The sequence below is a fragment of the Mytilus trossulus genome, chromosome 8, assembly GCF_036588685.1.
Source record: "Mytilus trossulus isolate FHL-02 chromosome 8, PNRI_Mtr1.1.1.hap1, whole genome shotgun sequence".
Classification (NCBI taxonomy): Eukaryota; Metazoa; Mollusca; class Bivalvia; order Mytilida; family Mytilidae; genus Mytilus; species Mytilus trossulus.
The window spans coordinates 12,201,174-12,273,262 of record NC_086380.1 but is presented as its reverse complement, the minus strand read 5'-3'; the positions used below and the strand labels follow the sequence as shown (position 1 = coordinate 12,273,262).

The 72,089-nt window shown below is 31.7% G+C and overlaps 1 protein-coding gene across 1 annotated transcript; it reads left to right on the top strand.

Annotated features, from left to right (window-relative positions):
• Nucleotides 1-25,595: 25,595 nt before the first annotated feature.
• Nucleotides 25,596-37,105, top strand: LOC134728300 (uncharacterized). The gene is made up of 3 exons (XM_063592866.1): nucleotides 25,596-25,695; nucleotides 34,347-34,422; nucleotides 36,584-37,105. The coding sequence occupies exons 1-3, from the start codon at nucleotides 25,675-25,677 to the stop codon at nucleotides 36,955-36,957; spliced, it is 471 nt and encodes a 156-aa protein (XP_063448936.1). The 5' UTR covers nucleotides 25,596-25,674; the 3' UTR covers nucleotides 36,958-37,105.
• The last annotated feature ends 34,984 nt before the right edge of the window (nucleotides 37,106-72,089 follow it).

The following is a 72,089-nucleotide window of genomic DNA, read 5'->3' as shown; positions in this document are numbered from 1 at the left end:
TCACTTAGTTCAGTCGATTGTTTACAATTTGCAGTCTGTTACGTGTACACCTGGTACACGAGACTGTGTAAACACATAACTATTAAATCAGAATAGGTATTTTGACCAGATCTGATTATTTTCCTGTGGATAACGTCCGTATGGGAGCGTATACCACTATTGTGACTAGAACCTCAATTGGTTCAATAAATTTCAATCAGAAAAGGGAATCTGCCCATTTCTGATTGTTTTGTTTGGAAAACGTTCCATACAGGGAGCGTAGACCAACAGTGATACTGTTTTTAACAGTTGATAAATACATCACAATCAGAATAGGGATTTTGACCACAACTGATGATGTTCATTTGGTTAACCTTCCATTCAGGGAACATAAACCATATTTATTGAAAATAAAACGTGCTCAATGGATCACTATAGAATTAAAATAGAATAGGGATTTTGCCCAAGTCTATTTGAATAATGTTGACATGTTTCATACAGGAAACATAGGAACTAGAACAACATGCATGATTTAGAATCTGTAAGTTGCATTCATTCTAATAAAATACAGATTTGATATCTTACATAAAATTAAATCATAACTATTTATTGATTGCACATTGATATTTATGGAGCATAGACTTGCACATGGATGATTGTTGCAAATAAAATAAATTAGAATCAGACTAGTGAATTTAAGTCCAGGTCTATCTGACTTTTCTAGACATCCTTCCACCCAGGGAACATTATGTCTACTTTTATTATATTTTAAAACAACACAAGCATAGCTAATATTGGGTTTCACCTTGTTTTTTTGTGATGAACCAACAGTTTAGTCAATTAACATATTTGCTCATATTGATAATATATTGAACATGTGTCTGGAAATAGTCAAGACAGATATTAAAGACACTAAAATCTTCTATACTACTAAATGAATGTCGTTGAAATTGAGTGTCTTTCACATAAAATCCACGAATAATGTTTTATACCTCATATGGGTGATGTATTGCTTAGTTTGTTATAAGTACTTTTCAAGATCTTTTTGAGGTATTTGGGGGTTGCAATTGGGGAAAAAAGAGTCAGAATCGATCGTCCATTACGACGTTCGGCTCTGAAATTTACATGTCATTGCACGTCTGCCCGGCAATAAAAAAAATTATTTCGTAGTACAATGTAGATACGGTGAATATTGACCTTACATTAAAACACTTTGTGATTTGTTTTTTGTCCATGGATTTATGAGTTTTGAACAGCGGTATACTACTGTTGCCTTTATTTGTGATACAAATTCCCTTGACGTTTTCACTAATGTAACAACAGATTGGTACAGTCGAGAGTTTTCCTTCCAATAAAAAGCATCAATTCAACATTAAAAGGGTAGGGAATGACTTTAGTTTTAGTTTAAAAATTGGCTAACAAAAAGCGGCTAGAATGTGACCCAACCCAATTTCATCCCACTCATATATGGGGAAGTTTCTGGGCACAGAAACACCAAAAATCAAATGCAGGTCCGGGATTTTTTGTAAGTTTGTGTGTGTTGGGCGGGGGGGGGGGGGTGCAAAACAAATTGATCCACCGACTTGAGCGTGGTGCGAAATCTTTTTATGTAAAATTCCCAAAATTAAACCAGGGTTTTAATAGTGTAATCAAGATCGTTCATCATACAAATATTATGAAATCAAAATTGGTAAGTTAGCAACAACTGATTTCAGATTTCAGTTAAAAAGGTGAAAACGAGATAATGTGACGATCGGAGGGAGGTTGAGAAAAAATGTACTTTTCTTTCTATTCCTTAGAACATTATAGGTTTGACAGCAATTAACAAAATACCGAATAATTTTGTAATTTGTTAGAACAGTATATATATACCTATATCTAAATAAAGGGCTAGTTTTATAGCAATCAAAGTTGACTTGACAGTTTTTGTAAAATATCCCAGTCAGTTTTCACTTTTATATGTCTACAATTAAACAAATTATTTCATTTCAATTCGTGCCATGCATCTAGGATATATCAGGACATATCCCATGATTAGATCTCAAACGCAAATAGTTCATGTCGGGAAGACTATTCACATTACATTATACCAAAACTATATATCTTCAAATTAGGAACCAAGGCATATTTCGCGCGTATTTTCTAAGAGAATTAGACATGAATCGATACATAGTGATACTTTATCCCTTCATTTATCAATCTATGAAATAAAGAGGACAAAAAGTGAAATAACAAAAATACCGAACTTTGAGGAAAATTCAGAAAGGAAAATATAATCAAAGGATCAAATGGCAAAATCAAAAGCTCTTACGCATCAAAAGAATGGATAACAAATATCATATTCCTGACTTGGAACAGGCATTTGCTTTTGTAGAAAATGGTAGCATGCATGTGGTTGGTTAATTATGTTTTTCTGTTGTTTATTTTGTACTTCTTTGTTATAATTGTTTGTTTTATGTTCTATTGAGATTGTAAGTAACACGGTGAGATGGCTGTGTCCCTTTTTGACAATTTTCCCTATTAATTCTGTTTTGTTCACACATTTTCATACACATAAAGGAAATTGATGCAACTGTCATACATGTGACAGGTTTAACGCTATTAAACCAGTTTAAATCAACTTTTTTCTACATAAGAACATGCCTGTATCAAGTCAGAAATATGACATTTGTTATCGATTCGTTTGATGTGTTTGAGCTTTTGATTTTGTCATTTGATTAAGACTTGTATCTAGAAGTTGACTATGAGATTCGGTTGTAAACAAAACTTTCCGACAAAAGAGATGTTTTTAGTTTCCTCATTATGACCGTTTCATTTTAAAACCAAGCGATACAAATGGTGAAGTTGTAAACATCACTATCCAAATAATACGCACGCCATCACGAGTTGGGTTAACTACAATCCCCTTCCCTCTTAATGAATTTTACCAACCTAAATTAGATTATTTACTGGCCTTGTGACAACATGAGCAACACGACGTGTGCCACATGTGGAACAGGATATGCTTCTTTTTCTGGAGCACCTTAAATAACCCCTGGTTTTGGTGGGGTCTGTGTTGTTTTTGTACCTCTATTCGTTCACGCATCATTGTCAATATAATGAATAGTGATGCGACTGTCAAACAAGTGAGAGGTTAAGCGCTGTAAAACCAGGTTTAATCAATCATTTCCTATATTTAAGAATGCCTAACAAAGTCAGGAATATGACAGTTGTTTTCAAATCGTTTGATGTGTTTTTTCGTTTGATTATGCAATTTTATTAGACATTGTCTGTTTTGAATTTTCCTCGAAGTTCATTATTTTTGTTATTTTACTTTTTTTGGACCTGTTTGTATAGCTAGCTAACCTCTCACTTGATAGTTGCATCAAATTTCATTAAATTGACGGCGATGTGTGAACAAGACAAATACATTTAGATACAAAATGTCAAAAATATGGGTACATATGTCAACATTATCTTTATTACTATAAAAACAAACAAATATAACAAGGAAGCACAGAGAGATATAAATCAAATTTAACAACCTCACTTTGCTTTTATTATACTATTTTATTTGTCTATGTGAAATCAATCCGTAAAGAATTGAACACTTTTAAGTATTGACACGGAATCCTTACCCTGACTGGCACATGGTTATATTAATATTAACTCTTACGTAGAATTTAAATGTAAATTAATTCTGTCGTTCAAAGTATGACGGGTTTCATAAGTATACAGTAATGTCAAATGGGTATCACAAAAACAGGCTTAACATTAACAGTTATATTAATAAAGACAAAGAAAATAATACTATGTTATGTTATCAAGATGATAAACAACGTCAGTACGCATAATCTATTTTTTTCTAAATATTGTGTTTTATTTGTGAAGTAAATATATGGACTATTTATAAACAAGGTTTTGGTACCTTTCGAAGAACTTTTATTGAAAAAGGACGATATGTTCTTTGACATACCCCTAGATCATCACTTCAAAAATGGGGTAAATTCATAATTTTAGAAATTTCAATCGTCTCGTTTGTCTTAGATTACTGATATGACTGCGTATGTCAAATTCGAGGTATAAGGCTAAAAATGAGACTGCTGTTTCTTTAGATTCTATTTCTGAGGGATATACCATTGGAACCCAATCAGAAAAGTTCGGGTGTTAATGGAAAGAGCATCATCATGACATTTAAATTTGTTAAGGAAATGAAATAACCTGGCTTTTTTATTTTCTTGTTTTTTACAAGTGTCTGAAGGAACTCGGATTCATATGTAAATAAAAAGAGTTCAGCAAGGAAAAGCGCACAGTTTTTTTCCATATAGGTTCCGACAATTTGTTGGTGAATTCAACCTAAAAATTCAACAAATATGTTGTCAATGAGAAACTTCATCATACTCTTCACTTGATCATCGGTGTATCATATTTTATAGTTTTACGAATTTTAAGCGTATAAAAAAACCTTTTACGAATATACGAATTCAAATAAAACGTGTACGTAACGTAGTTATATTAAATAAATGAAACATTGTTTTTGTTACAGCTATTGGATAATTGCTTTCGTCTATTTTGAACAATCTAATAGCTGTGGACGTAAACAGGAGGAATTGCTTCGGTAAGAAGCTTGTCTACAATACTTGTCTGGAAACTGCCGGAATAAATTTGGTCACTAAATAGTTTATGAAAATGAAAAATAAATCTATATTGTATTTTCTAGCATATTCAATATTATTCCTTTGAGAAAACATTCGCAGTTGATAATTCTTCAAATGAATAGATTTAACACATATCTGCAGTCACGTTGTGGTCAATCTTTACATTGTACACTTTTGTAGTTATGCAGGATACGGTTTCCAATTTGGAACACAAAACCTTGCTTGTGTTGGCAGAGACAAGAGGTCGCCGGGCAGAGCAACTACTAGATTAGCCAATCGATACTTAAAATATCGAGGCATTCACTATGAATTTATGCCATGGGTACAGAATACGGTTCCTCACCATAACGATCTAATTGTAAAGCTGGCACTGAATCCTACGCAGCAGAGAATGGAGTACTCAGTACAGAATGTGTCAAAGGATGCGCAATATATTTAAAAAAAAACAAAGCGCTATAATTTTGCAGGACGGAACTGCCACCATTTTGCCCATGCTACTGTTCGAAATACATGTTTAAAGACAAATGTAATACACAATCGATGTATCGTATGGCTCAAGAAATGACCGGTTATAATGCATAGAGAAAATGTACAATGAATAACCTATTTCCTACATTTAATGTCTATAACTTTGAACTATTCTCACAGTTGTATTTCATGTTTTTAGACGAGGACACTTAGAAATATTTAAACACAGCTATGTATGTTTTCTGTAGTTAGTTAATACTTCAGTTTTATCATGTATATCTTTTATATTCATTTGATAAAATTTACTGTTTGCAATAGCATTAAATTGTTCTAAATCATAAGGGTGTTTTTATCCCGAGTAGAATACCTAAGCTGTATTTGCCACAACGTTTTTGAACTTTTGATCCTCAGTGCTGTACAACTTTGTACTTGTTTTGCCTTTCGAACGTTTATATCTGGGCTTCGCTGGTGTGTGTACTGCGCGTTTCTGTTGTATTCAATCTTAAACATGATGCCTTTTGTTAGCTATTATTCATGTGTTGTTTTGTCAGATATGTTCTCCAATTTATTTGTATTGTAACCGTATGGCAAACCAAAGTGGACAACAAGAGCTATTTTTTAATATAAAATTTAAAAAATCCTTCCTTTTCTTATATTAGAAAATAACTTTGTAATATTAAAAAGGATAAACACAATTTCTTTAAAGATTAGAAAAAATAATGATTTTCTTAAATAGAAAATGATTTTTTTAAATATTAGAAAATGATTCTTTAATATTATAAAATAGCTCTTTTGTCCACTTTTGCTTGCCACATAACCCTCTCACTTTAATGACAGTCTGAGACTCATCAAATTCCGTTATTTTTACAATGATGCGTTAACTAAACAGACACAATAAATAAAATAGTCAAAATATGGGTACAGCAGTCATCACCGTGTAACAACTTTAAAAGGAACATTTTACAGAACACCAAAAAACATCCATCTACAAACAGATTCATTGATTCCCGTGTCTGACCTCAGAATAAAATTGTATTCGTCACATATATTTGTCGTTCAATGTACATACAAACAATTTTAAAATATCAAATACAATGTTAGCATACAGGGTTACAAAATCAAAAGTATGTAAGAATACATTTCAGAAATAGACCGAGATTTAAAAGTTATATTGAATTTATAAGAATCCACAAATAGTTAATTCCATTACGCGATTGAATGATTTTGACGTGTGTGGTTCAACGTATTTTGTAATTCATGATAGAAATATATCATAATGACATAAAATATAACAATATCGTACTGACGGGCTCTTTTAAAATACAGAGTAACGTTATAAGAACCAAAGAAATACAAAAAGTCGAATATACAAAACACGCCACAAAAAAAATGAAAGACAATACAAACACTTGACGGCATGTATAAGTACCGAGCCACGTGAAACGTGTATAAGTAACGAGTCACGTTAAATGGATATCATCTACAAAAATCAAACAGTAAAAGTAATATTAGTACTTAAACAAAGACAAATGAAAAAACAATAAAACACGTTGTTAAGATGATAAACAACAGCAATACGCAACATCTATACATTAAGACCATCGTGTATTATTTGTGAAATTGATACGGAATACTTATCAACAAAGTCTTGGTACCTTCCGATAAACTTTTCTAGAAAAAGAACTATACTTTCTTTGACATATTCCTGGTTCATCAACTACGGTAGCACTCTGAGCAAGTATTACCATCGACCAGGTGAAATAAAACTGAGAATAGAATATGGGAATATATCACAAAGACAACAACTTGACCAATGAACGAAGGCCACCATTGGGTCTTCAACACAGCAAGGAAATCCCGCACCTGGAGTGATGGCCCTTTAAGATAATTATGAATTAGTTCAGAAAAATGGACGTAATACTAAACTTCAAAACATATAATACTGAACTCCGAGGAAAATTCGAAAAAGAAAACTAGTCCCTAATCAAACGGCGAAATCAAACTCCCAAACACTTGCAATGAAGGAATAACAAATGTCATATTCCTGACTTAGTACAGGCAATAAAATAGAGAATTGAATCTGGTTTTATAGATATACTGAAACCTCTCAATTGTATTGCTAGCGCATTAAATTCAATCATGTTGACAACGATGCGTGAACAAAACAAACGGACACAACAGGAGAAAATGTTAAAAATAAGGGTACATCAGTCAACATGTTTTTTTCCATCTAAATCACTGTCAAACAAACAAATGCAATGAAGAAGCACAATAAGGCATACATCAAATTTAACAAGCTCATGGTTGTTGTTTTTATTATAAGATTTTTTATTCAAAATCCACCCATCAATTATTGAAAGATTTAAGGAACTGGGACCAAATCTATACCCTGACAGACACATGGTTAGATTAACATTAACTCTGACAAAGAATTTTTAAGTCACACATGTAGATGTAGAATAATTTTGTAGTTTAAAGTATGACAAGATGCATAAATACATAGTAACGTCAAAACTTTATCACAGTGACATAATCCAGACTAAACAGTAAAAGATATATTTATAAAGACAAATAAAAGAACACTGTTACACGTTATTAAGATCTAAAATTAATAAATAAACATGCAAGACAGAAAAAGACTAGAGTCTCCTAAATTGGGACAGGGGGCGAATATACGGCGGGGATGAATATGTTTTGTGAGAAAACATATTTATAATTCAAAGTCATGTCCAAAACTACTGTAAATCATTTTCAAACAAAAATATTATTATTATCCACATCTGGGGGTTCGTGTTGTTTATTCTTTAGTTTTCTATGTTGTGTCATGTGTACTATAGTTTTTCTGTTTTTCTTTTTCTTTTTAGCCATGGCGTTGTCAGTTTGTTTTAGATTTATGAGTTTGACTGTCCCTTTGGTATCTTTTGTCCCTCTTTTATATAGTATATGACATTCCAGATCAACCTTTGATCACTTCTTTTTATATTAAAAACGCCATATGATTCATAAATCAGCTAGTATAGATAGTAAGGTGGTTTCTACGACAGAAATAGTGTAAACAAGTATTCAAAATTCTCTTTTTTCTAAAATCTGAAATGACAATTAACACTAAGTTACTTTGATATATCCGTATATGACGTATACTAAACTTGTTTGTCCCTATAAATCAAAATCGGAAATAATTGAACTCTATAATAAAAAATATATGCATGTCTCACTTTATCAGTTAATTTGATGAAATTGTAAAATATAAATGACAGTCACATACAAAATGTTTAAGTATAGTGTTAAAACTTCCTCTTCGTATTCAAGTTACTGAACATGTATTTAAAATCCATTATTATTTTCGGATGGTTTTCTAAATAATAGGGATTTTCTGGTAATTAACAGAAAACTCTTGCCGTTTTTGGCACAACTTTTTTGATCTTTTGGTCCTCGATGCTGTTCAACTTTGTATGTGTTTCGGCTTTCAATTTTTTTTTCTTTTCTGGGCGTCACTAGCAGGGCTTGTATAGACAAAATGCACTTCTGACGTATTAAAATGTTGAACTTGTTGCCTTTTGTTGGCTGTTGTTCGTGTGATTTTTGGTCAATTGTGTTCTCCCATTTATTTATATTGAAGTCCTGTGGTGTTGTGTTGTCATTTTGATGTTATATTTTACATGGCCATACAAGTGCGAGGTTTGGCATGCCAGAAAACCAGGTTCAACCACCCATTTTTTCCTTTAAAAATGTCCTGTACCAAGTCAGGAATATGGCCATATTGTTATATTATGGTTCGTTTTTGTGTGTGTTACATTTTAACGTTGCGTCGTTTGTTTTCTCTTTTTTTAGTGTAAATTCACATTGCGATAAGACGTGTCACGGTACTTGTCTATCCCAAATTCATGTATTTGGTTTTGATGTTATATTTGTTGTTCTCGTGGGATTTTGTCTGATGCTCGGTCCGTTTCTGTGTGTGTTACATTTAAGTGTTATGTCGTTGTTCTCCTCTTATATTTATTGCGTTTCCCTCGGTTTTAGTTTGTTACCCCGATTTAGTTTTTGTCCATGAATTTATGAGTTTTGAACAGCGGTATACTACTGTTGCCTTTATTTGTATAACCTATTTTATATTGACAGGATCTCTAAGAAACCGCCTTTAACAGTCTGTAGTGCGATTCCGCAAAATCTTTCTGTATACGACATACCATATTGATGACCATCAAGATGTTTTGGTACGTCGTCATTTATTGTAATAACGGAACGTACTAAAATAACCAGATGTGTTCTCTTTGTTTTAAAATATAGTAATGTACAGTGAATAGGGAAACAAGTTTTTACAACTTATATAAATATATTTCCATTTTGCGTTCTTACTTGGCATTGTAAAATGATATGCAACGACTATGTAATTAAAGGGAAAATATGTTAGTTTAAACGAGTGCTCCTGCTTCAAAACTATTAAAAAAAGAGAAAAGAAAAATCTGTGACTATTTTTACTAAAGCCTAAAGACTACAAGTATTTAACGCCAGTCATGAAATGTCGGTTATCGTATCAATCCGTTCGTAAAGTGAGAGCTGTGTTCCAAAGAGGGCCTCTGGCTAAAACATTATAATATACAAACTTTATATTTGAAATACATCCAAACATTTGTATGGTTTGTACAACCAAAATGTTTCCCGCATTCAGTAAATTTAAGAGAAAATTACTGTACCAAGTCAGTAATATCACAGTTGTTATCTATTCGTTTGATTAATTGAGCTTTTAATTTTGCCATTTGTTAGGGCCTTTACTTTTTGAATATTCATCGGAGTACAGCAATTTTGTGATTTAATTGACCAACTCCGGTATTACATTTTCACTTTATAAGATAACATTTTGGTGGGCATTCGCCAAAGTAAAATATTGCGGTATTACACAACGTTACTGCTACTACTAAACTCTGATTGACATAAACGCAGGAAAATAATGAAAAAGAAGCACGTGCGTCCTGGTAAGTTTATGAAATAGTTAAAAATATTAATGGCTAACACAGTGATACGTCAGAGTTCTCATAAGCAACACGACGGATGCCACATGTGGAGCAGAATATGCTTACCCTTCCGGAGCACCTGATATCACCCATAGTTTTTTTGTGGGATTCGTGTTGTTTATTCTTTAGTTTTCTATGTTGTGTCATGTGTACTATTGTTTGTCTGTTCGTCCTTTCCATTTTTATAAATGGCGTTTATCAGTTTATTTTCGATTTATGAGTTTGACTGTTCCTCTTGCATGTCTGGATTCTTTCGTCCCTCTTTCAATAAACTCGTGTAATATAGTAATCTTATTGTCTCTATAAAATTTAGACTAATCATTTGCCGAGAACAGCCAAGTCAATAGTGAAGAGAATTATTTTCTCACACCGCTCAAGAAATCTGCGAAAAGCAAAAATTTAGAGAAAGGATTTACATCAACAGTCAATAGTTATGATATAACAACATAAAACAATTCAACAGTCAATAGTTATGATATAACAACATAAAACAATTCATAAAAAAAACCAATCATTGCTATATACAGAAAGTAACAAATATTACACGTCATTACTCAAATTGGTGTTAAGATTTTATAATGAAATCAGAATAACAGTTATTCATGTTATTTGTATAATTATGTTCACATCTAAGAAATAATTTAGGAAATTGAAAACTTTAATAGGCACATTAAACGTCATTGACATGCATTTAATCCAAACAAAAAACTGTTCTCTTCCATTTTCAGATTTGCCTATTTCACTTGACAGTATTAATCAAAGCATCAACAAATAAAGTTACATATAATATTATACTAAACGATCCAATGATGCTATCGATAATAGCCAAACATTTGTATTTGACTATAAAGAAAACAAAATGACCCATGTCTTAGAACATAGCTACACAGCACTGTTCCTTTTCAGTTTGTTGTATCAGTTCATAAATTCCAGATATCAGAAATAAAACTTTCTGCAACATGGTTGACATTGAAATGTCTACATGAAATTGAAGTAAGATAGCATATTATTTGATTGCAAGTATGGAACGGTAAGGATAATGATAGATTTAAGCCACGGACACAAATAAATAAATTTTTGATATTATTTTCAAATTTAATAGAATAAATTTAACAGCATTTAAAGAAGTTATACAGTCAGCAATTTTGTCACTTTCACACTGCTGCAAATATCTCTGTTTCTACAACGTATTTCGTACTGTGCACGCGTAAGACATTACTTTAAATTAGAATATGACTTTTCCTTGAAGTTGTTTTTCTCTAGCCTACGTTATTTAAGACTGGTAACTGGCCGTCATGTACCAGTTTGGCAAGGGTGTACATTCAAAACTTTTTGCGAAATTCTTCTTTATGCGAATTATGCGACTGGATACGCATTCTGATATTGAAAACATAGAACTGTATCCATATTTTCATAAAACGGCGGCAAATAATCTCATTTTGTCTTTCTTGCCTCAATTTAAAATATAAAAAAAGCAATAATATCTGAAGTATATCGCATATTTTACGGAAGGAACCCAATCTAGCGAGTTGTTAATGTCGCAAATGCAAGATATATCGATTCTTAAAGGGTGATGTAATCTGAACATTTCATCGCAGAAAACATTTAACAAAACAATAGATATTTAGGGCACGACATCCGTGAAAGATTTATTTTACTAATTTTGTATTTTTGTAAAACTCATCTTGTAGGATCATTTCCTTTGTAGAAGAGCCCTGGTTATTATTTCTGGACAATGTGGTTTTGCTATGACACAAATACTACATGGACGTATTTAAGAGTTAACTGCAGTCGTCTACATTCAGGTCCGTGTGCCCTACATAGAACCAAAAAGTTAACAATCATATGAACAGCACATCTCGGTTAAACACCTCTTCTGAACATTTGATGTTGTCTCACTTCTTACCATGTTCTGAAATTCCGCAACTACATAAAGACTTCGTAAAATACCGTTTGATCTCTAACATCTTGAAAGTGTTCTACAATTAATCTTTCGGTACTTAATTTGAACTGGATACTAGTTAACTACCAAGTAAATTATCATAAGTTTTCGTAATACAGTATATGAATATAACATAATTATATAGACATTTAGACAAATGAAGTTGAGGTCCTTTTAATTCGGTATAATGTCCTTTTTACTACACTTCAACACAATCTTATCAAACAATCACTTTCCTATTGTAAGGTGTTAGATACGTTTATTCGAAGTGTGATGATATGATTTAGTGTTTGGCACAATAAATTTAATGTACAGTTCAACAATACACTTTATTTGCAGGTTACAGAGATGCAGGAATTTTGGCACTAATTGTGTCCCTTCAATTGCACCTGTCATGTTATAAAACACAGTGATTGACCCGTTAAAGAGTGTCTCATACATTTTATTTAATTCATCAATTCCATCAATAATAAAAGTCGATGATTTATTTTACTGAATAATTATGAATTTGCAAAGGATGTGGTTATAAGTTAGCAAAAATAACTAACTTTAAACAAGTCACAGAAGATAAGCAATATCTGACCTAGAGTTGTTTCTTAGTACTTCAGTTTTAAATGGGAAACATTTACTACAAAAATGAATGTTTGTCGTTCCTTAATGTTTGTTTCCCGCATTAATATTCATAGTGGGTACGAATAGAATGATAACAAATGGAAAAATGTTCAGATAAACCGTAAAGAAAAGTATCGAAAAGTATGTCTGTTGATTCAGTTGTTTCTCAAAAAATCGTTCAAAATTGCAGTGTTCTGTTTTATCTATGAGTGAAAAATGTCTTAAGATTAGTAACAATATTGTAGAAAAAGTCACTAAAGATTATTGTTGTTTATATTAATTATACATAATTAATTTCAACTTAACATAAAATTGAGAATGGAAATGGGGAATGTGTCAAAGAGACAACAACCCGACCAAAATAAAAAACAACAGCAGAAGGTCACCAACAGGTCTTCAATGTAGCGAAAAATTCCCGCACCCGGAGGCGTCCTTCAGCTGGCCCCTAAACAAATATATTTATACATTTATATTTGGTAAAGGGTAATACCATTATGATGTACTGTTTAATGTTTAATTGAAGCCCAGTGACAAATGCTTCATGTATGTTCAAGAATATATTAAACAACAAATACATTAGGTACATATGATCTTATTGTGTGAAAATTTAAACTGACACTGGGACATGAGGGTATATTGGTTAGGGACATACTTGATCCTTGCAACAGACCACCTATGGATTCCTTTAGCTGCGGAATAATAGCCCTTATGTCGTTTTGTCATTTCTTTACTATTTGCGGACGATAGAGCTACGGATTTTTCCTATTTCAACACATTCGGTATTGCGACCCAAACAAATGTTGTTTATAATCTAAGCAAAGCTGGTTGATTTAATTTTGGTTGAATATTGATTTCCCTTATACTATTATCTAATAATTTGTATTTGTATACATTCTCCGCCTATTTTGTTCACTCATGTTCAATCTCGTCTTGACGTCACGAAAACAAGAAAAGATAATTATAATATCTTCGATCTCCTATGTTGGAAGAGAGGGATGCCTACAGCAAACAAGAAAAGATAACTCTTATAGGAAAACATGTGCTGGTTTGTTTACTTATTTCTAAGCGATAATCGAATGTTATTAAGGTTTTTAAATATTATTTCATACGAAATGTATAAATTGATGGGGATAATCATTATTTCCGTTAGTATTTAACTTGAATTATACGTTATTACATTCAAAAAGTCTTAAAAATCAAATAAAAGACAACAAAAAAGAAACACGTGTTTTTCTATAAGCGTTATCTTTTCTTGTTTTTCGTGACGTCACGATGAGATTCAATTTGACCGAAATAAATATTTGAAATAGGCGGCGAAGGATTACAAATGTAAATAATTAGATAAAAGTGTTAAGGAAATGAATATTTAAACATAGATAAGTATGTCATATCCTAGAAAAATATCTAACGAAACGAACTAAATATATTGACAAGCATGTATTAATAATAACAAAACATTGGACCTGAACCATGGTCGCAATTCCGAGCGTTTTTTAATAGGAAAACTCCGTAGCTCTATAGCTCCTTATACCTTTGCTGACATGATTAATATGTATAGAGTGTGGCAATCTATACAAATTACCAGATTAAACGTCATCATTATGATCGGACAAGACTGTATCTTCATACAAAACCAAACACATAGCATATAGAGAGGTATTTACTGTAAATCAGGAAAAGACATACAGAGACTACATCCTTTTCACCAGACACCCTTTGGGTTTAAAAAACTATGGAAAGACTCAATGTATCACTTTACAGGAAATACAAAAAATACAACTATATTGACCAACATTCGAAATAATTTTGTAGTAGGCCACTCATTATCTAGTTAATTTAAAGTTAAGTTAGATTAATATCAAGTTCTTACAGTAATTTAGTTTAGAATTAAATAAACACATAAATCATCTAATAATTTATCTTTTTGAAATGAAGAAGTATGTTTGGACTTGACATAGGTGTATCTGACACCTAGATATCTAGTTGCTACTTACAATTAACATAACTGCTTGGTTACTTCGACTTTTTTAATTTTTTATCTTCCTGTTTAAAATTTTTAAATGAACATGTTCTTCCTTGATATATCTCTTTACCTAGTGTAATGGTATCTGAAAGTTTATTGTTTTAAATTTTGTAGGGTGCGTAACTTGCTCAACACTTATGTTTGATCATATAACTATTCATCATGTTCATATAGTGTGTAATAAATAAGTGATTTATGTTCACACATATCTATTAATTAGACCTTTTATAGATCATGCACATTTTAAGGTTTCTTGTGGCAGCACACCTCGAGGGATGTCAGAATTGATGAAATCTTTGAGCAGTTTTGACGCCCCCAAGGTGTGTTCTGCGACAAGAAAAAATGTAAAATATGCATTATCTGACCTACTTCAACATTTTTTTTATAAAGATTTGCAAAATTTAGCATCCTATTTTACCGACCACTCTAAAGTGGGATATTCCTTTATAATGCGTTTAGGTTTAAATACCCCCTTCGGCTCATTTAGAACGTGAAATAAAACTCAATAATCTATCTAAATATAAACCTATTAAATATTATTATCCATACACAAAAAAAAAGAAGAAAAGAACACATGAATTGTTACCATCCGATAGAGTACATGGTATACATAAATTTTCATGGTCACCGATTTGACTCAAATTCTCATATTTGATTTCTAATAAATTAATGTAAAACGTGTATCCAAACTGGAACGGGGACCCAATTAATTGCCCCATTGGAACGCATTGAAAATCATTGTAAATACAAAGGGTCCTGTTCAATAAATAATTTTGATAGCCACCTTGGGACTTCTGGTTCATGTTAGGCATTCATTTAGAAGTGTCTTAGTGCAATCTCAGTGCCTCATGACCGGCATTCCGTTGCAAAATTTTGTTTTTATTGACAACAGGGTCAGTCTGTCTACTTCCGGGAAAGAATAAAGGCTAGAATTTAGGCAATTTACTCTATGTACTGACGCCAGATTACATTTAAATCAATCAAAATTTTTACAGAAATTCAAACTAGAAAGCCTACCTTTTCAAATAAATCTACATTCAGTTACAGAACTAGTGAAATAATAACACTACACAATTTATAACAAAAGTTATATATTTTTTTTAAGAACTACATTCGTGGGTACCGGACTGGTTGCCCTAACTGGGATCCTATTCCTGTCAGACTTTATTTTTTTCCCCAGACTTCAAACTGCACTTTTAAAATAAAGATATACATCTCAGCAGTTATTGTGCAAAGTTTCAAAAAAATTGATCAAACAGTTACAGAATTATAGATCCTTATCTATAACATCTCAAATACCAGAAAATTGATCGGAGAAAATCTTAAATTCATGAAGAAAATATGCTAAAAATCAGCAAAACTTTTTTATTTCAAGAGATATTTACATTCTGTAAATTGCATAAGGTAGATAAATTCATTCTTTGTATGGAAATCTAGTTGAAACCAAAATTTGTTTAAAAATAAATTAAAAATATTATTTTTTTCAATTAAAATTAAAAAATCTTCTGTCTTAAAGAATTACATATGCAAAACAAGCATACCCCATAACAATGGTATTAAAAATGAGACAAAGTCTTCAAATAGTCTGCTAAGTTCATTTAAAATACAATATAAGAGGCTAGATGCAGAGAAGTTCTCACTTGTAGCTAAAACCAGTCAAACAGCACCTCCTATAGTTTAACAGATGTGGAGGGAAATCCTTGATCTTCCTGACCGCTTAATGCTACTGTGCGTTGTTATACTTTTGACTGCTCTAAATGTCCCACTAGTTCATATGTGTGTTTTCTTGGACATTGAAACTGTTTGTGGCTGAGATCCATTTACTTTAGTCCAAGTTCACCAACCTGAATATAGATAACAAATACAAGTTAATAATGCAGGAACTTTTAAAAATGCAACTTGGGAAAGAAGCATTAATGAAAATGAAATTCAGACAGTGAAACTATTAAAAGAGCACTTAGTGTTTCCTTAACCAGAAGCTGATCTCCAAAAGTTCAAAAACCAAGGAAGATATAGCTCAATTCATCTACTGCTGAAATAGATACAGATAAAATAAACGGTCCTTTTAAGGACCATCAAAATCTTTAAAAGGGAGTCTAAAATTGTTGTACATTCAGTTTAAATTGCTTTTATAGGCTATATTATAGCCCTACCCCTTAAATATCTTCAAAAAATGTAAAATTTGAGAGCCCCTGGCAAGTTTTTCTGAGTTTACACAAGAATATGTGGCTATGTGTGTGATGCGGCTCTAAATAAATGTGAGCTGGATTCGCACACAACTTTCATAACTGAACCGTGGCACTTAAATGATTTATTTAATAGCCACAATTTATCAAAAACTTATTAAAAACCTAAAACTGAAACTATGGGATTCTTTTCTGTTTCCAGGTCCCAGAACTAAGATATTAGAAAGAAATAAGCCCATATTTTCCATCTGGCACTGTCCCCTGGTGCCATATAACACATTTATTATTTCTTTCCCTGTGGCTTTTTCTAATACTATTTGCTGATATTTTTCAAAAATCCCTCCATTTTAACTTACAAGTGTAGGAATACATACTACAGACAACTATGACCTGTCTGTGACCCCCTTTCAAACTTTAAATTGAAAAACAAACTTTTTTAAATTTCATAAATTTAAATTTCAATTTAATTTAAAAAGTTTAATTCAAATTTTAAAAATAATTACACCATTATTTTCCTTATTGAATTTTGAAGCCTGTAGCCAAATTTCATCCATGAAACTTCAAAAATGAGCTAACAATTGCAGATTGAAATGTTCAAAACATGCTCTCTGACAGGAACGGGGACCCAATTAATTGCCCCATTGGAACGCATTGAAAATCATTGTAAATACAAAGGGTCCTGTTCAATAAATAATTTTGATAGCCACCTTGGGACTTCTGGTTCATGTTAGGCATTCATTTAGAAGTGTCTCAGTGCAATCTCAGTGCCTCATGACCGGCATTCCGTTGCAAAATTTTGTTTTTATTGACAACAGGGTCAGTCTGTCTACTTCCGGGAAAGAATAAATGCTAGAATTTAGGCAATTTACTCTATGTACTGACGCCAGATTACATTTAAATCAATCAAAATTTTTACAGAAATTCAAACTAGAAAGCCTACCTTTTCAAATAAATCTACATTCAGTTACAGAACTAGTGAAATAATAACACTACACAATTTATAACAAAAGTTATATATTTTTTTTAAGAACTACATTCGTGGGTACCGGACTGGTTGCCCTAACTGGGATCCTATTCCAACTACCAAAATTCCAAAAGAAACAGTTTATAGAGCATGGGGTAGATAATATGTAGGTTCATTTCGTGTGAATTTTAGTTCAAACGCCATCTAATTAACTATCAATTTGACCTCATATTACTGTATAAGCGATGTAAACATAAAAAAAAGACATGAATATATTAAATTAACACGTGCAATTGGATTTTTATAGGTCTGTTTGATTTTATTTTATAGATTCAACATAAATGTTTATCATTGTTTTTAACCGTATAAAAATGATTTTATATGGATCGATTAAGTAATCAAATGGTTTACCGTAGTTTTACTTTCATTGTTGACATTATTTTTCTTTAAAAAAAAACAGTACACGTACAATGCATGCGTTGTCAAATCTCTAGTTAGGGGTTAAACTGAAGTTCACATGAATACAGATTTAATAAGGTCGACTGATTCACTTGCAAGTGAATTAATAAATATCAATGTTGTTTCTTCGCTTAATTTGACAAAATTGAACTATTTTGGCTGCTTAAAGCGAATCATTATTTCACTATTTCACTTTCATTATTGAATTAACAAAAATACATCATACTTTAGGTTTTTTGTATATATCTCGTAGCTAGTACCCCTTTAAGAACTGACACGAAGACGAATATAAATACATGGATGTCACAGTATGATTTCATTTTCAGTGTGTATCGTCCTGAACATTCATGAAATATTTTGCATTTGAACGTTAAGCAAGCAACATGAGTCTATAAATGATTATGTTTCTGTAATGTAGCGATAAATTAAACCTTCTATGACAGTTGTTATCCATTCGTTTGATGTGTTTGGACTTTTGATTTTCCCTTTTGATTTTTGATTTTCCTTTTTGAATTTTCCTCGGAGTTCAGTATTTTTGTGTTTTTACTTTTTAACAAAACTTCACGTTATGTATGTTTCTAAAATTAAAATGCGGGCAAAGACGATTTCTTTTACACATATCATCGTTGAAAAACTTTAAAAATAAATTCCCAAATCGGCAACAAAATATCAGATAAATGTAATTTTGTAGTAAATTCAAGATTGCATTTTGATCAAGGAAAATAATGACGTCACATAGGTCATTATTTCATGTCTAAGAGCATATTTCATTGAAACATGGTATCGTCCGGGTTGATTCTGAAAGAAAATAACTCCATATAGGTATATGATTTATTATCAGTATTGCGTCTTAATTATGACTCTATAATATTCTATTGTCCCGTTTATCATTTCTTCATATGATGTTCACCTGCCCTCTATGATATTTTTTTTATTTCTAGTTAATTAATGTTTCGTAGTTCAATATTACGTCCAAACCACTATATTAGTTCACCTTTGTGTTTAAGGGGCCAGATGAATTCCGCATTTCGGGTATGATATTTTCTCGCTATGTTGACGACACATGGTGGCCTTGGACTGTATTCTGCTCTTTTGTCGGGTTATTGTCTCATTGACACATTCCCCATTTCCATTCTCAAATTTTATTTCTTAACGACAGATTTAGTTACATGGTTAACGCGAACAAAACCGAAAAACCGTAACTGCTCGAGATAAAATTCAATATTTGTTTTCTGTCTATATGCACATCTACATAATATGTCCGTATTACTTACAAAATAAAATATAATTATGCTGTGTTGTATCATCCTAGAAAAACTTTGAAATTATTTCCTGGCAATATTATATCTGCATACTTTGACCTTATTATATACACATTTATGTAATTTTGTTGTGTGGTTTCAGAGGCGTAGCGATGACAAAATTAGAATTGTTCGACTAAACTCTTAAATCAAAGGCGCTTAACTCATAAAAAATCATTGAATCATAATTTCTAGTAGATATGCCCTTCTACATATTTTTCCTTATTATCTACAAAGTTTGATGTAATTCTGTCTATGACAAGATTAAGATTGACGGGCAAAATTCTAAATTTAAAGGGGTATCAATTCTAGAAAAAAAGTCTTTGAATCATAATTTCCTATCCATACTACATCTACGTATTATTTCCTTAATATTAGTTAATAATTTCAAATTTTCATGACATTTTGATGTATGATTTAAGAGTATTTGCGGTAACAAGAATGGACTGATGGATAAAAATTCTACTTTTAATGAGATATATAATTGAAATGTCATCAACTTCCCGTCAATATTATGTGTACATACATGTAGTATTACATTTTTATATACTAAGTTTCAGGTAATTATGTTGTGATGCATTTAGAAGAGTTGCGATGACAAACGGTTGCATAAGTATATTAAGGCAAACACTATATGGTGAAAAGGCATTTTCCTAGCAGTAAAAAATATTGAATCACAATATGCCAATGTTTTCTTTATCATAAAGGAACAGGGGTATACGTGTTCCTATGTTCCTTTGGAATCCATCGGTACGTGTTAGTTGTAGCAATTAATATATTTCTGCCATTTTCATCAAAACGTATAGTGTAGTACAATAATAAAATTGAGAAAGGAAATGGTGAATATGTATATCTAGAATTCGCTTATTCCTTTTTGAACATCTCAACATTTGCTATCATGGATATGTTGTGTCCATAGGCAAATTGCTTTTTCATGAAAACAAAATGCTAATTACAATTTCATTTTGTCGCAATTTTGTGTACGATGTAGAATTGGGTGTTCTTTTAAATTGCAGTTCTTAGAGAGATTGCATCATTTTAACAAAACAGTTAAAATTAATATATAATGTTTTGTCTCTTTCAATATATTTTATTGCAATGGCACAAAGTGAACGAACATATGTTATAACGGGAAGCGAAGTACATATATACCATATAATAAATTTAATCATTTTTTTTTCTTTCTTAAAACATCCTTTAAAGGAAAAGAGGCGATTCCAACTAAAATATAATGCTTACATAGGGAAATTATATAACCAGGCACTAAAGCTGATTATGTAATATCGAATGAGGAAGCATAACGAGATCTCCCAAACTTGAAACCCTTATCAAAATGAGCAGACAAAGTTCAAATCCACTTAAATGCGAAGTATTCGACATCTTATTATTTTCAAACATCGTAAGTAAATGCAATTGAGATAAGTGTTTGTTAACGATTTTAATTTCAATTTAACATGTGTGGTTTTTTTTTTTTAAATATATGCAGATTGATTATTTTTGTTTACTGAATTAAAATGTTCTTAGTACATGCAGATTCTCCAATTATTTTTGCTGTGTATTATATGAAAATTGAACACTCTAACGCATTTACTGCAAGCAATATTGGGATGGGGTGTGGGGTTGGAGTGACTCTTTACAGCATTCAAACAAGCACGAGAGACAAACTCTTTAAAATAAAAGACGATTTCGAAAAAAGAATCTATCGCCTTATTCATAAACTTTCTTGGATGTTCAGGTCTTATTTGAATATTTGAATCAATTTCTAAAACTATATAACACTGGTGTCTTCTCGCTAGATTCTAATGGCAAATAAAATATAAAACAAAATATCCCATGCCTATATATGTTGGAATTCAATTCAAACAAAAGTCGAAAAGCATTAAAAAGAAAATAGTTCAAAATTACGATGAATACATTAATAAACAGCTGCGCCATTAGCCAATGATACTCTTGTCGTGTTGTGTGTGAACTTTTATTTTACAATCATAAACAGTTTTGAGATTTACATGAGATACATTGCAACATAAGAAACTCCCTCTTTTTTTTTACAAAAAAATCAATATCTCTTAAAGAAAACTTTGAATCATCACCAAAACGTATAAAGATCTTTAGATTTATATAACTAAAAAGTGTGTAAAGTCTTAAGCTATAATAATAAATCGTCTTGAGATACAGCGCGACATGTGGAACTCCCTCTTTTTTTACAAAAAAAAATATCTCTAAAATAAATTTTTGAATCAAAACTAAAAAGTATACAGATCTTAAGATAAATATAACTAGGAAGTATGTATTTTTTAGGCAAAAATTATAAATTATTTTGAGATACCGCGCGACATGTGAAAACCCCCTCACCCGTTTTTTTTTACAAATTACTCAATAACTCAAAAATAAAATTTTGGGCCATCACTAAAAAGTATACAGATCTTTAGGTTAATATAACTAAGTGTGTCATGTTTTTAAGCAATATTCATAAATCGTTTTTGAAATATGGCGCGACATGTGAAAAAAACCATCCCTGTTTAAGTTACAAAGTCCCATAACTTAAAAAGTTTCGATCTTATTTTAAACTAAAAATATTCAGTTCGTTTGACCATCAAACTCAACAACTATGTTAAGTTTCATGAAATTTGGATAAGTTGTTCTCAAATTACGGTGCGATATGTTTACACCGGACAGACGGGCAGACGACATTTGTATACAATGTTCCATAAAATGTCCAGTAAAAATTTTGAAGGGCGTTTAAAAACCTTTGACATGTGACAGTTCCTACTCGCTAAACTGGCCATGTTATTACTTGAGTTCTAAACATAATCCAACATGACTTTCTCACATAAATGATATCTAATGTCAAAATTGTAGATAACTCAAACCCATTTTACCATAGAACCATAACTTCAAAAACATCAATGGATTCTATTAAGAACTACACAAGATTATTGGCTAAACTAGAGGAACTGAGCACGTTGTCAGAATGGGTCAAATCAATTAGGTCCCTGATAAAAAGTAGAACCTATAGGTCGGCAAATTGGTAGATTGATCGACCAAAGTCCGTTTTAAAGATAACGAAACTGTGAATCGCCCTTCATCTCCTCACGATAAATATGTTTTTGATCCTTAGATAAATGTTGTTTCTATCAACAATCCAAATATTTCTGATGTGGTAACATGAATATATCACCAAGAACTAGAAATGAAATAACCATTAGACACAGCGTTCTCTGCCTCATTTTTAGACTTATGCACCGAATTTGATTAAGAAGGTCATTTCAATTCGATTATCTATTTCAAGCGAGACGATTGTAATTTTAAAATCAAACATCCTCCAACCTAACCAGCAATATAACAACTTTTCTTTCATGTAGATATACATTTCCATACTTATTCGGCTACTCACATTTTATAATGGGTCACCAGTATCCAAGGAAAAAGTTAATAAACCACGGTTATGTCAAATACGTCTTGTCCTTTTCTCACTCTAGGTACTAACGTTTTTTATTCCACTGCAATAATCACTTGTTATAGCGTTCTTTTTTTTATATCTTTTCTATTTATTTTGTTAACTTTACTGTTAAATGTATACTTTTGGCGTTGCTAGGAATTTATACATTCCACCATCGGAACTTTGCTTTATTATTCTATTTTTATTTTTGTATGCTTGCCTCTCTTTTTTGCGTATGAACTTTGTCTATTGGTTGTCCATATGCCATTTTGTATTTCTTTGTTGCAATGTTTGGTTTGTGTTGTAATAGTAAATTATAAATGTAGATTATATCACAATGTTGACTAATGTGCTCAAATTTCCGTTTGTTTTGCTATCACATTGTTTTCAATATAACAAAATTTTATATGAATGACATACAAGTAGGAGGTTAAGTTAGTCATAAAAAGTAAAATAACAAAAAAACTGACCTCCAAGGACAATTCAAACCGGGAAGAGGAAGTCTTATAACAAAACGAAATAAAAAAAAAAGATCAAACACATAAACAGTACTCCTGACTAGGTACAGGGATTTCTAAACCATGCTCAATTCATAATACCATTCATAAGGAAATGTCTATGCCAGGTCAAGAATATAACAGTTGTTAAATTTCCTTTTTGTGAACGGTGACGTTACTTTGGCACCATCTTTCGGTGATTAGTATCACAACGCATCCGCTATGCCCATGTATGTAGTTACGTTTTGGATTTTAATAAGGGGAAATAATTAATTTAGGAATTTCCTTCCCACAACTTATAGAACACTTTTGACAGAGGATTTGGTTTCTAAGTTTGGGCGTTTATGTCCCCTTGAAGGTTTTCCCGCTACAAACACATTTAACCCCGCCACATTCATTATGTGCCTGTTTTAAGTCAGGAGCCTGTATTATAGGGGTTTTTATTGATTGTTGTGTTTTATATTTTATTTACGTTCTGGATTTCTGATAGATTATGCCGTATTTTCAAGTGCTTTTTAAAACCTAATTTAGTAATCATTTTACTGTATTTTTTTTTCTTATTTTGGAGGACGTACGATTGATTATAATTGTTAACATTCTTTACTTTGAACTTTGGGGGATAGTTGTTAATTTTCTTATCTTTTCACATAAAATAAATATGGTCCCAAAACTCACTAGCAGGGAATGCCACGGTAACCAATGTTAATTTCAATATTAAATGTCGTCGCGTGAATCTTTCACGATGTATTTCCCAATTTGTAATAGACGTAAATAAAGGCAACATTAGTAACCCACTGTTCAATAGTCGTGAATCGATTAAGTGGATCAAACACCAAAACTGATTGATTCACATTAACTGTAAGTATAAAAGCTTTACAGAGACACTGATTACTATTTTATTTAAGTAGGAAAGCTTAATATCGAAAAGTATTTGTCTCAGACATAAAATGTTTAATAGGATTTACATGTATGTACACGAAGAGTTACCAATTTATTGTTGACTTTTTTTTTAAATTGATAAATAACTTAGATAAATAAAGTAACCATTGTTTAGTAGTTTTTCACTACAAACAATGAAGGTTTAGATAAGAGGGACAAAATATACCAGAGGGAGAGTCGAACTCATAGATAGAAAATAATCTGACAACGCCATGGCTAAATATTAAAAGACAAAATACAAATAATAGTAGAGAAGACACAACATAGAATACAAAGCACTAAGCAACAATCAGTAGTATTTAGAAATGAATCCATATTCTTTATTTTTTTACATTTGATAAGTTAAGCGATTTTCAACTGATTTTTATTGTCTGTTCTTATTTTGAACTGTCACACCAATGTCACAGGTAAGGGGAGAGTTGAGCACTCACAAACATGTTTAACTCTGCGACATTCTTAATGTGCCTGTCCAAATTCAGGAACCTCATTTCAGTGGTTGTCATTGTCGGTTTTTCGCAAACTGTTTTGTTGCAAATTGGGCCAATACTTTTTTAATAGTATTATTTTGTATTTTTCATGTCAGGGATTGTTTTACATACGTTTTTTTATTCATGAAAGCCGTAAGTGTGCCTATAATTTCCTACATCCACTTTATTTGAATAGTGAATGGAAATTAACTGGCATATTCCACATATAAAATAAGAGGTACAGCAGATATATTATCATATTATGGAAGGGTTGTGCATTATAAAAAACATGATACACCGCATCACAGTGCTTGTCAAACGTCAAGGATCTGTAATGCAGCAGGTGTTTTTTTTATTGTATCATGTTGTATATTCTGTTGTTTATTGATGTTTGTTTTGTACATAAATTGAGTCATTAAATTTTTCGTTTTGATATTTGTGATTTAGGTAGATCATGGCTTTCCATTGCGTGGAATTCGGTATGGGTTTTACCATCTCTTTTAAAATATGATGATGTGGTGTGATTTTTTATTAAACAATTCTCCACCAGAGACCAATCTGCGTAGAAAGTAAGCAACTAAAAGTCACCGTAAGGTAATCTTATCTCGGGTTAATGTTGATTAGTTATAAATTTCCGGTTTTACTATACATATTTCTTAAACATGCATTACGCATGTCAAGCACTTAATAATATGTTTATTCTTACATATATACTGTAAACACATTCAATTCTAGTGAGATATTACATCATGAAGGTTTTTGGATTTGCGGTAAGGTATTTTTGAATGTTTCATAACTTGAATACATTTTATGAAAAAAATCAAATCTTTTCTTGAATGTTACGGATAAATATAGGTGCAGTTACTACTGTTTATCATGCTTATACAAAAATAACGTATTTAAATTTAAACACTTATTGAATATTTAAATTTAAACACTTATTGAATATTTAAAACAAAACACTGGTTGTACATTTTAAACAATGATATGGAAACTTTAACGTTAAATGAGCGTTGTTAACGTGTGTTATATCATTACCGTATAATCGTCTTCGTCATGTTTACACTTTTTGCACCGGTAATAATGTATTGCTGAGAGTATTTTGATAAAACAATTCCAATGCATTGTGTAGTGTCAAACAACAGTTATATATTTTCGATATTTAGCTACATGTATTCTTAAGTGTTGTAACACTCATATATCTTTTGTGCTCAATCTTTTTGCATGATATGCCAGATAACTATTCAGAAGTAGCTTTTCAAAATTTGAACAAACTGCTTCAAGACGAGTTACTATTCTTTCATTGCATTTGTGGTATGACTGCTAATTAGACAGCTATCCACTAAAGTTCAACTGAAGTGGATTTAAGCAATTATAGGCAACCGTACGCCTCCAAAACAATGACGAAAATTAAACAATTTCATTCTTGTCAAAAACACGGTTGACACATTAAAAATATAATTTGGAAGGTCTAGAGTAAATGCAAGTAAAAAGGTGATAAAAAATGAACTGTTATGAAAAAGAGGGTCATCAAGTAAGAATAGAAAGGAAGAATATGATATTTAATTAAACAACAAAGAACTGTAGCTATTTTTCATTTCATATTCTTCCAATGAAAATTTATTAGCTGGATATGAAAGAAGTCGATGTTACATCGAATCTTTGCCGTACTTAAACAGTAAAATTGGTATTTTGATTTAATATCATGGACAATTGTTTGTATAGTATTTATGTTTGAACATTTGAAAATTCAGCAAAAATAAGATATGCCGACAATTTTCAAATAATGTTAGATTGTGGGAGTCGATTAACAATCCGGTATCGTGTGATGCTTGATCACTTGATATGTCTTTAACACTATGGAACATTTATTTCCTTAATTTATCTAAACCTTTAAAACCACATGAACTTATTACATCTGGAGACCATAAATACAGATCATATTGAAATTGCTAACGCACTCAATCACCATTTCACCTCATTTGTTGAAAAATTCAATTTTAAATAAAGTTAAGTACTCAATGCACAAATTAAATTTTTGCAAAAAAAAAAAAAAAAAATAAATCACTCTCCCAGTAAAAGAACTATTTGATGAAATTATCAAACTAGATGTGAGGATATCTTCTAATTCTGACAATAGTGGTCAAAAGATTTTCAAACTGAGTGCTCCTTTCATATCATCTTTCTATACATATATATTTTTTGGTTAATCGAGCGATTAAATCCGGTATTTATCTGGCTGTGTGTTTAAAAAAATCCAAGGTAGATCCTATTTTCAAAGCAGATAAAAATAACAGATGTTTAGCTAGCAGTTACAGAATAATATTTGTTCTGCCAACATTATCAAAAGCAATAGAGAGACTAAATCTAAACATCTGTACAACTATTTGACTAAGTTTCAAAGTATACACCCTTTCCAGTCAGGTTTTATACCTAACCATTAATATCAAACTGCCCCCATTAACATTCTTGATAAATGGCTACATAAAATAAAAAAAAGAAGTATCAATATGGCAATGATTTTGGATTTAAAAAAAAAATGTTGTTGCTTATGGCATTTTGTGTGAAAAACCTCAAATTTATGGCTTCCATGACAATACTGTTGATGTTTTTAAATCATATTTGAAAGAAAGAACACATATAAGTCCATATAAGTAGTCAATATTTTGATACACAATTTAAATTTCGGTGTTCCACAGGGGTCAATACATAGACCCTATTGGTTTGTGTTGTACATAAACGACCTACTTTTTCATTTAAAAGAAAATGGTATACAGACATGTACGCTGATGACACAACTATGCATACATCAGGAAATATAATTGCTGATATGCAATTAAAATTACAAGACGAAGACTGCTTTTGAATCAAGCAGATCTAACTATTTGATATAACGTTCTTCAAAAACAATCAATAGAAAAATTAAAGGTGTTTTATATACCTATATGGAGTTATTTTCTTTCAGAACGACAAGGCATTCTTTTTCAGAATCAACCCGGACGATACCATGTTTCAATGATATATGCTCCAAGGCATAACATAATGACCTGTGTGAGGTCATTATTTTTCTTGATAAACATGCAATCTATGATTTACTTCAAAACTTTATTCGTCTAATAGTTTTTGTTGCCGATTTGGAAATTTATTTTTTAAAGTTCAATCGATGATAGGTGTAAAAGAAACCGTCATTTTAGTCCCGCATTTTAATTTAAGAAACAAATAACGTGAAGTACGTGAAGTTTTGTTAATGTATCGCTACAATAAAAAACATTGTCATATATGTCAGATGAATTTTAAAGTAGACTTACATAAAATAAATCCAGATTTAACATATTCGTTTGTAAGATTTTGAAAATCTTATTGAGTCAAACTGAGTAGGTTGATTAATTTATGGTTTCTTGCTTAACGTCCAGTGGCAAATATTTCATGCATGTTCAGAACGATACACACTGAATAGGAAATCGTACTGTGACCTACATGTATTTATATTCGTCTTCGTGTCAGTTCTTAACTTTTTTAAATTTATGTATACCTTTTACTCTATCAAATGATCAACTAATAAGATAATCTTATATTCTATTGAATAACATTAAAGTAACTCACGAAAGGGTCGGTACGTGCGGATGGTATATAATTATATCCTGATTATCTTTTAATGAAATGTACTGCTAGTCAAAAGACAATCTTTCTGAATTTTTCATTTGATTCAAGTGAAATTCAAGTAAAATAACTACTTTTCCGCGATAGAAAAAACGTAACAAATAGAAAAAACCCATACCCCTCCCCCTTTTCCATAGGCTAAGTGGTACAATAAATTACTTACATTGTATTTGTCATACACCGTTATCGGATGGTAACAATACATGTGTGTCTTACTTCATGCAGTTACAGTAATATTTTTTATTGTGTATGGATAATAATTTTTAAAAGGTTTATATCTAAATTATTTAGTGAGTTTTATTTCACATTCTAAATGAGCCGCAGGGCGTATTAAAACCTGAACGCATCAGAAAGGAATATCCCACTAAAGTGTTGTCGGTATAATAGGATACTTAATTTTACAAATCTTTATAAAATTAATTTTTTTTGACGGTATATAAGTCAGATAATGCATATTTTAAGGTTTTTCTTGTCGTAGAACACACCTCGGGATGTCAGGATTGTTCAAAGAAAGACCTCCCTCCGGTCGGTCTTTCATTTGATCAATCCTGACACCACTCGGTGTGTTCTACGACATTATATACTGCAGAGAAAGGGATGCCAGTCTAATTTTAGATGCTGATCAATTTCATGACCCCTTTATATATATATATTTAACTGAGAAATATAAAGAAATGCCAGAAATACACCAATGAAAAAAAAACCGAGACGATTTATCCTGGTACCTTTGATAACTATTTGTTTTTAAAATTTCCCCCGCCTTAGTAGCAATATACCAACTTCACCTGTATATGGAATATACATTTTCACACTTATTAGGCACCCAAGAGCTTGCAGCTCCTACCCAGACTTTGTAAAAGCTCACCAGTGTCTAAGTAAAAAGATGATGAATCAAGGGATATTTCAAAGAACGTCTCGGCCTTTTTCTAAAAATGTTTATTGGAACATGTGGAAGATACCAAGACCTTGGTAATAAGTATTTCATATCAACGTCATCAAAATACACGATGGCCTTGAAGTATTCTGGGTACTTTCGTTGTTTATAATCTTAATAACATGTTATAGTATTCTTTAATTTTTTTATTTGAATATACCTTTTACTGGTTAGTCTGTTTTATGTGATATCCATTTGTCGTGACTCTGTACTTATATATCCCGTCATTGTGTTATTGTTCTATTATGATTATTGTATTCTTGTCTTTCGTTTTTGTAAATGTGCATTCTCTAAATATAAAAAAAGAATAAGTTGTATGATTGTCAATGGGACAACTCTCCCAAAGAGACCCAATAACTCAGAAATTAACACCAATAATTTACCCGAAATGACAAAATTAATGTAAAACAATTCAAGCAAGTAAACTAACGGCCTAATTCATAGAAAAATATTGAACTTGAAATAAATATAACACATCAATAAACGACAACTACTGCATTACAGGGCTATATGTCTTTTGTGTTTCTTTGATACATATGACGTAGCTCTGTAATTATACGTCATTGTGTTATTGTAAACAAAATATGTATTCTGGTCTTTATTTTTCTATTGTGCTTTGTCTATATCCGTTGTGTCTCTTTGATACATATGACGTGGCTCTGTACTTATACATCCATCCATTGATGTATTGTGCTGTGGTAAATGTTTGAATGATCGTCTTTAATTTTGGCTAATTTGCTTGGTTTTATATATAAAGGCAACAGTAGTATACCGCTTTTCGAAATTCATAAATCGTTTGAGAAAAAAAACAAATCCGCGTTTCAAACTAAAACTGAGTGAAACGTATCAAGTATCGGAGGAGAACTACGACACAACCGAAACACAACATTAAAATGTAACACATACAGATACGAACTATAATATAACAATGGTCATTTTCCGAACTTAGGACAGGACATTTTAAGAAAAACTTTGTGGGTCGAACCTTGTTTTGTGGCATGCCAAACCTCCCTGTTCGTATACCTGTTTTTGCTTCTTTGTTACTTATTTGTTTGTTTTTATAGTGATTAAGATTATAACACAATGATGACTGCTGTTCCCCTATTTTTTACATTTCTTCCTATAAAATGTATTATGTCTGTTGGTTTTGATCACAAATCGTTGTCAATATATTGGAATTTGATGCAACTGTCAAACAAGTGAGAGGATAAGCTAGCTATAAAACCAGGTTAAATCCACCATTTCCTATTTTAAAAAATGCCTGTACAAAATATGAAATATGACAGTCGTTATCCAGTCGTTTGATATATCTGTGCTTTTGATTTTGCCATTTGGTTAGGGTTTTCCAATTTGAATTTTCCAATTTTACTTTTTTCCAATATTATTTAAAGATACGTCTTGCAAACAATTGCAAGGTCCAAAAAGCCAAAACAGAGCTTAATAAGAAATATTTGATATGTTCAGAATCTCTTTCATGGAATAACTTTTGCTAATATTCCTGGGAAAAATCATCCTCAAGTACAAGCTCATTCAAAAAATATTTAAAACATTACTTGTTGGAACATTCAGATGATGTGAATTTTTATATGCATAACAATTTTCACACTTTTCCTTTAACTTTTACTATTGTGGAGGTAATTTGCATGATGTCCATACTATATGAATTCATTATTTTTACCTGTTTTGAAAATTGTATATTTCATAACAATTTCTGATTAAATATTTTTTATATGTGTGTATTGTTTGATTAATTTATAACTTACTTGTATGTAATAATTCATTACATTTCATGAAGGTCACAGGGAATTTCGTTATAGCTAACTGTGTAACCCTTTTCAAATAAGGAATTATTATTATTATTATTATTAGGTCTTTCCACTTTTCTGTGGAAAGACCTATTGTTTTTCTTCTGATTATTTTTTTTTTTTTTTTTTTCTTCCGCCTAATTTTGTTTCTGCGATAAACATTTGTTTCGTAATATGTCGCTTAGATATTTTGTATATGATATCGAACAGTTTATGCGCTTTTGAAATTTACCCTGCGTAAACAAATACTTTTCTTTGTAGGAGTTGTCTCCCCAAACACTGTTTTCCTTGTTAGCGCATCTCCTTCGCAACCGTAAAAGATTATGACAAATTTATTTTACAAAATTGCTCGTTATATCCTTCGCATGATTTGTCCTATTTTGACCGAAGCGATATGACCGCTCCATATGAGAGTTATTTCCCCTTATGCATCTGATATAAGTGATATGAATTTCTATCTTATAAACCATAAGTGATAGAGACCTAGGATCTTTTGATTTGAGGTCCTTGGTCTCAAAAAATGAAAATTAGGTCAAGGTCAAAGGTCAAGGTCATATTTTAATATTTGAATTTGGCTTATTTTCACTTATATCCAAAGACTGTATAAGATATCAACAAATTATTTTTACTAAATTGTTAGTTGCGACATGTCGTAAGATGTAAATTTTGATTGCAAGCGTACGTTGAATGTGAAAGGGAGTTTTCTCCCCTCTTGTATTAAAAAATACGCGTTTGGTGATATAACTCATTAACTAAATATAATTAAGACCTATGGTCTTTTGATTTGAGGTCCTTGGTTTATGACCTTGAAATTGATCTCAAGGTCATAGCTTAATTTGACGTTCTATATTTTGACCTTTGCTTTTATTCTATATGTATACATGATAAAGATATACAACTTTTAGAAAAAGGTATCAAACCATTTAACCTTGAAAAAAAACCGGAAGTGACCTTTTGTAAACCGGAAGTAGCTATTTTTTGTACTTTATTAATATAAAAGTATATAGAACCAGATATTTTTGGAATCGGTTTCAAGTAAATATTTAAATATAATCGGAAGTAACATTTTTCAAACCGGAAGTAACAAATTATCTCCCTTATTTAAAAAAAAATTTATGGAAACAATATATTTTTGGAATCAGCTTACTAGGAGCTATCATTTGACAATTGAAATGACATTTTAAACTTAGTTTCACAACTTTTCATATCAAAAAGGATGGAAAGACCTTCAATTGTTCTCTGAATTTTTTATTTTGTTCTTGCGATAAACATTTGTTTCGCAATATGTCGCTTAGATATTTGGTATATGATATCGAACAATTGATGCGCTTTTGAAATTTACCCTGCGTAACCGAAAACTTTTCTTTGTATGAGTTATCTCCCCAAACACTGTTTTCCTTGTGAGCGCAACTCCTTTGCAAACGTAAAATATTATGACTAATTAATTTTACAAAATTGCTCGTTATATCCTTTAATTTGCATGATATGTCCTATTTTGACCGAAGTGATATGAATGCTCCATATGAGAGTTATTTCCCCTTATTCATTTGATATAAGTGAATTGCATTTCTAACTGGTAAACCATAATTGATAGAGACCTAGGATCTTTTGATTTGAGGTCCTTCGTAAAAAAAAATGAAAATAAGGTCAAGGTCAAAGGTCAAGGTCATATTCTAATTTTTGAATATGGCTCATTTCCACTCATTTCAAAAAAACGTTTAAGTTATCGACAAATTATTTTTTCTAAATCGTTTGTTGTGTCATGTCGTAACATGTAAATTTTGATTGCAAGGGTACGTTGAATGTGAAAGGGAGTTTTCTCCCCTTTGGTATTTAAAAATACGCGTATGGTGATATAACTCATTAACTAAACATAATAAAGACCTATGGTCTTTTGATTTGAGGTTCTTGGTTAATGACCTTGAAATTGATCACAAGGTCATAGCTTAATTTGACGTTCTAGATTTTGACCTTTGCTTTTACCCCATGTGTATACATAATAAAGTCATGAGACTTTTTGACAAACGGTATCAAACCATTTAAACTTAAAAAAACAACCGGAAGTGACCTTGTGTAAACCGGAAGTAGCTATTTATTGTACTTTATTACATGAAAGTATAAAAAACAAGATATTTTTGGAATCAGTGTCAAGTAAATAGTCAAATATTATCGGAAATAGAGTTTTTCAAACCGGAAGTAAGAAATTATCTCCCTTATCTAAAAAAATATTGTTTAGAAACCATATATTTTTGGAATCAGCGTACAATAAGCTATCATTTGACGATTGAAATGACATTTTAAACCTATTTTTACACCTTTCATATTAAAATACATTGTTTTTGTGGAAAGACCTTCAATTGTTCTCTGAACAATTGGTTTTTAATTATTATTATTATTATTATTATTATTATTATTATTCTCTGTCAACGTATTTTTAGGACTAAGCTGACGAGTGTCATCTTTAATAACCGTATGCTCACCGAATGTCTTAAATATATCGAAAATTATATTTCTATCTTGCAAAAATAACTGTAAAAAGTTTGTTCCTTGCTTTAAATAATAGTTTTTCAATTGTTGTATCCATCTATTTCAACAGATCGCTTGTGTACAAAATAAATTTCAATTGTTGAGAATCGAACGCGTCTTTAATAATTCAGTTTGTGTGAAAAAGCGTTCATCTAAGAACATTTTACGTAGCACAGCAGCGCTACATTTTACAAATGGGCGAACGATCTACGTTTTTTTCACCTATAAATCTAAATCAAAAATCAAAATAAAATTAATTATTATCTTTACATTTACAACCATGACATTGAGAGTTATATCAAGCATTTTGTTTGTGTTCGTTAACTATTCGTTGTTTTAACGTTCTAGCATATATCATTCACAGACGTAGCTGTTATATTTTTGTCGGAAATTCTACTCACTAATAGAGTATCTCCAAATTGTTGTAACCTAATTCAGCTTACATTTTGTAATGAAAATATGTTATGTAATAATCAATTCCTTTTTTTTAAAACAGCTGTTTTGGATACTTGCTTTCGTCTATTTTGAACAATCGATTGGCTGTGGACGCCGAAATAAAGAGGACTGTTTCGGTAAGAAGCATGTTTAAAATGCAGTTGTCGAAAACTATTATTCAGAAACAATTTATGTAAGTTGTTCATAAAAAGTAAAATCACAAAAATACTGAACTTAGAGGAAAATCAATTCGATAAGTCCATAATCACATTGCAAAATCAAATAACAAAACGCATCAAAAACGAATGGACAAGACCTGTCATATTCCTGACTTGGTACATGCATTTTCAAATGTAGAAAATGGTGGATTAAACCTGGTTTTATAGCGCCAACCCTCTCACTTTGATGACAGTCTCATCCAATTCCGTTATTTTTCCATTGCTGCGTTAACTAAACAGACACAATAAATAAAATAGTCAAAATATGGGTACATCAGTCATCATCGTATAACAATTTTAAAAGGAACAATTTAACAGAACACAAAAACATCTACTATCTACAAACACTGTCATTGATTTGTGTGTCTGACGTCAGAAGGTTAGCATACAGGGTTAAAAAATCAAAAGAGTTAAAAAATAAATTTTAGAAATAGACTGAGATTTAAACTAGTCCAAAAGTTATATATACAGAATTTAAAGGAATCCACAAATAGTTAATTCCACTACGCTACGCTATTGAATGATTTTGACGTTTGTGGTTCAACGTATATTGTAATTCATAATAAAAATATATCATAATGATATATAATAGAACAATATCATACTGACGTGATCTTTTAAAGTACAGAGTCACGTTATAAGAAACAAAGAAATACAAAAAGTCGCATATACAAAACACATCACCAAACAAATGAAAGACAATACAAACACATTTACGAGATGTATAAGTACCGAGCTACGTCAAACGGATATCACATAAAACCATCAACAGTATAAGTAATATTAATAATAGAACAAAGACAAATAAAAGAACTATAAAACACGTTGTTAAGATGATAAACAACATCAGTGCGCAGAATCTATACATCAAGACAATCGTGAATTATTTGTGAAGTTGATACGAAATATTTATCAACAAGGTCTTGGTACCTTCCGATGAACTTTTTTAGAAAAAGGACGAGACGTTTTTTGACATGCCCTGGTTCATCAACTTTCTACTCAGACACTGATTACGTTTTACAGAGTCTGAGTAGGAGCTGCAAGCTCTTGAATATCGAATAAGTTGGGAAATATATATCCCATATGCAGGTGAAGTTGGTAAATTGCTACTAAGGTGGGAGAGATTTATAATTTCAAAATTAAAATCGTCTCGTTGGTCATAGATTCTGGTACTGGGACTGTGTAAGTCAAATTCGAGATACAAGTCTAATAATGAGGCGGAGGAAGCCGTGTCTGTTGTTTCTTTAATCTTTAGTTCTGGGGGATATATAAATGGAACCCAATCAGAAAAATTCGAATTGTTTTTGGAAAGAACATCATCTGAAGTGAAATTAAATAATCTGGCTTCTTTGATCCTCTTGTTTTTGAAAAATGTCTGGAGGAACTCCGATTCATATGAAAATAAGAAGAGGTCGGCAAAAGGAGGCGCTCAAGTTTGTTCCCATAGGAATGCCGACAATTTGTTAGTAAGTCTACCTCCAAACTCAACAAAAATGTTGTCGATACGAAACTCCAGCATACTTGTTCTTCTGTGTAGTATGTTTTACCTTTTTTTTGTCACTATTAACGAAATATGCCTTATGAAATTCCAAAGTAAAAACCAGTCTGAACAAACATTACCTTTTTTCATATACTGAATAGTTATCAAAGGTACAGAACATGAATCTATTTATCACTAATAGTTTCGTTAGCGATACATATAATGAAATGTATGGAATATTAACAAATTATTTCGAAAAGGAAACTGTTGCAATAGACAATTCATCAACCGACCAGAACACATTGTGAACTAGGAGGTTCATTTGATCTGCAGCCACATAGGGATCAATATTGACACATTTATCATATTTTGTCGTAAATGGACATCATCGTAGTTAAAGGGGAAAATATTTATTGAAAAGCTACTATTACTGCCTTTTTGCAAATCTTGCATATCTAATTAATGATTCTTTTTCTAATACGACAAGAAATACAATACAATCAAAATTTGAACAATACTCTCATAACTGCCAGTCACAGTACATGTAGGTATGTATACTCATTAAATCCATGAGTAAAACCAGAAATATGTTTTTTTTAGGTAGTTCTGCAGGATATGGATTCCAGTTTGGAACACAAGACCTTGCTTGTGTTAAAGGGAAAAGGAAGAGGTCTCCGAGCAGAGAAGAACTTAGAATAGCCCATCGTTACATTAAATATCGAGGCGTTTACTATGAATTTTTTGACGGGGGAGCAACATACAATACCTCACCCCATCGATCTAATTGTAGAGCCGGCACCGAATCGTACGCATCAGGATATGGAGTACTTAGTACAGAATGTGTCAAGAGATGCGCAAGACATTATGGGAATGTAAGGCCATATAACGTTTTTACACGTAACTGTCACCATTTTGCTAACTGGTTGGCTGACATTTTGTGTAGAGAGTCCTCTTGTCCATCCTACTGTCAATGAAATATCTAAACACTAAAGTAAACAATATGATGTATTGTTGGTAATGGTTTTTTTCCAAAGTCATAATAATTATGTGTTATGCATAAAACTCTTTTATAAGCATACATATTGTTTAATATATATTAGGAATAAAATGTTCTATGTTAAACTAGGTTTAGTCCACCATTTTCTACAGATTTGCAAATGCCGGTACCAAGTTAGGAATATGACAGTTCTTGTCCATTCGTTTTTGTAGTGTTTTGTTATTTGATTTTGACATGTGATTATGGACTTTCCGAATTGATTTGTCCTCTAAGTACAGTATTTTGGTGATTTTACCTTTTAGAAGAATCATCTTGTTTGATGTATAAAAAAATATGTACTGCTAAAAAGAAAAATGAATCTAGAAATTAATGTCTCAAAATTGGTTTTATTTGTTTTGAATTTATATTTCGTTTTTATTTATTTAGACCAAGCCACTTAGAGATTGTTTTTTTACCTAATATGGAGCAGTGTTTTATGCTTTATAACATCATACACAAAACACATTATATATGTATATTGTATATTATTACTCAAAGTCTAGTTAAAATGTTACCAACTGGCGTACTTAATTATAATCATGGTACTTTTGATAACTATTTAAACCACTAGGTCGATGCCACTGCAACTTAACTTTTGTTTGTAAATAGGAAAAAAATATTCAAATATATATATATACGAGTCTAAATTGAAAACTACGTTCAAACCTATGACTGCGTTGGATAAAAACCGCAGTTTTTATACGTGTGCATGTCAAACAAATTTCGTTGAAGTATATATACATATATATACGAGTCTAAATTGAAAACTACGTTCAAACCTATGATTGCGTTGGATAAAAACCGCAATTTTTATACGTGTGCATGTCAAACAAATTTCGTTGTAGAAGGGTCTAAAAACAGCACAAACAACATTTTCCAAAAGACCAAAAAAGTGAAAAAGTATATTTAAACAAAACGCATTTGAATAACAGGTCGAACAACTGATGTTCTTTAACCCTGCTGACTGCCATTGGCGATTGCCAAATAAAATTGATCACAAGATGTAACAAAATGGATCTTAATATAAATTTAATACTAAACATAATTTTTTTTTTGTTAACTAGTGGCCACGATGTTGTGCCACAAACATACGGTGTCAATATTTCTTTAGTTCACCAGATCCGGTTTTCGACAATAAATGTCTCTTCAGTGATGTTAGGGATCGAAACGGTATTTGGAAGGCCATATAAAAAGTACCCTCATTTTTAGATCAACTCTTGAATTTCAAGAGTCAATATAGGATGAACGGATCATATAAACCGGAGGGAAAATATGATATATGCCCAAACAAAAAATATAAACGAGTCTAAATTGAAAACTACGTTCAAACCTATGATTGCGTTGGATAAAAACCGCAATTTTTATACGTGTACATGTCAAACAAATTTCGTTGTAGAAGGGTCTAAAACAGCACAAACAACATTTTCCAAAAGACCAAAAAAGTGAAAAAGTATATTTAAACAAAACGCATTTGACTAACAGGTCGAACAACTGATGTTCTTTAACCCTGCTGACTGCCATTGGCGATTGCCAAATAAAATTCATCACAAGATGTAACAAAATGGATCTTAATATAAATTTAATACTAAACAGAAATTATTTTTTTTTGTTAACTTGTGGCCACGATGTTGTGCCACAAACATACGGTGTCAATATTTCTTTAGTACACCAGATCCGGATTTCGACAATAAATGTCTCTTCAGTGATGTTAGGGATCGAAACGGTATTTGGAAGGCCATATAAAAAGTACCCACATTTTTAGAAAAAGTACCCTCATTTTTAGATCAACTCTAGAATTTTAAGAGTCAATATAGGATGAACGGATCATATAAACCGGAGGGAAAATATGATACATGCCCAAACAAAAAATATAAACGAGTCTAAATTGAAAACTACGTTCAAACCTATGATTCCGTTGGATAAAAACCGCAATTTTTATACGTGTGCATGTCAAACAAATTTCGTTGTAGAAGGGTCTAAAAACAGCACAAACAACATTTTCCAAAAGACCAAAAAAGTGAAAAAGTATATTTAAACAAAACGCGTTTGACTAACAGGTCGAACAACTGATGTTCTTTAACCCTGCTGACTGCCATTGGCGATTGCCAAATAAAATTGATCACAAGATGTAACAAAATGGATCTTAATATAAATTTAATACTAAACAGAATTTTTTTTTTGTTAACTAGTGGCCACGATGTTGTGCCACAAACATACGGTGTCAATATTTCTTGAGAACACCAGATCCGGATTTCGACAATAAATGTCTCTTCAGTGATGTTAGGGATCGAAACGGTATTTGGAAGGCCATATACATATATATATATATAGAGAGAGATTACTAATAAATAATAATATATATATATTAAAATTTGTAGGATCTTTTACTATAGCTAATTTATCTGATCTGTAAAAATAACATTTCCATGTCTTATATATCATGTACTGCAGTACGACGCTAGATTGAAACTGACGTGGAAAGGTAACACCCGGCCACCAAAAAATTCATTTTTATTAAGCCCAGGTGGACGTGTAGTCTAGCGGGGCGACTACAATGCAGGCGATTTGGTGTCACGATATCTCAGTAGCATGGGTTCGAATCCCGGCGATGAAAGAACAAAATATTTGCAAAAGCAAATTTACAGATCTAACATTGTTTGGTTGATGTTTAAACGAGTTGTATATACATAATGTATACGTACACAGCCATGTATCACCATCACTGCTGGTGATCCGATGGAAAAACCTGTTGTAGAGTTGTCACTGGCTCAGATGTACTTAGAAATATAATTATTTTCTGTTGCTGTATCTTACATTAATTTGTAGGATCCTTTACTATAGATAGTTTAGCTGATTTGTAAAAATAACATCTCCATGCCTTATATATCATTAACTGTAGTACGACGCTAGATTACAACTGACGTGGAAAGGTAACACCCGGCCTCCGTAAGCTTCATTTTTATAAAGCCCAGGTGGTCGTGTGGTCTAGCGGAACGGCTACAGTGCAGGCGATTCGGTGTCACGATATCTCACTAGCATGGGTTCGAATCCCGTCAAGGGGGGAACACAATATTTGCGAAAAAAAACATAAAAAAAAATATTAAAAAAAATATTATAAGATAATAAGGTTTTACTTTTACTAGTACTTTCAATGCTTTTACAGATCTTCAGGTTATGTGACTTGTATATAAAACCATTAATTGACGTTAACAATAGCATGACGTAACAAATACAAGGGAGACTTGTAATGTCATTTCAAGTCTGCAAAATGTAACGTTAAAATACGAATATTATTTATCATTTAATCGCGGGTTGAGAATATTTATGAATGAATTTTCTTTCTTCCTCCGGATAAAATCATTTTTATGATTGACCATATACAATGTGAATATTTTATATCGTCCATTAGAACAACGATGGAAATGGTCGTTTGCCCTGATGAGTGTTAAATCTTCATGGTTGGTTTGCTGTCTATGTAAAGTCATTTTAGTTCACAGTTCATTTTTTTTTCCCTCCAACATAGAATTCCTCACAATTTAAACATATAGTCATACATCGTTTATTGGTACATTTTTTCACAATAGGCAAAGTTTCATTAAAGTCGAACTTTGACTATGTTAAATAACGGTTTAGACTTTTCGGCTGTCTTTTGCTGTAGATGATCTTCTTTTTCTGTAAGACTTTGTCCATTCTTTCACTTTTGTGTACATTTGTTTCAATTTGTCGCATAAAACTAAATATATTATAATCTCGCGGGTTATAAATTGTGACTACGGATGCCACATGTGGAGCAGGATCTGCTTTCCCTTCCGTAGCACCTGAGATCACCCCTAGTTTTTGGTGGGGTTCGTGTTGTTTGTTCTTTGGTTTTATATGTTGTGTCATGTGTACTATTGTTTGTCAGTTTGTCTTTTTCATTTTTAGCCATGACGTTGTTAGTTTGTTTTAGATTTGTGAGTTTGACTGTCCCCTTAGTGTCTTTTGTCCATCTTTTGTGACAAACGGAATAATTTGGTTTAAATTGTTTGATTATTTCTCGGTAGTTTCGGATTGCCGTGATTCTGTAACAATTGGTCCTTTTGTTAATGCTTTTTGGATTCCGTAATTTATTACTTATTCCGGGTATTGTTGCTTTTCAAATACATTTTAAATTCTTTCAGTCTTTTGTTGCGTAACATGTCTGTACTAGTAATAATAATTATTCTTGACGCTAGATTAAATGGTATATGATAAGTTTCAAAGATGCAGGTATAAATTCTGTTGTTAATCTGTTTTCAATGACGTTTTCCGTATTTTCTAACCAATATTTTACGGCTGTAGTTCCTAAGTCAAGAGGGATATTTGTGGATATTTGTGTATAGGCTGACAAAATCCAAAGTAACGAGTTCTGTATCAGGATTTACAGTTCTTGGTAGATGATCTAAAATTCCAAATGGTCTCTTATAAAACTGGGAACTTCACGACACAAAGGTTTAAGCACAATGTCTATAAAATGGCTTACATTCTGTGTAACGCTGTTGGGTCGACCTACAATAGGTCAAAATTTTCAATCATTTGGTCTTAAAAGTTCGATATAGTCACTGTTCTGTTCTGAAACCGTATTTGAAATTTCCTCACTTTTGTTAATTTTTGGTAAACCATAGAAATTGCTTTAAATAATTATATATATGATTTATAATTCTGAAGAGAACTTATTTTGCAATAACTTTAATATTTCAAATCTATCGTATTCGATTGAGACATATCTAGTGAATTTTCCGCAGAGTAACACGTGTAAAAAGTAACGATATTCAAGGACGACCTTTTTTCGTGGTTTCCATTGTCAGAGAATAATTGCATACAGTAAACAAATGGTGTAAATGTTATCATTTGTACAAGGCACAAATACAAGTTATCACATGTACAAAAGTACCTCGTATATGTTATAACATGTACAATGTATTGCTTAAAAATGGGTTTAACTTGTACAAAATTATTTGAAAATAAAAATATTTTTCTATTATGCAAGTGGATAGCCAGTATATATTTCACAATGAAATCCTTGATATGTCGAAGAAACAATTCCTCTGCAAACAATTTCCTATTTTCAAAGGAGAGGATAGAAATTTATATAAGGAGAGTTAAGAAGGCTAAAGATGCAGCTAAAACCACTGAAGAAGAAAGAACCTTTCTGAAGCAGTATGAGAAATTGACAGCCTGAACCCTAGAAAAAATAATCAAAAGAAAATTTTATATTAAGTGCTATGAGGATACAGAAGAAATTTTTCAAAATTCCCGAAAATTTCGAAGTACCAGGATTATAATTTAGTACGTCAGACCGGCGTTTCGTCTAAATAAGACTCATCGGTGACTCTCATATCAAAATATGTATACAGCTAAACAAGAACAAAGGTGAAGATCATGGAAACAAAATACGGCTAAAGTAATCTATGCCTGGAATAAAATATGTTTAGTTTTTCGAAAAATTCAAAACTAAATTTGTAAACAGGAAATTTATAAAAATGACCACAATAATGATACTTAATGATTGCAGTTTGATCAAGTTTCGCAGTCACCTCGCTGAAGTGCACCAAATTGACATTCATCTCATAAAATGATCTATGTAATTATCCAAAACAAATTGCTGCATAAGTTTTAGCAAATTTTCAATAGTTTTGTGGTGTTTTGTAAATAAAGGCAACAGTAAAACTTAGAATGGAAATGGGGAATGTGTCAAAGAGACAACAACCCGACCATAGAAAAACAACAGCAGAAGGTCACCAACAGGTCTTCATTGTAGCGAGAAATTCCCGCACTCTGAGGCGTCCTCAGCTGGCCTCTAAACAAATATGTACTAGTCCAGTAATAATGAACGCCATACTAATTACCAAATTGTACACAAGAAACTACAATTGAAAAATACAAGACTAACAAAGGCAAGAGGCTCCTGACTTGGGACAGGCGCAAAAATGCGGCGGGTTTCAATATGTTTATGAGTTCTCAACCCTCCCCCTATACCTCTAGCAATGTAGAAAAGTAAATGCATAACAATACGCACATTTAAAATTCAATTCATGAGAAGTCCTAGTCTGAGGTCAGAAGATGTAACAAAAGAAAATAAACAAAATGACAATAATACATAGATATCAACAGACTACTTGCAGTTAACTGACATGCCAGCTCCAGACTTCAATTAAACTGATAGAAATATTATGATTTCATCATATGAATATCAGGCACAATCCTTCCCGTTAAGGCTTTAGTATCATACCATCATAACAGATATGAGAAGAACGTAACCCGTGTCATGCTAACAACTGGTTTTTGAATAAATGCGTTTAGTTCCTATGCAAACACTCTATAAGTGAATCAATATTCACGCCAAAATAAGCAATCTATAGCCATATAACCTGTACAAATCGCAACTTGTACTTAACATATATATGTAAGCGGCAATGAGGGAATTTAGGCATTACGCTTAAATCCTAGGCAATAAGCTAACACCTACGTTGTATGTCTATTGCCTAAATGATGTTAGACATCAGTTTTAAATTCTGGAAAATGTGTGCAGTTATTGGACCTAATTTAATTTATTGTCGCTAACATATATATATAATGCCTGAATAATAGCCAGCAATACATTTTATGGGACGTAAAATGAACTAATGTTTAATATTTCTGATAACATATATCCTTCATCAGTATGATTATGATGTATACAAAATTATATCAAACTTTTTTAATTATAACTAGAACACACCCGCGAAATCGCGGGTATTTACAGCTTGTGGACTGTTGTAGGATGATTTTTTTTTGTAAAAGATAGTATGTATGGAAAATTCATAAAAGGTATCAACAGCCTTCTCCCTTGTTCAAAAGTCCAATATTTTTTCCTATCTGTTAAATTCAAATATTTTCGTGTGTCTGGCCTCAGACCACAATTATTCTTCTCCTTTGCTACAATGCTGCTTTTGGTAAAAGTCAAATGAAATAAACAATTTGCACCGTTTCAAACATGAAATAAATCTAACTGCTTATAATATATAGACCATTATTAGTCTAATAAAATATGCTTCTAGGAAAATCCGTCTGTGTTTTTTGTTATTTAGAGAGCCTTATTAAGATGTCAATGGTAGGATATGCATCATGTATAAATGACTAAGGCTAATTTGAGGGGTGGTCGGAGGTGTCCTGATCCCGAAATCCCGCGCTTAAAACCATGAAATCCAGAGATGCAGGATTAAAAAAATGCATATCTCGAAATCACGAAAGCGAAAAATATATTCCCGGATCCAGTAAGGATCAATCCCCAAATCCCGAGCTTAAAAACACACTATCCTGACGCCCCGAAAAATGCTCGCCTACTTTTAATCTCTACCTTTCTTTCATTTTTGCCAAATCACTATTTTCCCTTTCAACAATAAATTTTTATGCCCCATTTTGGGCATTATGTTTTCAGGCTAGTCTGTCCTTCCGTCCGTTCGCTCGCTCGTCCGTCCGTTCATGTCTGTCCCGCTTCAGGTTAAAGTTTTTGGTCGAGGTAGTTTTAGATGAAGTTAAGCATGTTTTACTTATTTTAATATGTATGCAAGTGGTATGACCCCTTAAGTAGTAAACTTTTCAAAGAAAACAGTAGACAGAATCAGGGCCGACATTCTATGCTAACATAAAAAGTCCCTGCCAGAATACAGATAGTCTCTATATATTAAAGTAGTATAATCGTGGTTTACAGGTAGATAAACGCAAAAAATAATTATCTTCTCTAAGGAGGTATAATAGTTGTGTTTCTTGCGATCTAAACACCATTTATGGAGAACGCTCTGAATGGCTTATTTCTCCATTTTTGTTATCCATCATACGATTGGTTGTACTTGTGTCAAAATTTTTACTTATTTTAATATATATATATATATATATATATACAACTCGTCTAAACATCAACCCAACAATGTTAGATCTGTAAATTTGCTTTCGCAAATTTTTGGTTCTTCCCTCAACTGGTATGACCCCTTGAATAGTAAACACTTCAAAGAACACAGTAGACAGAATACAGAGAGTCTCTATATATTAAAGTATCATTATCATAGTTTACATATATGTAAACGCGAAAAATAAGCATTGTCCCCTATAAGGAGGTATAATAGTTGTGGTTCATGCGATCTAAGCCCCATGCTATGGATAACGCTCTGATTGGCTTATTTATTTTTCATATTTAGTTATCTATCATACGATTGGTTGTATTTGTGCATCTTTCAAACCGGAAATCTAATCTATGACTAAAAGTTAGTCCGATGACGGAATCATATCCGGACTCCTATTTTGTCGTTTTTCTCCCAAAATAACTCAATCTGAATAATCATAAGAATGGATGACAAATGCGACTATGCATGTTACCTATAGGACACAGAGGCGTGTTGACTGATTTATTGTGGAAGGAAGAGAAGCGACACCCAAAATGAGGTCTTCTCGTTTAATAGTATAGAAACCAAAAAAATCTTGAAATTTATACAATAACACAGTTAAAAACACCCATCCTAGAGACGTTGGTACAATTCGTTTAAACATAACATGCATAATGAAAGTTATAAAACTATTTACCACAGAGACTTTTAAGATATGCTTCAAATATTAATGTGCGATATGAACTGATACAACTCTAAAATTTGAATGGTGACGACAGTTAAGATATATATAATAAAAAAATTAGGTGTTGAATATGGAGTTTTACATTTTGTCTATTACACTATCAGAATAATCCTAATGTTCTCCATAGTATCCTCCATAGTATCCTACCGGTTTCACTGTTTAACAGATCGTCAAGGATATGATTTCTGGCGACGTCGTCATGGGTAACGTCTATGTTTTTCGGTATTTAATTGATTGGTCTCATATCAGAGAGTATATAACAAAGAAAAAACAATTACATTTAGATATATACAAACAACACTGAGTTCTGATTTACACAGAAACATACTTATAGTGAAGGTTATATTGTAAACGGGATCAGGATAAAACATTCGGTTGATAACATTTTTCTTAACAGTTTTCAAGAATTGAAGATAAAATGTAACCTCACCAAGCTGCTCACATGTCTCATTTTATAGAAAAGAACGGTGTATTGGGTCAAAATACAACATAGCAATTTATGGTCAGTCAACTCATAGTTGAATACTTATTATAATCTGGTTCATATCTAATACTCTCCTCCAAACTTATCTTGAACATCAGCTGTTTATTCACATGACAGTATTGCAGTAGAATAAGGATCATCAAAATAACTACCACATGTATCGCATATTATTCTGTTGTTTTTAAGTTTGCTTGTTTGTGACAGCAAGTTTTTATTTCAAAACGTGCATCACACAAAATGCGTGATATATTTTAAACAACAAAAGATGGATCAAAAGCCAAACGTTGATACCACTCTACTACGTACACTTCAACCTGATAAAATGACGAGTTGACTATGGATTTCTTAGTTGCAGAACTTAAAATTTTCCATCAATGAGAAACTGATCTTAGTATTTTAATGAACCACATGCTATGAGTATTTTATAACGTTAAATGCGCCCCCTATTTGGTGTCATTTTGTGTAAACCTTATTCTAATTCTAATTATAACATCAATGAGTATTCAGAAGAGAAAACAGATTGAGTATGAAGGACGACATTCTTTCCTTATAACAACATTATCTGTTCGCATATAAAACTTAAAATTGAAAGTTATCCTAACAATGACAGGCACATTACACTTTTTGTTCTTCATAGTAAATTTTAAATTTACAAAAAGAGTAGTGAAGTTTCACCCGAGTTCACAACTTCTCTTCCTCTTCAGTAGAAAAAAAAACAACAAAAACAACAAAAAAAACGAAAAATAAAATAAAATACCAAATGAAGAAAAAAGAAATCTGATTAATGGCTTTTAGACATTTGAATATTTACCAATGTATGCAAACGAAATAAAAAGAGTAATGTGACAAACGCAAACACGCATGGTATAAATATGGTTAACATTAATTAAAAAAAAGAACATAATAGATAAACATCAAAATACTCGTTTCAATATTTCATGAGTTTTACCATGAAATAGATATGATAGAAATTGTTATAAATTAAGGAATTTATCTCCCTCATGCAAAGCTCTGATTCCTTTCACGGATTTGGCTATACTTTTTGTACCTTTTGCATGTTTTGAATTATAGCTCTTCATCTTTTATATAAGCTTTGGATTTCAAATATTTTGGCCACGAGCATCACTGAAGAGACATGTATTGTCGAAATGTGCATCTTGTGCAAGAAAATTGGTACCGTTATTTTTATCAACACTTATTGAATAATAACTTATCATTTCTCGTTTTAATTTTTTTTCTTAATGATATGCTTGAAATCGATTTTGTGTTTGTTTAATTTTCTGCAAAGTATAATTGTATGAAATTCTAGTAGACCCAGGTATTGATAACATGGAAAAATGACACAATGATTGGTTCATTTCCATCCCTATTTTTAATATTGGTGGATGTATATCTATATTGAGACGGATATTGTGCTATCACACTTCCACCTATGCAAATTCCGTAAAAAAAAAAGAGAAAACGGAAAATCCTCAGTTATTTTTAATTTGGACTATTTAGCAAGGTTTCACCTGAACACTAAGCAAACCCATGAGATGTTTATATATAGAAACGCTTTCTGTTTGGTAGCAGTTACTCTTGCAGCCAATAAATTCGTAGACATATGAAGTTATTTTTATAACTGTAATTTTTAATTACTTTTTATATGAATGATATTTATGAAACAAGGTAATAAGGTCACAATATGTACGACAAAGCGCATATGAACTGACTGAATGAACAAGTGAAATTATCCTTGAAAAGTGTCCGTGTGACATCTGTTATTATTTTCCTTTTCTAAAACTATTATAGGTAAAAAGGTTGTACAAATAATTTCATATTTCATAATTGATGATTAAATTAACATATGTATATTTGAAAGAGAGTCAAGTCGGTTTGGACAGTTTATTCATGTAACATCTTTACAAAATTATCAGAAAGAAAAGAGTTTTACAATCTCGATTTACATTTCCTGACATACACCAAATGCATCATTAAACCCTGTGAAAATTTTTAAAGGAATAAAAATAGTGAATCCAAAACAATGCCCCCATTGGTCCATGTACTCATCTACATTTTTGTCCTTACCTTTTAAACATACATTTACTAGAATGAAAAATACTATGAAAAACACAACATCAATCAGTAATCCGATAAACACAACAATACTGAACACCCAAATGATGATATAAATAATAGCTACAATAAACAATTTGGGTAGTAACAAATATCTTGCCACAGAATATTGTTCATATTCCGTTGCTGTAGACTGACATTTATTCCAGCAACCATGATTACATTTTCTGTGACATGGTTGTTGCTAATATATCTGAAATTAATCCATTTAAGATTCAATTAAAACATAAATATGTTTTATAATATAGAAGTTACCTTCAGTTTGAATGCATTCTTATTGTCTAGTACATTATAGTATGCAATTGTTAAATATTTTGTAGTAACGAATCGCGTCTTATTTACATATAGTTTTTGGGTTAATTAAACGTAAGATGAATGTTCAATTCAAAATTAAGGTGCACTTCATTATTTAAAGTACGTCAGTATTTTATTGCAAAAATTGTCGATCAGTATTTCTAAATTGTTCTAACATAAATAAATCATTTAGTCATAATTTCTCTACATTGTGTTGCTTTGAAAAGTTTTTAAAATATGTGGATCTTTCCGTAATTTTTGTCTCATATATGAAAATTATAAATCTTTATAACGTTCAAAAAGCGTATAGTATATGTCAGTAACAAAATCCATTTATTGGTACCGTTTATGTTGTTACTTCCACTGGTTCGATGTCTTTGCTGATAGACGGATAGTTCCCGCGTGTATTAACATCCCAGCAGCAAGTAGTTTGGTACTGGCATGAAAATACGGATTTTGTGTTATTGAAATTTACTGTTGCAAATTAGTTGAAATTATTTAAAGTTAATATAATGCATCTCCCTCATGCAAAGCTGTGATTCCTTGCCAGGTTCGTGCTTTGGCTTTACTTTTTTAACCTTTTTTGGCTTTTCATTATTCGAATTAGCTTTGGGTTTTCAAATATTTTGACCTCGAGCACCATTGAAGAGACATTGATTGTCGAAATGCGTATCTGGTGCAGACAATATTGGTACCGTAAGGTTGTTTCTATTGTGGAATTTTAATGCGACTGTCATATAATTGTGAGGTTTATCTAGCTATAAAATCTTGTCTTGTCCACCACTTTCTACTTTACAAATACCTGTACCAAGTGAGGAATATGACAGTTAATATTTATTCGTTTGATGTGTTTAAGCTTATGATTTTGGCATTTGATTTGGGACTTTCCGTTTTGAATTTTCTTCGGAATTTGATATGTGTATTATTGTACCTCTGATATTAGTTTAATGATCACAATTAACTACATTGCAGTCACAAATTGGAACTTGTACTCCTTTTTTAAAGTTGAACTTCGTTTACAAAAATATTGCACACTATTCTTTGTTAAACGTAATATTAAAAAAAATCATATGCCCGTAACGATAAAAGATTATGTATTTGCATTTTTTGCATCTTTACAGCGTCACTGATTAGTCTTATGTAGACGAAACGCGCGTCTGGCGTATTAAATTATAATCCTGGTACCTTTAATAACTATTTATAGATAATGCATGCATAAGGAAGATTATTTAAGAAATGTGTTGACTTGATGTTACTAGCAAAAATGATTGGAAAATAAAAGTGTTTGAAAGGCGAAAGATACCGAGAAAAAAATCAACCTGAGGCTTATTAGTCGAAAATAAACTGACAACGCCTTTGCAAAAAAGAAATATAAAACCAAAAGACAATCAAATTGATTGAATTTGTATGTTTAATGCCACTTTATTAAGGCTACATGTATTTCGTTGCGGCCAGTTTTTATTGGTGAAAAAAAAGTCGGAGTGCCCGGAGAAAACCATCCACCTTTGACAACCCTAGTCAATTAAGATTGGAGTCGAGTGCACCCGCACGGGCGGGGTTCTAACTCTTAACCTCAGTGTTGACTGACTAGTGTTATTTGTAGTAGCTACTTAGACCACTTCGACACAGAGGACCCCGGAAGACAATAAAAAATATACAAAAAGGTGGTCATTACGATTGGAATATTTCCCTCGTCATCTGTGAAACAGATGTTCCATAACGCTCGTAATGATGTTCGCAAACTTTACCCTCTGAGCAGCATATCTTTTCATCAAGGAAATCATGATAAGAAGTAGATGCTCGGGAATATCGTTTAAACTTGGCGATATATATATATTTATATACGGAAAGATATACAAACCCTGTTGACGAACCTAGTTAAGTCACTTTGGAATTGATACTTAGTGTGTTTGGTAAACTAAGTTTTTTGTCTATCATGTGTTTTGGTGTGACTGAAAAGGACAACTGTTGATCGTCACAATTCATTAATTGAAGCCATTGTTGCACTATTCATAATGCTTTTCTTTGTGTATCTGTTTGGCTATATAAATATGTCGATTTGAGCGTCACTGATGAGTCTTATGTAGACGAAACGCGTGTCTGGCGTACTAAATTATAATCCTGGTACTTTTGATAACTATTATAAAGTCTACATTTCAACACATAGGGTGCAATCTATAGCGCAAACTTATACTGTAAATTCAGAAATTATTGCGTGCATTTATTATTGCGATTTTGTCATTTGAGACTTAAATGCGATTTTAATTTTTACGATTTTGAGAAAAATCCTGTTTAATTCATATAAAATATTTCAAAATGCGAGTTTAAATTATTGCGTTTACAACTCTGTCGCATTTTTCGCAATAATAAAAACCTCGCAATAATTTCTGAATTTACAGTAATATGAAAAACACATCTATCAGTCAACGTTCCAATGAAGCGAATGAAAAAGTATAAAGTCGGCTAAAAAAATACCCCCAAACGACAGAACAAATGAGTTTAATTAAGGCAACTATAGTTTACCACTGTTCAAAATTCATAAATCGATTGACAGAACATAAATCCGGGTATCAAACTAAAACTAAAACTAAAACACATCAACTGTAGAGGAAAACGACAGAACAAAAGAAATACTGAAGTACAACAAAAACAAACTAAACGCCATAGCAAATTACATAGAGACAAACTATGTGATGTTTGATGACAACTACCATATTCCTGAATTGGTAAAATGGTTGGTTGAATTGTGTTTTATCTCGGTTTTTGTTTTGTTAATTTTTATGAACCAGAATGTTACATTTCCTTGAATTTAATACGGATTTGAAGACAAGTTAAAACGTATCTATTTATGATATTCAGGTATAATTTAAACATTTCTGATAAAGGTAAAAATAAATCTAGAACGGTACAATGTATGCACGAAATTCATAAGGTAAATTTTTTAATGTGATATTCACAATTAATTTGAAACGACAACATGTTTGAATCAATCTCAAGTTGTTTGATTACTGCTATTTTATTTTCATTTTGTGTGTCTATAACCTGAGAATGACGTTAAGAATAATATGTATGTTGCTAACTTCACAGTGTAATTGAAATCTAATCTGTGCAGACGTTCATTATTTTGAAAATGCAGATTTCAAGCATAAAACAATTAATGAGTGTAGAAATTGATTTTGTCCTAAGTAAAGACATGCATTTAACAATGTTTAAGTACACAAAAACGTATAGAACGTAATTCCTTTTTCTAAAGAAAAATAAATATATATACAATGACCTGGCAGTTTAATTAGATTCTAAATATTGACCAGAAATTATGTTATCATAAGATAGAATCAGGATTGCTGGGAGACAGTTATACCACAATCACAAGTCCAATAAGTAAGGTTTAAGGACGGACACACGTTGGATAAGGAATAACTCGAATGGAATGTAACAGAATTGCAATCAGTCCGGTTGAGGGTTGTACATACATACATCAAAAACACCAGGACTTGCATTCTATCTACAAAGACTCATTAGTAGCGCATTAACAGTTAAAAACGTTAAACGTTGTTATTAAAAGAATATGGCATGCTTAACATATTGTACAATAAACACTCGTTTGTCCGTATAAGACTCACCTGCATCACTTAATGTAATCACGTAGAATCCTAAAGGGGATAAATCAATGTTAAGAAGTATTTAACACAAAACATACCCAAGAAAAATACAGAACAAACTGTGCCAAATTAAGCCAATAGTAGTATACTGTTATTCAATAGTCATAAATCTATTAAACAAACACACCTGGTAAACAAATTTAAACTGAGGGAAATACATCAATTATAACTTGTATAAGAGGAAAACAGCGTAACAACAGAAACTCTAAACTTCAACACAAGCAAAAGCCAACAAACAGAAACGGACTGTGTATGTCAACTGCCAAACCAGCTTCAGCTATCCGAAACACTATTGTCCTTAATTTATAATACAATACCTATACATACCTTCTCTTGAACTGAATTTTAATGTGCGTATTGTTATGCGTTTACTTTTTTACATTGGCTAAAGTATAGAGGGAGGGGGAGATCTCACACACATGTTTAACCCCTCCGCATTTTTGCGCCTGTCCCAAGTCAGGAGCCTCTGGCCTGTGTTAGTCTTGTATTATTTTAATTTAAATTTCTTGTGTACAATTTGGAAATTTTTGTGGCGTTCATTATCACTGACCTAGTATATATGTGTTTAGGGGCCAGCTGAAGGACGCCTCCGGGTACGGGAACTTTTCGCTACATTGAAGACCTGTTGGTGACCTTCTGCTGTTGCTTTTTTCTATGGTCGGGTTGTTGTCTCTTTGACACATTCCCCATTTCCATTCTCAATTTTATTAAGTAAAATTTGTTTTGTTGACTTACCTCAGCATTATATTCATGGTTCTTTAATTTCATTTCAAATCTTGAAAATACTATGATGGTTGGCATCGCAAATATCAAATGCAGAAAAAACGTCAGCAAAATCAAAACATGAAGGAAAAGCAATATATAATTAGACCTAATCAAATGCTAAATGTCTTTGTTTTGGTATTTCCTTTGTAATATTTATTTGTTGATTAGAATATTTGAGAGGAATAGATAAATGCATCAGTAGCATACCGTGTTCAATAAATCGGTTAAACAACTCCGGGTCACTAACTAAAACCTAAGGAAACACATCTACTTCAACAGTAAAACAACGAAACTGTTACAAAATAACAAAGGCCAATATTGAATTATAAACGTACTTTCTGATCACAACTACAATACTCCTGATCTGGAACAAAAGATTTTACGGAAACAAAATGGTGAATTGAACCTGGTTTTATGGATAACTAAATCATGTTAAAAGAAACGCAAAAGACAACAATACGTGACAGGAATACAGTACAACAACAGGGCAACAGCACTCAAGAAAAGTACAATTACAAAATACCAAGGAAAATTTAAAACGGAAAGCCGTTCATCAAGTGTCAAAATCAAGAACTCAAACACATCAAACAAATGATAACAACGGTCATATTTCTGATTTGGTACAGACATCTTTCTATGTTGATGTATGGCTAGATTAATCTCCCACTTGTATGAAAATGCCTAAAATTAAATAAAACGGTACAGCTTAAACTTTATTTTTTCACTCAAGCTTTTTGTCTGGTATTAGATTTATCTTTATCCTCATATTTTTTTTTTTTATTTATTTAAGGTGGTACCCAACACTTTCACTAACATTAATTTGGCTCGTTTAATTTTTATAAAATTTCATCAAAGTATTAACTTTGACCCTTAAACAAAAATATAAAAATTTTAAAAATTTTGAACCAACTGTTTTATTAGAAAAATTACACTGGTTATATTATCAGTTTGACAAACACCAATTTTGATCATTGTGAAGCTTGATATTCCTTTTTCAACAGAATGTAATTAAAACGTTTAGCTGACTTTACAGAGTTATCTCCCTGTAGTATTAGGTACCACCTTAATATACATCTGAACGCTGGAAGTTGGTGATAAATAAAATAGAATAAGGCAATAATGTAATGTCACTTCATGCAATACTTATCATCTATGAGGCGTGTCATATAAATGATCATAGCACTACCGAAATGTTCTCTGGTTATCAAATAAAATAAGTTATTCGATCTGTTTAATTTCTTAGTGAAATGTTTTGACTTTGTATGAATACTCATATGCAAACCTTGTATACGTATCCGGCCTCCCTTTATTGGAGTTCATGCAGGTGTTATTCTACCTTGGACTTGTATTACAGTTGTAAAAGGCTACACTCATCTAGTTGATACAAATAGATATACATTTAACCAAAAAAAAAGTAGACGTTGTCAGTACCTTGTACAACCAACAACAAACAAGACAATAAGTACAGATCAGAGAGCGAGTTCAAAGGCAATATGAAAACAATTATGCATCTGTGACTGAAGTATCAATCAGTACATATCCGTCATCAAATGGATTTAGTGTAAAGACGTCATAAACAGTCAGAGAAAATTATGGCCTTGTGCAATGCAAAGATACAGTTATCTACAAATTGTAGCGTCATGAAAGTGCATATGCATGTAACTTTAATATTAGGTTGCCTTAAATCAATATGAATACCAACGAAAATAATACTGAAAAATCTAGTTAAAGTGTTGAATTGGTGACTTTTTAAAATAAGATTATTATAAAGATCGATAAGTTTACTGAACTGTTTTTAAATTTCTTGGCATGGTCAACACCATCTTTGTAAGAATGCTGATATTCTATCTCGTTTGAAAATAATTTTCTACTGGTACAACTGAAATTCAAAACAAAATCTTTCTATCTTTGGACGAATTCTGCAAATGTTTAAGGCACGCTTATAATGTCTTTGTCGTCTTGTTGACATCGTTTAACTTTGTTAATTACCTCAAAAATGATAAGGCAAATCAACAACAACATATTTTCGAATATTTATTAGTTCTTTGCTGTCATATTTTGTATTTGATTGTTCCGGATGAAGCAAAATACCGAAATGTAATTCGGACGCACTGAACTTGATATACACAAAAGCATAACATTACATAATCTGAAATATCCTCAGGTATTACAAAATCAACAATAAGATTATTAATATGCCCAAATATAAATTGGTTTTTCTTATTTTTTCTTTGCACTGTCAATTTTTAAAATCAATCAATGGAAACTGTCTTAAGCGGTAATCAAAGTAAATTCCAAACATCCATTAAGGTTGCAGTCTTGTAATTGACGGCTCCATAGGCTTACATGCAAAACAGCTGATCTCTGAAAATAGAAAAATGCTACATAGAAAAAAAATCATGTTTATATTATGTATGTACTAATGTAAAATTGTGATTTAATCGCCAAAAAAGTGGGTCATGCCACGAAGAATAAAAAGTTACGTTATCCTGAAGTCAAAACATTTTTTCTACTTTCTGTTTGCTGTTTTAACTAGGTCGCACCACTTTTAGTGAATATGATATCCTTCCACTTTCCTGTTTGATATCCCCCAAAAGTTGCGATATTTAAAAAAAATGTATATATATATATATATAAGAAAAAGTTACGTAAAGTCCGTATGCTGGTAACATATAAGAAAATTATTAAAAGATAATAACGGTTTCAATGCATCACTTTTTTACTAGTATTTTCACTGCTTCCGCAGATCTTCAGGTAATGTGACTTGTATATAAAAAAAAAAATTTTTTTTTTATATACAAGTCACATTACCTGAAGATCTGCGGAAGCAGTGAAAGTACTAGTAAAAAAGTGATGCATTGAAACCGTTATTATCTTTTAATAATTTTCTTATATATATATATATATGATTCAACTGCATAAACCTATATTCAAACAGAAAAAAAATGAGTTCAGAAAAAATTTCAGAAAAAATGCACTATTTTGTTTCCTTCCATGTTTTGACATGCACCAGAAACTGGAATAAAAGACTGGTACCTTAAAGCGATTTTAATGACTACAATTTAAAAAACCTTTTGATCATAGACAAAGTATACAAAACACATTCAGTCACAATAGCGCCCCACTTTGACACTGACAACAGATTGAGATATGAATGACCTGACCGTACGTCATTTACGTCACGGATGATTAGTAGCATTGTGCTACACATGGTCTATTGTCATGTGACGTTTTTTGTCGTACGTCCTTTTAGTGTCGTGAAAACAAATACAAATAATCATTATAGAAATGAAAATGGATATTCTCGTCGAAATTTTGGTGACATACTCAAAGCCCTATTATTAAGAGTTGTTAACTTTGTTCACAAATTTGACGATATATAGCATAGCGTCGCTGGGCTTCTAAAGTGTTGTAAATTACAATTTTTTCAAGAAAAACATATCTCACAAACAGGCTTTGAAAATTTTGGCAAATGCATACTTCCAAAATGTCGTATGCATGGTATGTGAACTTGAAGATTTTGGTAAATAGCTGAGAAATAAAAACTTTGACATTTCTGGATTATCCAAGAATTACATACATTTTTACAGAAATAAAGAAATGTACAATTTTTTTTTCCCAAAGCCATTCTACAACGATTCCAGACCATTAGTGTCAAAAAGTATTTTTAGCCAAAAAAAGTCATATACAACATTTTAAGAAGCGCAGCGACGATAGCATAAAACAATAGACCAAGAAGTCGCCAACCATCATCTGTAAAACCACGTTTATACAGCTAACTGGACCTTATTGTTAAACAAGTCGAGTGCCTTGTGTAACATTACAATCAGGTTAAGTGACGAAAATGGTGTCCCTGCATAGACGCTTACAATACAGCAACATCTACATACATAAAGCTAGCATAGGCAGTTCATAAGGAGAAAGTCATCATTAGGGAAGTCTATCGTGACAAAAGACTTTTTGATCTTGTTTAGCCATTTAAATTGATATCTTAGGGGTGTGTGTATCTATATTACAATAGTATAATACTGTTTCAGAATAGGGCGAAGGTTGGCGCCTGTTAAAACATTTAAACGCACTGCTTTGTTTGCACCTGTCAAAATTCAAAAACCTGTTCTTCAGTGGTTATCGTTTGTTGATGTTGTTCATAAGTGTTTCCTTTTTTATATAGGTTAGATCGTTAGTTTTTCTTGTTTGAATTGTTTTACACTAGTTATTCTTATTGCACTTAATGGTTTGCTGTTCGGTTTGAGGCAAGTCTCCATATTTGCAACATATTTTGACCTATGGTGGTTAACTGTTGACACCTTTTGACTGCGTTAGAGTGTCGTCTCATTGGCGCTTATGCAACTTCTTTTGGTTTTTATATGTTTTTATAAAGATCAATTGTCTACGAACAAACATTTGCTAAGGTATGTCGTGTATCAATGCTAATAGTTATCAAAAGTACCAGGATTATAATTTTATACGCCAGACGCGCGTTTCGTCTACATAAGACTCATCAGTGACGCTCGGATCAAAATAGTTAAAAAGCCAAATAAATGCTAAACTAACATGTCGCTGTGTCTTTAATTTTTCCTACTATTGAGGAAAAGAAAGTTTGTAACATAAATTTCGACTTCTCATACATGTCAGAATCAATCAAATCATTCGCATTTGCATGCCAACAAATAAATTCAACCCTATTTTTACCTATAGTGTTTTACTTTTACAAATTGTGACTTTGATGGATAGTTGTCTCATTGGCAATCATACCACATCTTCTTATATATATTGTATACACTTCATGCACCCGAAGATTTTTTCTTGATTTATCTTGGGTAAGAACATGAAGAACGCTAAAAGACTAATATTACATATCTTACTTACAATAGTCGGCCGAACGATTGCACGAGCGGTCAAACGTACACTTTAAATGTTCAAAGCTGCGAAGTTGTGCTTACGAATTAATTTATTAAAAAAAAGAAGTTGGATTGACCGTTCATTGTCTAAGTTGTTTAGTATGACGTCTATTATCACTGAACTAGTATACATATTTGTAAAACAAAACCAAAGAAAAAGCAATTACAAAGAGAAAAAAATATAAGTATGCCACATTACAAGGTGTTTATCAAAAGTCGTTTGAATTTGTATCTCCGTATCAATTCAATTCTTTTATTACTTTGAGCAAATGATGCTCATCAGTACAAATATAATATATATGCAAATACAATATATTATAAATAAATACAAAAAACATACATAACTGATAAATGAATACATCCGAGAAGAGTAATAATCTATATTAAGTATTGGTAACTTATAACATGTCTGTTCTACGTTTAAATGCATGGAAAAGATATTTACAAAGGTTACATATGTCTTTTACATTTTCTGTGACCAACAACTGTATAAGTTTAAATGAAGATGGACGCTTATAATAATATGGCTTAATATACTGCCTCCTAATTTCATTATAACAATCACACTGTAAAATAAAATGAAACTCGTCTTCTATCGTATTTAAAGTACAGAGAGTGCATTATCTTTCTGATCTATTAACCCCGTGATATCGTCCTGTTTCAACAAATAAGTTATGTGAAGACAATCTTATTCTAGTTAGATACACTCTAAAATTCACATGTTTAGTAAGGTAAAATTGTAAACGAACATTATTTACACAGTATTTATATAAAAAACACTTTGGCGAGCCATCCAACAATTGATTCAAATATTGATAAGCTTGATCAAATATTCTAGTTTTGACAAAATACTTAAGAGTGTCATTTACAACTAAATTATCTTGGTTATAACAGAAGTCATTTAGACCCAAATTAAACAATAAATACTTCAGTTGATAAATCCAACTATTTCTGTTATTACATTGATTCCGTACCTGCTCTTTGTAACAATTTACAAGAATACAATTATTAGTTGATAAAAGTTTAAACCAGTATCTTATAATATTATACAATCTATAATATATCAAAGGATATCTACCAAGTTCATAATACACCATTACATTCGTTGTACATTGTTTGACACCTAAAATATTTTTGCAAAAATCTAACTGAACTTTTTCAATATTCGGAGCTTTATGAAAGCCCCATATCTCACTGCCATAGCATAAAATACTACTTATATGTGTATCAAACAAATTAAGGTACGTGAAAACATTCAAATATAAGGATGACACTTTTGATTTCAAGGCAAATACAGCTTTCCTGCCTTGCTCAGCTAATTGTTTTTGAGTTTTCAAACATTTTCCGTTATAATTCAACAGAATACCTAAATAACAAAATTCATCAACAATGTCAATAACACTACCATCAAAATACCACTTTTCTTCAACCCTCACATTACCACCATTTCTAAATACCATAATTTTTGTTTTAGCATTGTTCACAGTTAAACCCCATTTTTGAGTGTACAATAAAAGTGTGTCCAACATATCTTGTAAACCTTTTACAGAATCAGAAAATAGTATCATATCATCGGCATACATAAGCAAAAATAGAGACAATTCTTGTACTTCATACGGTACATTACCGTTATTTAAAAATTCCATTTCAAAATCGTTCACGTACAATGAAAAAAGGATTGGAAAGAGTACTTCCCCTTGCATTAAGCCAACTGTACTCGTGAACTGCTCTGAATAAAAACCATCAATTCGTACACATGATTTTACATTTGAATACATTGATTTTAGTAATGATAAAAGTTTCCCTGTTATACCAATTTTTGACAATTTCAACCATAAATTCAGTCTACATATTGTATCAAACGCCTGTTTGTAGTCTACAAAACAGCAATACAAACGATTCTTACTGGAGAGTGTTTTTTGAATGACAGTTACTAAACTAAACATCGCATCAACTGTACTGCTGCCCGGACGAAATCCAAACTGTGCATCAGTTATAATGTCATAGGTATCGGACCAAAGTAATAATCTCATATTCATAATGGACGTGAACAATTTGGCCAAATTACTAACCAAACTTATGCCGCCATAGTTTACAGGATCAGACGGATCGCCTTTTTTAAAAACTGGAACAAGTATCGCAACTGTCCATGTTGTCGGAAAGTAACCAGAAGACAATACCCTGTTGAACATTTCCTCTAAGAATGGAATCAGCACATCCTTATATTCAATTAACATTTCGTTCAGAATTCCGTCAATTTCATGACTTTTCCCACGTTTCAATTTGGAAATACATTTCAAAATTTCGTCCTGCGTGATAACACGGTCAAGTTCTTCGTATGTAGTGTCTTGTATACTCTGTGTGTCATTGACTATTGGAGTGTTACTTGATGATAACTCTTTAAAATGTTCAAAAAATGACGAAAGGGGCACTTCTGTATTCTTAGCGCGCTTCTTTTGGAACATTCTATAAAACTTTTTAGGGTCGCTTTTACGTAGATGCTCAAGCATGTCACCTTCTTGATGTTTATACTGCCGTTTTAACTTATTTTCGAACACTTTGTATTGTCTCTTCGTAGAGATAAGTCTCTGATGATTTTCTGCTATTTTGTTCTTATTAAATATATTTAACGCACTTAAATAAACATGACGGAGACTTCTACACTCACAATTGAACCATGGCTTATCAGTAGTTTTACATACAAATTTTCGGCTCGTACGTTGACAGTCAATAGATTTATTACTGGTACTTCAAAAAAATGGAGCAACCATATCCGTTAACTGAGTAGTAAAAGTTTCAATATAATTATCAATACCATCTTGCGATTTTTTAGCATCACAAAAAACTATTTGGCTGAGTAACCCACTATTCAAAATTAAGGATTCGTAACACTGTTCTTTTAAGTCATCGTTCCACCGAAAACTGTCAAATGTATTTGAAGATACATTAAGGTGTTGTTGTTCATGTGTATAAGACAGCGCTTTGCATTGTAGACGAATGTGGAGAGGCGCATGATCACTGAACGAAGTAAAGTTACTAACTATAAACTGTTCCACAATGTGAAAATAGTCAAACGGTACTATCAGGTAATCAACGACACTCATACCCCGCGAACCACAAAAAGTAAAATCGTTTGCCGTTCCGTCTTTGTGTCGACCATTCACAATTCGAAGTCCAGTACTTCTACACAAATTTAACAGTTTTGTTCTGTACTCATTAGTACCTTGATCAGGGTTCCTTCGAACAGGTAGATTATTGTCACTCATATAGTTAAAAATGTGATTGAAATCGTCAAAAATTGATCCATATAAACTATCATGTTTAATAAAATCATTACCTATTGCAGTTCTAGCATTCATATCACCTAATAAGAATACCTTAGAAGACTCAGTTGAATATTTTTCAACATAATTAATCAGTTCATAAAATATATCACATTCATACATTTTATAATAATTTGAGCTAATTGGTGGTAAATAGACACAACCAACATAATAATCTTGACCACAAATTGTCACATCTTTTGATACTTGTAACCATATAATTGTATCATGGAGAACTTTAACAACTTTAATAAAGTTAGAAAAACAGTTTTTAATCATGAGAAAAATACCTCCTCCCTGTTTATATTTACTTTTTAAGAAAGGAACGGCTTTACATGTAAAACCATCTATAACATTTTCATATGCATGATCAATCCAACACTCAGATAAAATAATTACATCATAAGAAGAAATATAATTTAAAAAGTTAGGCTCAGACAGTTTGTCATGTAGACCCCCATTAATGTTCCAATACAGAAATGACAATGATGAAATACTTCTCGATGTTTCCTAATCAGATTCAGTATGCATATCGGCTAACATTTCAAACCGGGACCCATTTTGAGAACTAGAACTAGCTTTCGGACTACTAATCTTGGTAGGAATTCTGGACTTGGTTGCCTTCTTCTTGGTTGCCTTCTTCTTGGTATCTAAATATCCTGGAGCTGACTGAGCACCTGTTGTCGAATTATCTGACTTGTGAGTGTTTTTTGTAGACCTACTCGATTTCATATGACTGTTTATGCGTATGGTTTGGTTTATTTGTTCATCTGTATTCACAATTAAATTCCCATCTATATACAATTTATCCCTTGTAAGAAATGCTGATTTTCCTTCAAGTTTTGCTTTTTTATACATTGGAATCAAAGTTTTACGCTTTTCATGCACAGACTTGGGAAAATGTTCTGAGATTGAAATGTTTGTATCCTTTAACTTAGGAGAATTTTTTAGTACGTTATCTCTCTGTTGACGTAGCATGAATTTAGCAACGATTGGTCGTGACTTGGTAGTTTGAGTGTTATCAGAATTTGTTTTACCAATACCTTTGTTCCCATCCTATAAGCAGCAGAAATTTCAACTGGTTCAGAAATAGACAAACTTGTAGAACAAATATTTTTAATAATATCAACACATTCTTCACCTTCGAATTCCCCCTCCTCAACACCAAAAAACAGTCAATTGTCCCTTAAATTTTCACAACGAAGGGTTTCAAGTTGGTCTGAAATTTCCTTGTTTATAGATCTAAGCTCGACCATTTCAGTAGCAATACTTTCAACATCAGATTTATTTTTCTCAAAACTCTGAGAAATAAATTGCTGACTTCCCTCCATGTCACCCACACGCCGAACGAGACAGTCGACATCAGATTTCATTTGCGACAATTTGGAGTCAATGCTATTCACAGAAGATTTTATATCATCTACCGAGTTCATTTTTGTGCCTAGGTCGTCTACCTTTTTAATAAGGTCGGTCATCCACGGTGGCGGGCTTGAATATGAATATGACGACGGAGGAGGGGGGGACATGTTTATACCAGGTGATGTAGACTGCTGAAATTGATAATGGTGAGGTTGCTGTGATACCACACTGAATGGGTTAGGGATTTGCGTAGGTAATGTTGCTGAAAAATTACACGACCCAGAATTTGAACTTGTTGTTTGGGACATACTCAAAATGGTGGACGAATCCAACGCACCTTTGGAACTTTTACTTTGTACTCGTTTCCTTTTTGCTGGAGGTTTAGTTGGTCTAGTTTTTTGTTCCATCCGTACTCAATATAACAAACACTTAAAAGTTCATAAGTGATACTCATATTTCCATCATTTGTAAGTCAACACAACCCAAAATACTCAGGTGGACAAACAGCACGTCCATACAGCCCAGGGGACGTTACTCAAAAAAGTATCAAATGCGCCGATTTCGGCTTTCCTTTTGTAAGTTTTCCGTTTCCGTGTTCCGACATTCAATTACCACCTGCATAGGGATTATTTCTCTAAATTATATACTATCAAATTTAAAGACCAGGTTTTTCTCCGAGCCGAAAATCAGAAGAAGTATTATATAGTAATTGATAGTTTGTGTATGTAATGTATTGTATAATTTCATATAAAAATTGCTTTAATACGTGTAAATTATGTAATTGAAACCTTAACAAAGGTCACTAACTAATTCCTTTTCGTCTCTGTTTTGTAAGCAGGCGGAAATTGTTTTGTATGCAGTCCGTCTTGAATGTATGACAACTCGACCTACGGGCAACTTGTACCATTCAAACACTCTCCCTTATCATTAATACTCGCATCACTTTATCAAACTTGCACCACTAAAAAAAATATATCAAACCCGCAGAAATACTTTGTTTCACCAGCCCAGAAGTAAGCTCTTCTGTGTTGACATGAATTGCCATAGATACGGTCATGATTATAAATGAATTGTTTTCAAAACTTTAACTACTAATGCTTTTCTATCTATAGTGTGAGTTTGTTTCCATTTTCTCTGAGCTATTTTCATCGTTCTAAGAGCACCTGTGTAACATAGAAAGAAGCTACTAATTGGACATGCAAACTCGTATGAGAGAAGAAATAACAAAGTAATCAAAACTCTCAACATAATGCATCAGTGCATAAAAACAGTTCGTAAAACAAAAATCCTACATGTAGCTGTGTATCACCATAAACAGGTCAAAACGTATTTCTGAAATTTGATACGAAATATTGTGAAACGCCAAAAGTGACTACTATATTTTTATTCTTCCACGGAAATATGTACCACTTCATAAAATACACAAACACTTAAAAAAAATTATCACGACAATAACAAAAACGCTTTAAGTACCTTATCTGAATGTGTTCTGCTGGAAGCGGACAAACGAATGTTTAAGTGCATAACAGGAGAACGGATACGACAATGTTCAGTTAAGCTAGCTATATTCAATAATCATATAACAAGCTGATAATAAACTGGCTTATAAAAATAAGATAAACTGATAAAAATTTGTTAGTTTCTACCATATGCATATCATAAATTGGTATGAAATAGTAACATTAATTCAATACTTACTTTTCTGATGAATGATTATTGTATTTAATTTATTAATATGTCCCATATTGGCACAAAGTTCTGTTGTTTTGTAGATGCCATTGGCGTTTTTCTGAATCGGTCTTTTCAATTTGATTACTTTATTTATCATTTTATATACATATGCAGAATGTTAATTTACAACAAATAGTATCAGAAAGCTGGACCATGGAACACAATGTTTATTCCAACAATTTTTGTAAATGCACTCAGCATTGCTTAATCAAACTTGAATAAGATATTTATAACCTATGCAATGTTTGTTGATTCAAATGAACTGGTGTTGATACTTTTGCCAATTGACTTCGGTATAATGAATTTATATTTCTGACATTTGGAGAGCCATATATTTGTTCTGGTGTTACCATTAAATGAAGTGTTGTTCAGTATTTTAGGTGAGTTATAATATCAAAAGATTTTTTTTGTATTCTATGAGACTTATATCTAGTCATAGGTTGAAAAACAAGATGAAAGAACTTTGAAATTTGTATATCAGGTTAATTCAATGTGCTTTGTACATAAAGTAGGAGTAAATAACCAGGACTAGAATTGATACTGCAAACAAAAGCCTTCCCCTTATGGCACTGAGCAGCACACATTTCTAAAAGAAATTAAACATCTGATCAACATATATGCATGCGTCATCAACTTTCTGTTAATTTTCAGCACGTTCGAAACATTTTGAAGGTTCTACTCTTTTTTGTTGTTTCTATGCCAGAAACTTTTTTTGGAAACCCCTAGTTTAAAACCTTTATCTATACTTCATAATTAACACGATTAATACTTTTCATTATGTTTAGACAAATTTGAAATCTTAAATTTTTTGCTATGTCCATGTTAACGGTAACGTTCCAAGGCAAACATCCCTTTTGCATATGCCAGTTATCATTTCTATCAATTTGGACAATTTTTACATTTCCAAGGTAACAGTGCTATTTTCAAAATCACCTTCTTAACCTTATTGGCATATTTCAGGGTACATCTTATTAAAGTTTCATTAGATGTGACCTGCCTTGTAGATCGTCATTGTTATAATGGAAAACCGTTCCCCTATCCTTGGCAATGCCATAGTCCTAATGATTCTAAAAATCACCAAAGACGTGTATCTAGTGGATACCTATGGTGTATAAAAAAATATTATTTTTAGTTACGGCATTTTTAAACTACTCATCTCAAATAAACAAAAATATTGAACAGGTCTCCTTATTTTTCAAATTCATGCGATTCCATCAGATTTTGTTTGCTAACTTAAGTTGTTTCTTCATCTTTATTCTTTATTAGTTAATATTTTGAATTTATACTAAATTTTACGTGTTTGATTATATAAAAAAATGTACATGTAAATTTCTCGGTCCTCAAGTGGGTTACTTATAAGATGTGATAAAAAGGTTATCTATGGTTAACTGTTCCTATTTCAATCATAGATACAATTTTTATGTATGTCTGACTAAGTATGTTATATTTAATGTGGATTTTTGTTCTGACAGAACAATCGAGTTAAGAGGTACAAGTACGATTTGTAGGGGATTTTTTTTAAAACGATAACAATCGACTATTCAATTTATATATAATCTATAAGCCATAAAACTAAACAATTATCAAAGGAAAAACATTTGTTTAAATTCCAATTTACACATGGTATCTGTCCAGAAAATAGAAACCACTATCGACACAAACACTGTGTATACTACAAACCTTTATTGAAAACATAGAATACGACGTTAAAACTAATAGTCAAATGACCAGACCCAATATTTTTTATATTTAATCGTCAAACATACTATATGGATATATTATATATTATTGGATTCGGAAAAAATGAGTACTTTAATAATATCAAAGAAATGTGATAACAGTTTTGCATAAAATAAGGTCAAATGTCAAATTCTGTGTTTTTCTTTTAAAACTTCCATACTTTTAAAATTTGAAGATATATACACCAATTTAGGTTATATTTAAGATACAGGCATGTTTTAAAATCAATTAACAACGAATAATCTCAAAAATGTTAAAAAAAAAAATAGATTAAGAAATCGATTTATTCTTGTAATTGGCGTTTTTCAAACACTTGATCTATTATACACAAATTCTGCTAAAGTTACAGTAGTTACCTTGCCGACCGTACATACAACCTCAGCAATAACAGATAATTATTATTATTTTACATTAAGAAGCCTTCTATAATGAAGGCGTATTTTGCAAAGCTCTGGGCATGTAGGGTTTTGTTGTGAACATACACCTGGCTTTAACATGGCGATTTTCCCTTCAACGAAAACACAATTGCAGAAATATAAACTCTTTAAAATGTATTTAAAGTAGTGAACACACAGATAAATCACCTTTGTATGAGAGGTCCGTATGATTGTTCTTCCGCTCTTTCTCATTTCTCTAAACGTCGTGTCAAAGTTTAAGGCAGCTAGTATCGACCTAGGTCTCCTTTTGAGTGCTAAACCAGTTTCGACAGCCATTAACAGTGTTAGTATAAATGCCTTTAAAAATTTCCGGTGGAATCATAAGGGATATTTCAAAGTTTTGCAGTCAGTGAATACTTCTCCCCTCAATAATCTGATACACTTTGGTGAAAGCTTAATATCTTCACATTTAACCAATGTCATACCATCTCTAATGTAAGTTGAGAGTGATTGTACAAAGGAAGGTAATGAAAGTGCACCAGAGACTTCAGATTCCTATTGCTTCACCAGACGTGCATGATTTTCTCATGGTGCCATCATCTTGAAAAATTCGGAAATTGTAGGAAATTCAAATGGGACCTAGAGGGTGCGACAGAACATTTTCTACGGTAACATCATCTCTACATTTTGCCAAAATCATTGCACGTCCAAATACAAGTTATGGATTTATGTGACCTAAAAGTATTTCCCCCTATTTATGTTTAAGGTATGTTTTGTATTCATATGTTCAAACGTTTTTAGTTTTTACTTTGATGTTGGACAATAAAAACTCCTTGACTGGATATAAAGAGAGAGCACTAGTGATACAATGTTTAGACATGTTCAGGCCTTCATCTACAACTGTGAACAAATATATCGAATATCTCTTGTATCATACATTCTAGAAGAGATATTAATAAGACATGGAGAAGATATCAAACGGATCAGTAATGGATTATTCAACTAGTTCACAATGGCAATAACATGTTCTTCATCTCTTTTCATTGCTGTTCGTTTTGTTTCCTCTGATGAATTATCATTATTTGCAGCAAGTCCAGCCCTTTTTAGCGTTACACGACTATGGGATTTTAAAAAATGTCTAGTAAGGGTCAATCTAACAAGCGCGGACTTTTGATTTGTTTAGCCTACAGTGCCACCTGATCCCCTTGGGCTATTATAACGGTCTCTTCTGTTCCCCTGTCGGCCCATGTACCGTTAAATGTCCAGGAGTCTGTCTTAAAGCAAAGTAGCTATCTATAAAATTCTCAGAAAGTTGAAGAGGGACCAAAGATACCAAAGGGACAGTCAAACTCGTAAATCTTAAACAAACTGACAACGCCATGGCTAAAAATGAAAAAGACAAACAGAAAAACAAGAGTACACATGACACAACATAGAAAACTAAACAGTAAACAACACGAACCCCAACAAAACTAGGGGTGATCATATCGAGTATGTGAACTGGCATCCACCTTCAGTCGTTGGTACGTTTGGTTACAAAAATAATAAGGATACATTTGGGATGAATATCTCAAGGAATTGATCACTTCTCTCTCGTTCTGCACTAACATTTGAATGCATAATGTCTACTGCTTCAAGAAACACATCCTAGTATTTGAATGTAAGTGATACAGCACATTACAGCATTGTTTATATTATCTCTAAGAGGCTGCATATGAGCTTCAAATAGCTCTCTCATATGATCATAAGGACTTGTGTCTAGCTTGAAATGCTGAAATTATGCTTCTGGGATAAATGAATTTAATATTATTGATTAATAAAGGTATGAAATATCATATAAATGTTAATTATTTTACATTTTGCGTTACAAAAAAAAAATTAAATTTAAACATACTCTTATAAATGCAAAATATTCGTAAAAATCTTTTACATAAACTCTTCAATAACGGATTAATTTTGCTAAACTTATTTGAAATCGTTAAAATAAGGTGTAACACCAATGTATATAACAACACAAATCATTACACGGATGTTCTTTTACAATGTAGACATCAAAAGTTTTCTAAGTCGATTTTTCGTTCAAATAAACTAACGAACTTCAAAGTCCATTTTACGAAAATTGCACCGTACGATTTTTTGACGACAAGTCAAAATGTTAACTTTAACATTTGAACTACAAAGACTGTGATTTATAGCCGTATAGTCTGAATGATAATTAAACTCCTTAAAAAAGCGACTTTTCCTTACTCGGTGGTCACCGTACTGTAATAAATGTTTTCATTTTAATAATCATGGCTGCAATTATGAAACGCAAGAAAATTTGTCTTATTCCAAAAGAGAGGCAAACGATACCAGAGAAATATTAAAACTCGTAAAATAAAAAATTATATAAATTGCGCCATGGATAATTACAAAAAGACATATAGAAAATACTAGTATACGTGCCCAAAATAGAATACACAAAAAAACTAAAGACTGATTAACACGAACCCAACAAAACATAAATGACCAGTGACCTCAGGTGTTCTAGATGGATAGGCTAATCTTGTTCCACATGTAGTTCCCGCCATGTTCCTATGTACGAACAAACCAAGTAATAAGAAAAAATCAGGAGATCACATCAAGGAAAAAGGAAACGGATTGTAGTTACCACATTAGAAATATATCCGCTACATCTTCAAAACATATCATCCATATTGTGAGATTTTGTCTTATTTGGACTTACATGGTGGGCGATGAATTCATAAGTATCACAAGAGTCGACGGGTATTGTGCTCCCTTCGCACTTTATATAATTCCCTTATTTGGGCTTGCTACATTGGTTGTTTGCTTATCCATTTATAACGTTTGAAGTCAACAAACTACTGTAACCTTTAATTAACTTTATAATAAGACTTACTTTTTGTAAGTTTTCACATTTTCGAACTATATGTATTTTGAAATCCACTAGTATAGTTCGACTTCCTAAAAAGACTACTCGCAATTTACGTGTATGCAATTTTGATTTAAAAAGTCATTTCATACCAGTTACTGGAAATAATTCTGGTAAATCGTGCTTATTAATTAATAATTCTATCGCATTTGAAGAATTTGCTCTCAATTTTCAAAAGCAAGTTTCGAGTACTTCGACCATGTTAATACATTTATTTAAATGATAGCAAGATTTAATACATTTATATAACACTAGGAATATATGGTTAGGCAAATATTCTGTAATATAAATACGACTGACCACTTGGGAGTTCACGGACTTCATGCCAACTTTCATATTTATCATCATTTATGATACATCGAATTTTGATTTGAATCCAATTTTCGGAAAACACATTAGTCTGATGTCACACAAAATGATAGTTGTACATCACCTTTTAGTTACTAGTACAAGCATACAGAAAGTCTAATAAAAAAAATTCAGTGATCTCATCAAAATTTCAGCTGGATACTTCATGGGTTAACAATGATGAATAAAATGGAATGTCAAGAAGCTTGGAATCTTGATGAATATTGTAATATTTTCATTATAAACGATGATACACATGTATTTCTTTTTACAAATATGTTTCGTAATCTTCATTAAAACTTTTTTCAAAAAAATGATTTTGAACATAATTTTTACAAAAACAAAATACAGATATTTCAAAGAGAATGTATGCACGTGTTAAAGTTCAAACCCAATCGAAATAGGACAATTTTTATTGTACATCTATTACAAAGCGAACATGGTGAAGGCCTATTTTTAAAAGGTATTTAGATCTGTGTAAAACTCATCAATCTATACTTTGAGTTATAAATGAATTAAAAAGAACGATTGGTTGCATACATACATGAATAAAGTAAAAGATCTTGACTCTATTTTATTGATATCAAATATAACAACATACTTACAATCCTATGATAATGCCTTCGTAAAGGTTAAGTCAAAGATAGTCTAGTACTTTTTTATAAAAAAAGAAAATGTTTAGCGGAAGATACCAAGACCTTGTTGATAAATATTCCTTGTTCTATGTACTGACGTTGTAAATCATCTTGATTACGTATTATACTGTTCTGTTATTTGTCTTTGTAAATTACACTCTTTGGTAATGAACTGGCATTTTATGCTACTGGCGTATACAACCAAAAGCTCAAACGTCGTATTTCTGACTTGGTGCAAGCATTTTTGATGTAGAATATGGAGGATTAAACGTTGTTTTTAACTAGCTAAATAAACTCTCCATTGACACAAGGATTGAAATTTTACATTTTTGCAAGATGTGCGTGTTGTCTACAAAAGACTCATAAGTGTCGCTCGAATTATAAAAATTTAAAGAGCTCCCAATTACGGAATTGACGAACGTTACAAAAAAATTCTAACTGTCAAACACAGCTGAGGTAATCCCTTTCTAAACCTCTCACTTTATTATCAAAATAGATCTAAATTATGTTCATTATTGATGTGCTGACTCATAAATTTTCATTTCAACAACTGCAACTGACTAAAATACAATGATTATCATAGATTTACTGATATTCGACAGATTTGGAAAAAAAATTATTCGTATAACGTGTAAGTCATTTCTCATGCCAAGAACTTTTGATCTCTTATATCAAACACTGCATTGTATGAGATATTGAAAAATTCACAATTTCATTTTTTAGATATTGCTGTAGAATTTACGCAATTCAAAAAATTGTTTGCTCTGTTTGAATATTATAGCTACGTTTGAAGGGTGAATCGCGACCCGTGTTCGGCTTTCCTTTTGGGCCTATCTTAGTTTTGTTTTCGTTACCCCAACTGTTCAACATTCTGTTCAAGATTTCTTTACCTCGTGCTTCAGTAAAGATACATTGAATTCCAAAACTCATATCTGATACAGTGACATAAGTACCTTTAATACCCCCGCGCCTCAAAAATAAATCAAAGTCACAACAAAGCATTGCATTTCGGGTATATGAAATTGTTGTCTGTATTTAGTCCTTATACGTCCGTATCATCCAACGTACATACAAATTTCGATGTAATATTAAAGGGGTTATTTGTTGGATGTAAAAAAAAAGGTAATTTACGGCTTATTTTTCATATTTAGATCGCACATTATTTATTACAATATATTTTATCGTAACATAATTGATAGTTTTAAATTGTTTTATTGACATGTTCATATTGTTAAACTTAAAGACAATTTATAAGCCTTATATGTGAACAATAAAACAAAGATAAATTATATGTTATAAATCACAATTTAACGAAGATATGTGTCCAGACGATAAAAAACGGACGATGTATACATAGCGAAATCGTGAAAAGGGGTAAACCTGTTAAAATTTTATCCATTTGCCAAAAATAACAAGGGAAAAGGAAAGTGATTGACATTATTAAAAAGACAACATTCAAGCGCAAGTTTTCTTCAATCAAAAGCATGCATTACCTTTGTCTGGAAAGTACAGTTGTAAAAGCAAAATAACAAAATTACCAATACTTATAAAATTTAAGTCGGAAATTTCCTGACAGAATTAAAGCTCAAACACATCAAATTAATGGATAACAACTGTCATATTCTTTAATTGCTACAGACATTTACTTGTTTGGAAACTGGTGAATCAAACCTGATTCTATAGCCAGCTTAACTTAACTTAACTCATTTATGACATTCAGACATTGAGGCCAATTTCAGATTATTACATTTTGCCTAACGTCGAATATGCACAGCGGGT

Bases quoted from the DNA above. Each gene is read 5' to 3' on its own strand.
- LOC134728300 (XM_063592866.1), top strand. From the start codon at position 25,675: ATGAAGGTTTTTGGATTTGCG. The intron at 25,696-34,346 runs GTAAGGTATTTT...TTTTTAAAACAG, and splicing joins TGAAGGTTTTTGGATTTGCG to CTGTTTTGGATACTTGCTTT. The intron at 34,423-36,583 runs GTAAGAAGCATG...TGTTTTTTTTAG, and splicing joins AAATAAAGAGGACTGTTTCG to GTAGTTCTGCAGGATATGGA.